Source organism: Pseudoliparis swirei, chromosome 22 (genome assembly GCF_029220125.1).
Source record: "Pseudoliparis swirei isolate HS2019 ecotype Mariana Trench chromosome 22, NWPU_hadal_v1, whole genome shotgun sequence".
Lineage (NCBI taxonomy): Eukaryota > Metazoa > Chordata > Actinopteri > Perciformes > Liparidae > Pseudoliparis > Pseudoliparis swirei.
The window spans coordinates 16,264,617-16,330,875 of NC_079409.1; the positions used below are offsets into that span (position 1 = coordinate 16,264,617).

General features: G+C 43.6%; 2 protein-coding genes across 4 annotated transcripts; one reads left to right on the forward strand and one right to left on the reverse strand.

The window, feature by feature from the left end:
- Positions 1 to 670: 670 nt before the first annotated feature.
- Positions 671 to 42,227, forward strand: LOC130213406 (transmembrane protein 65-like). The gene is made up of 8 exons (XM_056445004.1): positions 671 to 936; positions 1,202 to 1,529; positions 21,457 to 21,501; positions 23,810 to 23,877; positions 24,634 to 24,688; positions 35,352 to 35,394; positions 39,668 to 39,773; positions 40,005 to 42,227. Exons 2-8 carry the CDS (start codon positions 1,247 to 1,249, stop codon positions 40,149 to 40,151), a joined length of 747 nt encoding a protein of 248 aa, XP_056300979.1. The 5' UTR covers positions 671 to 936; positions 1,202 to 1,246; the 3' UTR covers positions 40,152 to 42,227.
- A 5,434-nt stretch (positions 42,228 to 47,661) lies between these two features.
- Positions 47,662 to 59,120, reverse strand: mboat1 (membrane bound O-acyltransferase domain containing 1). 3 transcript variants are annotated; one of them, XM_056445208.1, is made up of 14 exons: positions 58,673 to 59,120; positions 58,133 to 58,278; positions 57,758 to 57,835; positions 55,812 to 55,907; positions 53,252 to 53,307; positions 52,230 to 52,284; positions 51,047 to 51,239; positions 50,694 to 50,769; positions 50,558 to 50,590; positions 50,317 to 50,420; positions 50,114 to 50,178; positions 49,869 to 50,001; positions 49,463 to 49,614; positions 47,662 to 48,849 (listed from the first exon to the last, which is right to left on the reverse strand). In XM_056445208.1, exons 1-14 carry the CDS (start codon positions 58,766 to 58,768, stop codon positions 48,657 to 48,659), a joined length of 1,476 nt encoding a protein of 491 aa, XP_056301183.1. In that variant the 5' UTR covers positions 58,769 to 59,120; the 3' UTR covers positions 47,662 to 48,656. The 3 variants fall into 3 exon arrangements, with proteins under 3 accessions (XP_056301183.1, XP_056301181.1, XP_056301180.1); XM_056445206.1 differs by having other exon boundaries at positions 50,694 to 50,772; XM_056445205.1 differs by having other exon boundaries at positions 50,558 to 50,750; positions 58,673 to 59,118.
- Positions 59,121 to 66,259: the final 7,139 nt, after the last annotated feature.

Below are 66,259 nucleotides of genomic sequence, written 5' to 3' on the forward strand. Positions count from 1 at the left end.
GCCACCAGGGGGCGCTGAACTGCTGCTACACCCAAACCTGTTCAGAGCCTCTGCTCCGCCGCTGCGTCGCTCCTCCCATCCTCAGAGGCCTGGAGACACGAAACGAGTGCTGCGGCCGAGAAGTACCGATCTGCCACAGGGAAAGGACCACATGATGCTGGAGGTTATGAGTAACACCGCCTCTTCCCTCCTCCTGGCCTGGAGAGCAGGTTTCCTCCCCGACGCATAACTTCCACATGGTGTCAATGTCATGTGTTCTGCGGGGTGTGGACGGCGGTGCGGATGAATAGCTCGAATGTCCCACATGCATAATGCGAGAGGGAGAGAGATGGGCACGCAGCCAATCACACACACACACACACACACACTCCTATTGACTGCGTGACATTCAATACTGTGTGACGACTTCGGACTATTACGTTTCAGTCTCTGCTGACGTAACCAGAGCGGATACACTATTATATTTAAATGCTCATATTTTCGTCCTGGAGTACGACACGAAGACGACACACCGTTACGTGCATCGTCCCCGTGCGCAGCGTCGACGTTACGTCCCGCGGTGCCGTCAGAGTTACGCACGGAGGAACGCGGCGCCGCTATTGGAAAATATGATCAGTGCTGCTGTCCGCTGACGTGCCATCCCTCCTCCCTCCTCCTCCCCCTCCTCCCATCCTCTCGCGCCATCCCGTCAACCAGAGGTTTAAACCAGTCGGGATTACGATCGCAAATATGTGATTTTTGGCGTGGTACACATGCATCGGCCTGTTCGCTGTTCGAGGTTCCGAGAGACCAGATAGAAGATTTTTTTTTTTTTACAGCTGCTGATACTAAAAGGAAGGGGAAAAAAGAAACGCGCGTGCCGGAGCAGCTTCTGTGTTTGTGTGAAGGTTTCCTCGCGGAGGTTGTGTCGGGCGGGACAGCGGAGCATCGACTGAGGTGCGACCAGTGACACAACTTTCACTGGCATTTTCAGGTCTTTTCCTACTTTCTGTTTTTTTCTTCCAAACGGCTTCCGAGATCGGATGTGTGATAGTTATTGCGAGGCCCGTTCCCCCAGAATAACCCGAGCTGGGGACGCGCCGCTGCGGTCCAGCGGTTCTTCCCGGTGATGGGCTCAGATGTTGTCATAACGCGGCTCTGCGTGTGTAGCGCTCAGCTCAAAGTGTGTAACCGGGCCTGTTGTGCACTCTTTCTCCATCAGGTCCCCCCCACCACCGCCGCCGACCCCCTCTTCCTGATCCCAGCGATGCTACCCTGCCTGCGGAAAGTCCTGCGGCCCGCCCTCTCTCTGAGAGCCGGGACCGGGGTGGCCGCGGCCGGACCCGGCGGCCACCAAGCACCGGGCACTCCTCCGGTCCCCGGGTGGCTGGCGCAGCGGCGTCAGCTCGGCACGCACCCGCTGAACGAGCTCGTGGAGCCCCTCGACTCGCCCCGCGGAGCCAAGGAGTTTATTTACACCCTCCACCCGTCCGAGCGCACCTGTCTGCTGCGAGAGCTGCACAGGTTCGAGTCCATAGCCATAGCTCAAGGTAAGCGGGGTTATGTTCCATATAAGGTGAAGACAGCAGGGACAACACTCACACTACTGCTGTCCTTGTTTTAGTTTGTAAGCCATACATGACAGATATATAACGGACATCATCTTCTTGATAAGTGAATGTCTTATTGACATCATTTTAAAGTGATGGATAATGTTTTTTTGCATCTTAGTAAGCCGACCCTGACCTCTGACCTCCCTGAGAGGAAAGATCATTCATTGGCAGGGATCAATACAGCGTGTGTGCCATAACTGTCCCTCATGATGGGCCAACGATTCCCATCGTGTATCATGGCATCAGAGGTTTATCCATCAGGATAATCCCTGGAGTGTCACAAGTCCACTGCACCAACACTTGTTCTCATTTGATGAAACCTCTTCTTCCTGCACTCAAAGAAATGACTCATTGGATGAACTCAATTAAATTGTTGACAGGTTTTCCATCCAATAATTATATGCAACTCCAACTCAAATTTAGCACATCAGTGCAATAAAATGTAATTAAGTTAGTCCAACTCATTTGAATCAAATACATCTAAAATAAAATAACGATATTCATTAAATTAAATTAATTTGTGTTTGTCCAACTCAAAATATAAACTAACTAACTAACAAAATATGCAAACTCCACACAGAAGGAACGACCCGACTGGGAATTGAACCCACGGCCCTCTGGCTTTGAGGCGACAGTGCTAGCCACTACACCACCGTACAGCCCTGAAAGTGTCTTCACCTTGTAAACAACTGATTTTCAGCTGGCGCATGCGCAAAGGGTAGTCCTCAATGAAACACATTTATTTTGAGTTGATATGCACACCATCTAACCTAAATAAATCTAATAAATGAAAGTATTCATACATTTTGTGTTCCACCCATGAAATATAAATATCTATTTTTGTAATTGATTTATTTAAATGTATCAAACAATATTTAAATGTGTCACCTCGAAGAAGGGCTTGAATCGTTTTTGTGAGTGTAACCTAAATAAATCTAATAAATGAAAGTATTCCTACATTTTGTGTTACACCCATTCAATATAAATATCTTCGTTTTGTAATTGATTTATTTAAATGTATCAAACAATATTTAAGTGTGTCACCTCTAAGAAGGGCTTGAATCATTTTTTTGAGTGTGTTACATAAACTACCAGCCTCTCTGTGCGCTGTACACCAGGCTCCTTTAACTCATTTAGCATCAGACTGCTGAATGTGGAACACACATGCATCTGTTGCTATAATTAGGTCATGTCTGTAATGTTTCTCCTTATATGTGAGGATAAGGTTAGTTAATAATGTTCTATGTGGTGATTACAGCGATGGCAGTGAAGACAGTAGCAATGATTGTCAAGCTTGGACGGTTATATTGCTGAACAGATGACAGACCATCATACCTTTACTGATAATTACTGAACAATACGATTTCACCCCGTCGGATTCCAACGAAATCCAGAAAGTCGCCCATCCTCATTCCCACTTTGTCTCCAGACTGAGGAAATGAGACAGAGAATTGAGCTGGTCGTCATTATGAGGCATTTCAATGAGATTCTCCATACTCGGAGATCCAGATAGTACGTTGTTGTTTTCCTGTCGGGTGCTGATGAGTGCATCCTGTCCAAATGCTGTGCAATATCAACACAGAAATATCGGAGAATATAAGGCTTTAAAAAAAGATTAAAAGCAGACCGTGTGTCATGAAAATGAAGAGATGCCATGATATCTTGAGCTAGATTTTGAGCTTCCATGAAATGCTCCACAGGCCTTTACAGCACGTGAGGTTTTGGTGTCAACCCTAACCAGAAAGATTGACCCACACAACTTCATATTTTGACAATTCAAAACCTCAGATGAGAGAACCGTGTTAGTCAGTGTTGGGAGGAGACGATGGAGGACGGCTCCTTGGCTGTGTTCTCACCTGTGGGGCCTGCCCGGCTGGAGCTCGCTGACATGCTCACCTTCACGCTATAAAAACCCTCTGGGATTATCTTACCTGCTATCTGTGCCGGGCTGCAGTCCAGCTGAATCAGTGATTGCTGCACCGGTCGACTCCCTCTCTCGCTGACTTGCCAGCTGAGGGATTGATTTAGTTCGACAGGCTCATCCACAGCCACCATCTTCCTGCCCAGAGGATGCAGGCCACCTGGAGCAAAGCCCTTATTTTCCTGATGTTTATTCATGCAGGTTTGCTGAACGGTGTGGAAAGTGGAGCTTGAAGCTCCCCGACATGTCTTTGTACTGGGCGGTCCTCGGGGTTAATGAAGTCTACCGCAGGAAGTCCACGCTGGTTCAGACATATTAACTGAATGAATTCACCTACACTGTGCTCTAAGATTAAATAAATACATGTTACGATACAAGCTGCCCGCCTGAACATTTAGACAGTTTGTTTTCAGCAAACTGTTGTACGTTTACACATCCTGTGAAGACACAGAGCAACATCAGCATTTCTTGTGAGTTGTATTCCAGGTCTTCTTGCTCAATTCAAGCCCAATATTCTCTCTCCTCTTAGCTCTGTTTTCGGTCCCCACCAACTCCTTAAGGAAACATCTGGCTCTTTCGCTGCTAAGTGCTCCACTGTGAGCATCACCGGCTAGTTGCTTACTTGGTGTGCCGTGTATTGCCGGGCGGGGTAGCACACAGTCTGTACCCAGAGTGTTACGCTGAAAACAGCCCCGACTGCTTCAGACGTACACCAGAACAATAACGTTATCAGCTGTAAAGTTGAAAGATGCGTAAACACTCTGCAGAGCTGAGAACTGCAGTGTCGGTAGAACATTAAAGTTGTGAAATGTGTTATCTGTCAGGTCTGAATCATTGCGCTGTGAAGGCAGATTAGATGACTCAGAGAAAGAATCAGAGTGTTGCCAAATCCATCAGGAGGGCAATGTTATGCAAACGGATGGCTCGAGAACTTTTGACGGTTTTTTCGTTCTCTCTAGTTTCCATGTCTATATGTCCAGTGAATTTGCAGAGTTTCCGATGTTTTGTTCTTTATTCTCCAGGCAAGGTGGCAGGGAGCAGCATCAGCCGAGATTCTGTAGTTAGGAAGTCGTAAGCACATTCTCCTTACTGGAGGGGATTTAGGGTCCATTCAGAAGGTTTGAAGACCTCGTGTACAGGTAGAAATGCCCCGTCCTCAGAGAAATGGGAGGAAAGAAGGAGAGACGTTTAAAGAAAGAAAGGAAGTTAAAAGACAGAGGGGAAGGTGGGATGAGAGCAGAGGTATTTAGAGGATAAACAGACGAGAAAGGATGGGGAGGAGAAGCGAAGACGTTGGAGGAAAAAGCCCAAAACCACATTTGGTTCAAAGTTACCCAGATGTATTTAATGAGTAGATTGATACCAATTTCTTTTAGTTTGACTCGATACAGAAAGAATAAAAACAAATGAACTCGTGATATCAACATACTTCAGCGTAGAGAGGTGTTTCAAAGACATGAATCAAGACCCATCAGGGACATTTTGTGATTTATTTTCACGACAGTTTAGGAGAATATAACTCAGCAGAAGTGTAACACCTTTAACACGTGTGACCTACAGCAGCATCCTCATGAGTCATGGTCACGAGATCTCAGGAAAGACGCTGTCAGAGACCAGATTATTGATTATCCCACTGGCCTTTACATGGTGCAGAAATATACATATTTGTAGTGACTAATACGGGGACCGGGATATTCATATCAAACAAAGAACATATTAATTATTAAGTTGGGAGACATTACAGAAGGCTCTACGTGGTGATTCTCATTGTGAGTGTATGATATCAATAGAGATCGAAAGGAAATAAAAGGACCTCACTGTAACTTTGATTTTCAAGGTACCATGTTTGAAATAAAGCATGATACATGTGGGAAATAGGACTGTGGTATATGTGTTTGAATATTAGTTTGAATTAGTTTAATTTTTTTCCTGAAGGACAAACTTATCACTTAACCTATATACCCGGTCACAAAAGACATTTTTTCTTTTACGTTTTAACACATTTTAAGGCATAATTTATATGATATTTGACACTGTATAGGTCATAAACTTTGCAGAGGAGAAATAATCTGAACAGGATTAAATGCTGATCTATGGAACCAATTTCTAACAGACCACCAGGAACATCGAGTATTCGGCTATTGCATATTAAATTATCATTTTCAATTTACAAAAATACAGAATTCTTCTTCCATCGTGAAAGAAAAAGCAACAATTTGGAGAAGGAAAAGAGATGGAGATGGAGTAGACTCAAGAATGAATGAATGAGTGAGTGAGTGAACAGCCAATCAGAGGGGCTTCTGTTCCATCTGGCCCTGTGTGATCACCAGCTACTCAGTGACTCAGTGACATCCATTACACCAACGTGGCTTTCCTTCTGTCCTGCTGGAAGAAAATGTGAGGAAGACGAGATGGAAGCAATTTATCCACATGGTTCAGAGTGTGGAGAAGTACTGAAGGGGGAAAGGGGGAAAGCTGATGGGAGATGCAAAAGAGGAGAAAAAGGATGTCTGGTTTCTCCTTTTACTTTCACCTCAGTAACCATTGAGGCTGCAGTGCTAAATCTAAGAGGCATGAACAAACCTCCTCTGCATTTCTTTTTCTGTAACCAGCTCGTCTTACATTAGTCTTAAAATGTAAAATCTCTGCTCAAAGCGTTGCTGTCACGGTGCCTGGGGATATCATATTCCTCCTTCTTTGTCTAGGAAACCATCTTAAAACTGATAAAGTTATTATTGTTGGAGATTTTAATATCCATGTGGATGTTGATAATGATTGCCTTAGTGCTGCATTCATCTCCTTGTTGGACTCGATTGGCTTCTGTCAGAGAGTACAGAAACCCACTCACAGCTTTGGCCACACGCTTGATCTTGTTCTTACTTATGGCGTTGACATTGAGCATTTGACCGTCTTCCCACAGAATCCTCTTCTGTCAGACCACAACCTCATAACTTTTGAATTTATACTACCGGAGTGTACTCCGTTAGTCAAAAGTTTCTACACCAGATGTCTAACTGACAGTGCTGTAGCTAAATTTAAGAAGCGATTCCTTCTGTATTTGATTCGATACCACGTCTCAATATAACAGAGGACTCCTGGTCTAACTTTAGTCCGTCCCAGATTGATCATCTTGTTGACAGTGCCACAGGCTCTCTGAGAATGACACTGGACTCGATAGCCCCTCTGAAGAAGAAGACAGTGAGGAAGAGGAGGTTTGCTCCCTGGTATAACCCTCAGACCCGCAAACTGAAGCAAACGTCACGAAAGCTTAAACGCATATGGCGTTCAACTAATCTCGAAGAATCTCGCTTAGTTTGGCGAGATAGTCTTAAAATATATAAGAAGGCCCTCCGTAATGCCAGAGCAGCCTATTACTCATCAGTAATAGAAAAAAATAAGAACAACCCCAGGTTTCTCTTCAGCACTGTAGCCAGGCTGACAGAGAGTCACAGCTCTGTGGAGCCGAGCATTCCTATAAACCTCAGTGGTAATGACTTTATGAACTTCTTTAATGAAAAGATTTTAACTATTACGGACAAGATTAATATTCTCTTGCCCATAACCAGTGCCAATCTGTCCTCAAGTGGAATGGCCTTGGAAACCACTGTATGCCCTGGTGTATATTTGAGGGCTTTTCTCCCATCAACCGTGACCAATTATCTTCAACGGTTTCTACTTGAACACGCTACCTGTCTCTTGGACCCCATCCCGACGAGGCTGCTTAAAGACGTTTTGCCTTTAATTGGCGGCTCTCTATTAGATATTATCAATGTGTCTCTGCTAACAGGCCACGTACCACACTCCTTCAAAGTGGCTGTTATTAAACCTCTCCTGAAGAAGCCCACTCTGGATCCAGAGGTGTTGGCTAACTACAGACCGATCTCTAACCTCCCTTCCTCTCCAAGATCCTTGAGAAAGTGGTCGCAAATCAGTTGTGCGACTTTCTACATCATAATAGTTTATTTGAGAAATTTCAATCAGGATTTAGAAAACACCACAGCACCGAGACGGCACTGGTGAAAATTACAAATGACCTCTTAATGGCAGCAGATAAAGGACTCCTCTCTGTACTGGTCTTGTTAGACCTTAGTGCTGCATTCGACACCATTGACCATGACATCCTGTTACAGAGACTGGAGCAGTCGATTGGCATTTCAGGCACGGCACTAATTTGGTTTAAATCCTATTTATCAGATCGATCTCAGTTTGTATTTGTAAACGATGACGCCTCGATAACCACCAACGTTAATCACGGAGTTCCACAAGGTTCTGTGATTGGACCAATTTTATTTACTTTATACATGCTTCCTTTGGGCAATATTATCAGGAAACACTCCATAAACTTTCATTGTTATGCAGATGATACTCAACTATATTTATCGATAAAACCAGAGGAGAGCAACCAACTCGGTAAAATTCAAGCATGTCTTAAAGACATAAAACATGGATGACCTGCAACTTCTTGATGTTAAACTCAGACAAAACCGAAGTAATTTTAATCGGCCCTGAGCACCTCAGAGATCAATTATCTGGTGATGTGGTTTCTGTAGACGGCATTGCCCTAGCATCCAACACCACTGTAAAGAATCTTGGCGTTATCTTTGATCGGGACTTGTCCTTTAACTCCCACGTAAAGCAAATCTCAAGGACTGCATTCTTTCATCTACGTAATATTTCAAAAATCAGGCACATCTTGTCTCAAAAAGTTGCAGAAAAATTGGTTCACGCGTTCGTTACTTGAGACTGGATTACTGCAACTCCTTATTATCAGGCTGCTCTAATAAATCTCTTAGGTCCCTCCAGTTGATCCAGAATGCTGCAGCTCGTGTTCTCACTAAAACTAAGAAAAGAGATCACATCACTCCTGCACTAGCTGCTCTGCACTGGCTCCCAGTAAAATCAAGAATCACTTTTAAAATTCTTCTCTTAACGTACAAAGCCTTGATTGGTGATGCACCATCATATCTTAAGGAGCTTGTAGTACCATATTGCCCCACTAGAGAGCTACGCTCACTAAATGCGGGACTACTTGTAGTTCCTAGAGTCTTAAAAAGTAGAATGGGAGCCAGAGCCTTTAGTTATCAAGCTCCTCTTTATGGAACCAGCTTCCAATTTCAGTCCGGGAGGCAGACACAGTCACCTCGTTTAAGAGTAGACTTAAGACCTTCCTCTTGACAGAGCTTATAGTTAGGGCTGAATCAGGTTCACCTGGTCCAGCCCCTTGATATGCTGCTATAGGCTTATAGCTGCCGGGGACGTTTAGGATGCACTGAGCACCTACCTCTTTTTCTCTCCTTAAGGATGAATTTTCATCTCTCAATCACACGTTACTAACTCTGCTTTCTCCCCGGAGTCCTTTTGACTTCACGTCTCATGGGGTCATCGGACCCTATGAGACGGCATAGATCCTATCTGCCTGATGGATTATCGAGGTCTGGGTCGTGGAATTCCTGCTCCTGACTACGCCACTGTCCTGTTGAGACTCCACCCACTGTTGAGACTCCGCCTCCTCCTCCCACCGCCATCTGCCTGATGGATCGTGGAGGTCTCCATCGTGGAATATGCCTACTATGAACTATTCATACACTGTCATATTCATTGAATGTATTTTAACTCTAAATCTGTCCTTCTGTACACATTACATGTATTGCATCTGTCCATCCTGGAGAGGGATCCTCCTCTGTTGCTCTCCTGCAGGTTTCTTCCCTTTTTTTCCCCCTGAAGGGTTATTTGGGAGTTTTTCCTGGTCCGATGTGAGGTTTTGGGGCAGGGATGTCTATGTGTACAGATTGTAAAGCACTCCGAGACACATTTGTAATTTGTGAAATTGGGCTATACAAATAAACTGAATTGAATTGAAAACTGAATCTCACAGCCTTTTAGATTATAGCCTTCTGGCCTAAACTAAAGAACAATGGAGGAGCCCCTTCTTTCCCTCCGGTCTGCCTCAGCTCATGAGGTCTTACGCGAAGTGTAGGCCTATGTCAAAATCACATTCACTGTTGCATCACTTGCATGATGCTAGGAGTGTATGTCTAATTCACATACAATGCTGCATGATGCCAGTTTATTTTATTGTCCTTTTTTTGCTTTTCTCTCTTTTCTTTTCTTTCACGTTTGTCTTAGTTACGGTCGTTACGGCGACACTGGACCATAACTACTTTTTCGATACTTCTACTGTGGCTTTTGTTCACTTTGTCGTGAGTATCGGTGAGCCGCACAAAACAATGACTGGGACCGTCGCTCGCTCAGCTGATCGCGCTGTGCAGGCCGAGCTTCGCCGCCAAGAGACAGACCTGTGATCCCGCTGGAGCCACGGAGAAGGCCCGGTTGCAGATCGGGTGTCAAACGAGGAGATACAAACCCTCGGTACCGCGATCATAACGGGAACGTGAGGTCTTTGGCGAATAAGACGGATGAGCTCGGCGCTGGTAATGACCGAGAGGTCTTCCGTGAGAGCAGTCTCTTGTGTTTCACTGAGACGTGGCTGCGACTATCCGGATCACAGCGCCTTTTGCCCGGCTTCAGGACTGTTCGGCTGACAGAGACAGAGCGGTAAGATGAGGGGGCGGATCGCTGTTTATGTGAATGAACGGTGGTGCCATCCGGACCATATGTGCGTGAAGGAGCGCTTCTGTCCCGAACATTGAAAACTTGGGGGGATGCGCCCGCATTATTTGCCGAGAGAGTTCGCCATTGTGGTTGTCGGCATCGCCGCCATCAGCTGACGCTGAGGAAGCTGTGGACACCATCCACTCCACTGTGTCTGCTCTGCTGAATCATCAGCCTGGAGCATTCATGACTATCACTGGTGACTTTAACCACACCACATTGGAAAAAGCTCTGCCAACCTTCCATCAATACATAGACTGCCCAACAAGGAACAATAAAACTCTGGACTTGCTGTATGCTAATACTAAGGACGACAGTGCCACTGCCCTTCCCCTCGGCAGGTCTGATCATGACCTGGTCCGCTGACACCCAGGTATGTTCCTCTGGTGAAGAGGCTGGACCACCAGGACTGTGAGGAGGTGGTCTCTGGAGGCCAGGACTGCTTCGAGTCAACGGACTGGGATGTGCTGTGTGGACCGCACGGGAGGACATCAACAGTATGACCGACTGCATCACGGAATACATCAAGTTCTGTGAACACACCACCATCCCATCACGGATCAGCGCTGCTTCCCCAACAACAAGCCCTGATCACCAGGGACCTGAAGGCGCTTTAACATGAAGAAAGCTGCTTTCAGGTCTGGAGACAGGGATGAGCTGAGGAAAGCCCAGCGCAACCTGAAGGTGAAGCTCAGGGAGGCAAGGACTCCACAGGAGGAAGCTGGAGGCCAAACTCCAGCTGAACAACACAAGGGAGGTGTGGTCTGGCATGAAGCAGATAACTGGCTTCAAGGTGGGAGGAGACAGCCAGGGGCCTGGAGAGGGCCAACGAGCTGAACTGTTTTTCAATAGGTTCAGTTCACAGCCCTCCCTCCTCCACACATCACACCTCCCAAACACCTCCTCCCCTCTGTCCCCCTGCTGAGCTGCACATCCACCGAGCCCTCCCTCCACCCTCCCCTCTCTGTGACGACTGACCAGGTGAGAAGACAGCTGGAGAAACTACACCAGCGCAGAGCTGAAGGTCCTGATGGCATCAGCCCCAGGGTCCTAAAGACCTGCGCCACCCAGCTGTCTGGTGTCCTGCAGCTCAACCTCAGCCTGAGGCTGGGGAAGTCCCGTGCTGTGGAAGACGCCGTGCCTGGTCCCTGTCCCAAAGAAGACGGCACCAGCTGGCCTCAACGACTACCGACCGGCCGCCCTCACCTCCCATGTGATGAAGGTGCTGGAGAGGCTGGTCTTGGCCCACCTCCGCCGCAGGTGAAATCATCCCTCTGCAATTTGCTTACCAGCCTCATGTGGGAGTGGACCCATCATCTACCTGCTGCAACGAGCTCAGTCGCACCTGGATGGAACCGATGTCTCTGTGAGAGTCACTTTCTTTTCTCCAGTGCATTTAACACCATCCAGCCACTGCTGCTGAGTGAGAAGCTGCGGTGGGGGTGTGTGGAGCTGCACCATCTCCTGGATCACTGACTACCTCACAGGCAGACCACAGTTTGTCAGAATGGGCCGTGTGCTGTCTGGAACGGTGGTCAGTGATGTCGGAGCCCACAGGAACTGTTCTGTCTCCTTCCTCTTCACCCTGTACACCAGTGACTTGTCATGCCATCTGCAGAAGTACTCTGATGATTCTGCAGTGGTCGGATGGACGGGAGGAGGAGTACAGGGCAGTGGTGAGTGACTTTGTAAAGTGGGCAGACCAGAGAGATGGTGGTGGACTTCAGGAGGAAGGCGACTGCTCCTACCTCTGAGTGTCCTGGGAGTGGACGGACATGGTGGAGGAGTACAAGTACCTGGGGCCACCCATCACAGCCGACTGAACTGGAAGGCCAACATCAACGCTGTGTACAAGAAGGGATGAGTCGCCTCTTTTCCTGAGAAAGCGCAAGATGCTGGAGTTATTCTACCAGTCGGTTGTCGCCAGTGTGCTGCACTTTGCCATTGTCTGCTGGGGAGCAGCATCGGAGGTGACACCAGCCGCTTAACAAACTGGTTAGGAAGGCTGGCTCCATCATCGGCTGCCAGCTGGAGCACCTGGAACAGGTGGTGGAGAGGAGGTCGTTGAAGAAACTGGTGTCCATATTGGACAACCCGACCACCCTCTCCACCACCTCCTACAGGGACAGAGGAGTACTTTCTCCAGCCTCACGCTCCGCTGCCACAAGGAGAGATACAGGAGAACATTCCTGCCGACGGCTATGAGGCTCTACAACAGTTCACCTCTTGCCAGATCACCCTAACCCTTCTTATATTTTGTGTTTTGTTTTTTTTATCCTTGTGTGTTGCTGCTACTGACTTTAATAAAGTATATATCTATCTATCTATCTATCTATCTATGGTGGTGTGACATGTTCCCTGCTGTGACCCACCACCACGCACACACAGAAGTGACTCTCTTCAGTCTGGCATCAAATAAAGTGGAGGCATCAGCATCGTTGAACATTTCGTCACATAGACTGTGAGAATACGCGGTGTGTGTTAATTGAGTGAGGTTAGCGGCCAACCACAAAGCTGCAGACATTCATAACTAACCAGTCTTGTTGTGCCAAGCAGATTTCAGACTGAACTGCAGTGGGGGCTAAACCCCCCAAACTAAGTCATACCTGCGGATGCTGGAAAACAAGAAGGCAGAGCGATGATGATGATGATGATGATGATGAGTAAGTTGTTTTCCTTTCAAGGATACTTTTGTTCTGAACACACATGGGACCCAGGACATGGAGAGGCTGGCGGTGGAAAGAATATTGTTTTTATATCCAGGGATTTGGATGAATAATAATAATAATAAATTTGATTTATATAGCGCTTTAGATAATACGCAAAGACACTTTACACACGTTTAAAATCATCACAAAAGCGTATAACATTTTAGCATGTCAGAAGATTATTTTACATATAATGTAAAATGATGTATAATGTACCGGAGGTGCAGGTACATAATAATGACACAAGTTAGTTGTTAGCAAGCTAATGCTATATGTTAGCGAGCTAATGCTATGCGTTAGCGAGCTACTTAAGTTAGCTAAAGTACTTGCAAACGGGATATTGCATAGCTTTTTGGATTTATCAACACAAACTATAGTTCAAAAGGCTTTAGCTTAATTTACAGAAATAAAGTTAGTCTGAAACTGCCTTTTGGACAGAATGAGAAGGCCACGTTTCCCCGTTCGTCCTGCCGGTGCCTCACTCTTGTCTTCCTAAAGGCTCTGTGTGTTTTTTTCAGTTTGGCTGCTTATGGAAACTAAGCTGTGGGTTCTTTACCCTGTCAGTGCATCACCAAGTGACACGGAGGCCCCTTCACACATTGCAAAATGAATGCAGAGTGATGGAAGTGTTTTCCCCTCCGGAGTGGGCACGACGTAATTGCATCTCCATCTGAGAGAGAGAGCCTTCCAGTTGTCGATCAGGCACCAGTTAGAATAATGTGATGTAAGATAAGAAAGCTGTAGAAGGAGACGGCAGCATATGCCTCTTCTTCCTCGTGAAACCTAGACAGATGGATCGAGACACGAATCAAATTACTCTCGCACCACAGAAGCCCAGGCAATAATAGTATGCACAGCAGGATGTGTTTGATATTCAAGGGTGTCTTTGATTATGTAATCCTGTCCATTCTATCACGAGGTCATGATCTTGAGAGTGCAAAAGACAGGGATCTGTCACTTTCTGCCTTTTTCACGGGACAATATGACCTCGACAGCCAACACACCTTCACTTTGTTGTTCCCTCCAAACTGTCGTCCCTTTCATTGATTGTGCTCACTCCTTGTGTTCGTATCTGCCGCGCTCTCATTCTGTCCTTCCACACTTCTATGAGATGTACCAAGACACACGACACATCATACCTCCCAGGTTTCTCCTTGGTTCGTACCCGGGCCCCAAGAGGCTGCTGTCACTGACCTTGCGACGCCGTCGCTATGGCTGCTGAAATCACCGCAGTCACACAAGACTAAAGTCAGCACTTTGTAGATTATACGGTTTATTTTTTCACACCCTGCATTCACTGCGCTGTAGGTTTAACTCGGAAAGATATCTCCCTTGACTGGTCCCCCTCAAAGATATTAAATTTATATAGAGGGGATTTATAATAGTGGATGTTTTTTTCTTGTTAACAGTGTTAGAATGTTTTATTGTATTTACACATTCGGCAGTGACTGAGTCCAATAGTCACTCCCCTCACAGCTCTGCTTCACTCTCCACTAACTGCCATAATGCTCTAATTTGTTTACACACTTGCCACTAATCTTTTATGTTTGCAGTGCGATGCTCGGGATAGAGTGTCCATTACTCTTTATTTTTATGCTGATCCGACCATTTTCCAGTTTAAATGTAGGAGAGTTGTGCTTTGAGTTTGCTCTGGTCAACTCCATATAAGAGTATGTTCATTCCAACTGAACTAATAAATACAGTAAATAGTTTTTGCTGTTTCAGTAAAGCGGGATTCAACATGTAGCTCACTAGCAGTAAGGTAAACAATAGAGAGGGACATGGCTGAAACCACATGAAAATATTACAGAGTGGTTCTTCACCACAATTACAAATGTTATGCACAAGCAGAAAGATGCAGCTTTGTGTTGTAAAACTGGACCTCAATAAGCAGCTTTGTCAAATAGTTTGTTAGTCAATATAGTTTGTGTCAATGTTGCACAATGTGCTCTGCGCTTGCTGATATGAACAGTGACACACTAAACAATAGAAGAGAGGCAGGAAGATGTCTGTACACAGCTACACAGCGGTTCTCATGAGCAAGAATAAGTCAAAACACCTGTGCGTGTGTTTCTGTGTGGACCATTGGTGAGTAGGAGTCTTAATTCTAGCAATCTGATCAACAATCATTAAACATCCAAGGCCAGGTGTTTGCAATTAACTGCAATTGTTCTCGCATTGGATGGTAGAACACCAGCTCGACTTGTTGTTGCCAGCGTTGAGAAACCGTTGCTGTGAGGGAGAAGGCTGCTGCAGGATTTGGGTTTACTCGCAACCAACATGTGGTGAGCGTTTACGGTAATACAGGTGGAAACTCCATCAGTGCCGCTCCCATAACGCGCACTACGCGCTGCGCGTAGGGCACCAAGTCCTGAGGGGGCACCAAAAAATAGGCAACTAAAAAAATCCTCATAGTTATAATTATTATAATGCCGATATTATTTGAGTCTTGCAATATTGGGCACCTTTTAGGCATGTACAGGACTGTCTCAGAAAATTAGAATATTGTGATGAAGTTCTTTATTTTCTGTAATGCAATTAAAAAACAAAAATGTCATGCATTCTGGATTCATTACAAATCAACTGAAATATTGCAAGCCTTTTATTCTGATTTATTGCTGATTATGGCTTACAGCTTAAGAAAACTCAAATATCCTATCTCTAAATATTAGAATATCATGAAAAAGTATACTAGTAGGGTATTAAACAAATCACTTGAATTGTCTAATTAACTCGAAACACCTGCAAGGGTTTCCTGAGCCTTGACAAACACTCAGCTGTTATAAATCTTTTTTTTTACTTGGTCTGAGGAAATATTACAATTTTATGAGATAGGATTTTAGAGTTTTCTTAAACTGTAAGCCATAATCAGCAATATTAAAAGAATAAAAGGCTTGCAATATTTCAGTTGATTTGTTATGAATCCAGAATGTATGACATTTTTGTTTTTTTAATTGCATTACAGAAAATAAAGAACTTTATCACAATATTCTAATTTTCTGAGACAGTCCTGTATATCACAAAACAGGCAGAACAAGAGATATATTTAATTGCTTAGCACCCTCCCCCCCCGTCCCCCCATCGCCACCGCTCGCCATGGGTGCCCTTTCCTATCTCAAGGTGTTATGCTTAGGGCACCAACATGGCTAGCAGCGGTACTGCTCTCCATCATCATGTGATGTCAAATGCACGCTCTCCCATCACATCTCTGTTGTGTTTCCGAACCTGCAGGGGAAGCCTTTGTAAACTGCTTTTAGTGTGAGCTATTTTAGGCTGGGTGCCCATTTTAAAATGAAGAGGAAATGAGGCTATTTTATTCTATTTTAATCCGGCCGCTTGTGGTTTTGCTAATTGTCAGGGGAGATATTTTCAAGAATTTGTCGTCGGTTTCAGGCCTCCACAGCTGCCTTTAATTGGCACTGGGGGAATAGTGTGTGTATTTATTTGTCTACCTGCCATATAGAGTTCACTGACCTCGCAGGGAGGAAAAGAGTACCTCAGTTTGTGTTGTTTCATGCCCCAATGCTTTGTATTTTCCACTCACATTTAGCAAGAAACAGTAACCTGACTGGTTAATTCTGCATTTACTGGGAGCATACTTATTATTTCCCCCGCGGCAGACAAGTTATTTAAAATTGAGAGAGCAATAGCATGTGAGCGGTTGTTAAAGGTCAGCAGACAGTATTCTATTATTTTTCTTCTATTCTATAGCTTATTCATAGCTTCCATCAAAATGAGCATTTATTTGCAAACCACAAGCTTCAGTTGGACTCAGTCCTGTTGTCTGAACTACACGACTCAACGAGAGGGATCTAAGACAGTTGGAGATAGAAACATTTCATTGATTGCTATTTAAATGTTCTGTTCGTTATTTCTAAAATCTATTCACCCATTCTCGCTCAAATGAATTTCAACTTGTGCTGCCACAACAGAGCAATCCCTCCCCACCCCACACACACATTTCCCATTTTAATACTAATGACCTGTGTGCTTTGAAATGTGCTTATTCCTGTCTCATAAAACATAGAATAACAACGGGACATGCGATTGATGAATAGCTATAGCCTTTGTTGTTGTTGTTGTTGTGTATTTTATTCAGTCAATCATTGCAATACAATCCAATATTATTCTATATAATATACAAAACAAAAAGTCTGAAAACGTATAGGTAGAAGCAAAAATGCTTCTATATTCCTATCCTTTGGCCGGTTCTGTTGTGCTGCTGAACCCACACACACACACACACACACACACACACACACACACACACACACACACACACACACACACACACACACACACACACACACACACACACACACACACACACACACACACACACACACACACACACACACACACACACACACACACACACACATTGTATTGCTGCAAGGCGATGCCCCTGTAAATGTTCTGGTTTCTACGACTGTAACACCAGCACCTGGATTTGCAGAACATCTTATTGCCTCTATACATCACTGACTGGACCGACACATTTATTCATCATATCAGTTTTCCTGAGAGAGAACTTGGCTTTTTAGTTCCTTTACAGACTTATCTCAAGTTTCAAAACTCTGTTCACGCTTCAATTTCATGGTTTCCCGGCAACAAACGAGAAAGTGTGGAATGAGCCATTTGTCACGGGAGAACAAAGACAGGAAAGTGGGACTGTTACCTCGCTTTAAAGCAAACGCAGCTGGAGAGAACTTGGAAGCTGAGGAAGCAATAAAAAAACCACAAAGTGAAACTAAGAATCTTGCCCAACCAACCACCACACACATCTAGACGTGTTTGGAGATGGATGAGAGCGCCTCAGTGCGAATCTTTTTTAAAGTCGACGCCATCTCGCTGTCTGGATGGGAAATATGGATCATTTCATTTCAAATATGAATGTTAATATTCATGCTTTCCATACAAAATAGTTTGGCCCAATCAGCGGACATAGCAGCCGCAGCAACACTTCAAAAGTAGGGCATTTCTGGCAACACGGGTGATTGTGCAGTAGGAGGAGCCGAGGGGAGAAGGCTGTAAACACGGCTGCTTTGGCATTTAATCATTGCTCGTGGCGACAAACTTATCACAGCCCATTAAATGTTTTCACCACTCCTGTCTGCTGGAATTGAATTCCCTGGAGACGGCATCACTCGGGTATTAAGGGGGCCATGCAATCAATACTTTATACCAGAGGAGTTCTTTGGGGAAATAGATGGCCATGTCGGCCATCGAGGGTCTCATAAATATCTGGAGAAGCCCAGTGGACGGGGAGAACAGAATGTTCAACGCGACTCGTGATGACTCGGTGACTCGGTTGCATTTTTATTTGCCCTCGTTCTTTTTAAGTGATTGAAAATGCAGCAGGACCAGGCTTCTGATTTTGGGCCACAATGAGGCACTGCTTCATTTCTATCGTGTCAAGATGGAACAGTGTATCGGACGGATCACTGGCCTGTAGTCAAAACACACCACAACCTAAAGACCGACCATCCGTTATTGTGGTTGATAAGGCTAATAATATACCGCACACCAGACGAGAAGAAAAGAGAGATTATTTCTGTCTTTGCCACAACAGTTTAGTATTTCTTTCGAAAAAGGAAACTTTCTGGCTAAATTCTGTTTAGGAAGGGTTGGCTCATGAAACAGCTGAGAACGATTCAGCATCAGGACTCAGTGAGAAAAGTTAACGCAGCAGGACTTGCAGATAAGCACCGGAGGAACGTTGAAAGCCTTTTAATTAATTCCTAGAATACCCCGTGGATGAGTAATAAATGGAAATAGACGTGTTCCGGTAATGATCTGCCGAAGCCATCCGTCTTCTGTGGGTAAAAGTTCCACTATGGCAGTTTGTTTAATCGTTAGTTGCTGTGAGGATTTTCCCAAACCTGTGAGATAAAATGTTGCTGCAGAGGCTGGTGGCTACGTGTCAACACTGATGGTGAGCATATGTGTGTGTGTGTGTGTCTTTGTGAATGTTTCAGCAGTGTTAATCTCTTGCTGATGAAATGTCCGTCAACAACATGAGACGAGGGTTGAGATCAATACCGTAGCGTGAAGTACAGCATGTAATGTGACACTGAGTCAGTGTGTTTACATGATGGTATAATTCTAATCTTGCTTTAGTCGGACTATGCTATCTTTTGGGGGATCTACTGTTATCCCAATATACATGGCAGTGAGTAATTCGAATCATTGGCCGAAAGCATGTCATATCCGATACGATAGGTGGCGCTGTTTTCATTACAACTCGTGGTGATACAGCCATTTCCGCTTGACCTCTTCACCACCACCAACAACAACAACGTCAACATTTCGAGAAAGATGGCGAACAGAGAGCAAGGCGAAGCTACATCCCTCTACTATTCTGTCTGCTCTTCGGTCCAGAGATGTGTGGTGGCTCTTGTGTTCTCCAGAGCGTTGTTTGTTTGTTTTCTGCCGGCCAGGCTCCCGGCAGTGACAACTTATCGTCTCTTTCGACTTCCGGGTCACGACATGGGAGGGAGGGGGGAGGAGGGCGGCGGGATCTCAAGCATGCGCAAAGACGCAAAGTCCAGTTCCTAATCCAATGCACCGTTACATGCCGCGATAGTCGAATTATCAACCGGATCGGATCGAGTTCTCCAGGGCTGTTAATCGGATCGTAGTCGGACCGCACATAGTCGAACAAAGGTGTTTACATGAAACGGATAATTCGATTTCAGTCCGACTAAGCCAGTTATTCGAATGCATGTAAACACGGTCACTGAGTCGTGAAAGGAAAGGAGGACGAGAGAAGGAAATGGGTGGCGACCGCCGACGGGATGGAGGCAGATGTTTCCATTTTTTTAAAAGTTGTAATATTATAACGTGGATAATGTGGCCAATTTAGCTGTAAGGGAACAGCAATGTCAACCAGTATTTAAAGTGACTGTGTGCAGCGTTTAACTGGAGGACCGGGCAATACTGCTGGGCCTGCAGGTGGGAAGAGAGGCACGGGAGGACCAGAACCAGAACTGAGTGGGTCAGGACCGTCAGACCCAATGCTGCAGGAAAATAAAAGGTTTCCTGAAGGAACGCTGGTGCACAGAAACACCACTTCCTCAGGGACCACTCAGTCAACACTACATGAAAGTGCCTTGTAGTGTTTTTAAGGTGGAAAGAAAACAATGCATGACATTGTGAACAGTTGTTCATTTCCCAGAGTCAGTACTTGGAAGGCATATTTGGCATTTGCACTTGCAGCAACTCAGTGGGATTGAGTTTATCGGGGATCGCGTGTGTATGAGTGCATGCTTGTGTGTCTGGGTGTTGGAGACAGATTATTGTGTTTGTCGAAATCTGCTCCACCTTGTAGTGGTGCAATAACGCCTGTGACGGAACCGACTTCAAAATGTGGACATTTTTTCCACTCAGTAAAAAAAAAACAAATCACAGAAGCTGCAAAAAAGGGAAAATTGTACAGCCTGCAGGTCCTGTGTCTTCCTGTGTCCCTCCTTCCACTTGGTCCTCATTCCATTCATCCTTCTTCATCTGGCTCAAAATGTGGACGGACATTTCCATGAGACCTCGTAAAAAAAATCATTTCACAGAAGCTAGAAATTGCACAGCCTGCATGCTTTCCTTCGTGTGATGATTCCTGTGTCCACTGAGCTCTGAGTCCCTGATTTCTCATTCCTTGGCTGCCTCAGCCTCCTGTGTGATTGCGAGCCCCGCCCTCATTGTTTCCACCTGGGTCCCGTTCCCCTGTGTATTTAGTCTGTGTCTCCTCCTTGTTCAGTGCCCCATCCTCTTTGTATTCCCTTGTGATGCGTCGCCTTCCAGTCTGAGTTCCTCCTGTGACTTTTTTCAGTTGAGGTTTTTTTTTCACCTCAACTTGACTCCCTGTGAATTAATTCCTCTGCTCCCGAGTCTCTGCTGCTGCCCTCAGAAACGTGACAAATGAGCTTTCCGGTCTTCGGCCTTGGGACCAAAGTAATTATCCCGTGTTACATCACAGTTCAGTGACTGTAGTATGAATGTGACACACCCGGTGTGACGCCGATTCCATTCTGCAGCAGATGAATAATGTTACCGCTGTTTAACTTCACATTTGTCCTTTAACTTGAGTCAAAATGTGGAACAAATGTGTTCAGATCTCAGTCGTCATTTTATTTTCATCCAGCTTCTGTCAGATGATGTCAGTATTTTAAATCTGACAGGCAGGAAAAAAAGGTCTCACATATATTTGATCTCTGTCACCCTTGTCTGTGTCTGTTCAGTCACCACACACACACACGCACAAACACACACGCACAAACACACACACACCTATTATCATCAGTATGCCAGCGAGTCTCCTGTGAACCCTGATTGGCAGCAGAATTATCCCTTGCTGACGTCACTTTTGCCCTCGTGCGTCTTCGTCAGCGAGGGAGGTGCTCTTTGCTCCTCTTCGTCGATCCCTTTCATCTCCTCTGACACATTGCTCAAATGTCCTTCTCTCGTCCGATTTGTTCCCTCGGTGTCTGAAAGGTCCTGACTTACAGGCTTTGCCATTTAAGAAGGGGTTGACATTCATCCTGACTCCCTTCTCCACCCCTCTCATATATAAACAGGCCACAGGAGAGGCAGATGCTTTTATAATAAATGTTTTCGTCTTCTTTTTTAGGGACGCTGGAAGTCGCACCACCTACTTCTGCAGAGTTAAGATATGGTAAGCAGTTACGTGTATTTTACCGGATGTGTTCACGTAGAGAGACGGCTGATCGAGTGAGATTTGAGGATTCGTCTTGCAGCGTGACCGCCTGGATTCACGTCCCTCATTTAACCGTCAATAAGCCCGGAAGATGAAGGATGATCCGTCTTCATTAATAAGCAGGTTATTGTGGTTCATGCTTTGTTTCCATGGTCTCCCCAAAGGAAAGGAAAGTCATACTCAATATGAACCTGGCTACATATGTTAAACAGATGTGTCATAAGCTATCGCTCCTGATGTCCAAAACAAATGGGTTCCTGAGAATATCAGTAACCTTCATTAATGTGAATGAAGGTGAGAGTTTTTTGGGGGTGCAGAGGAAGATGACAAGCTGAAAGATTACGGTCCTCTAACTTTATGACACACATTTGAGAGACTCCGTTATGCCGGGTCATGTGCTTACTGTTTCCACCACAGTTAGCAGAGCACAACACGAACACACACGCACAAACACACACACACACACACACACTGCTAAAGAACAGTGAAAACACCAACTAGTCGTACTCTTTGTTCTCCTCCTGCTGCACAGAAAAATGCTGTCAGGACAGCGACTGGCCTTTTTATATAATACATTTGTATGAGTCATCCTTATGGTTTATAAAGAAAGAAACACTAAATATAGACACGTTAGTTTAACACACGACTTATTTAACAGTCACTAAGAAGAGGGGGAGGGGGGGGAGTGCCTAAAACCAATTCACGCATTTACTTCTGGCCTAAATTTCACTTGCAATATGAAGCGCTTCGTATTTGGTGTGAGTCGGTACCAACCTATAGAATGTGTTGCAGATGATTTTTCCTGACACTCAGATGTTATCCACCTGAAAGCTTATGCATGCGTACTTCACACAGTGCTGCTCAGTTACTGACATGACCTCAGATTTCTCTCTTCCTGAGAGGTTGGAAAAGTTTGCTGGTTAACCCAATATAGTTCTTATTATTAACCTTAGTTTGACGGAGAGATATTTGACTCCAAGCAACAACACAGCCATCATGTGAGAAATCTCTCCTGTGACGCTCTGTGTTTCTCTGCTGCTGAAATTAAATGATGTTTTTCTTTAAAAAGACAAATCGACTAAGCCGGCTTTCAGAAGCGAACGCAGCACTCGCGATTCCCCCTCCAGACAGATGATTAGTGCCGTGTGTGTGTACTGTTGCTTTGCTCCTGCTTTGAGTGTTGATGAAAAAGTGCCTTTTCCTAACTCGCTGCTGGAGACTTCACCCTGTGGTTCTACGCTGTGTTTTCTGCAGACAGGCATCATGTCTTGGCACCAAGGGATGCGGGGCTCTTCAAAATGCAATCAAAGTTTGCCCTTGGAGTCGCATTATAGGAGAGTCTGTGTTTAAGATGTGAATATATGATCGGGGATTTGTGAACTCGAGCAGCAAGATTGGAAACTCTTCCTAGGCGATGAAGGACAGCTGCAGCGGAACCAGAGTGTGAGAAAAGAAATGACTGGTTTTCAGCAGCGATTATGCTCCTCAAACACTTTTCTGCAGATCGCTGGCTTTAACAACTCAGACGAGGCCCCCCACTAGAGCAGACTAAACCTTCCCGAGGCGGTTGGTGACATTTAACTTCCCTTTCACTGGACCAGCTGTTTATTAGCCGGTATATCTCATCCACACACACAGTGAGTCAATGTGTGCATGTAATGGGGATGAATACATTACTCTATATGTAGAGTTATGTACATTCTGATGGCCTGTTTGGTGGAGCTGCTTGATATTTATGACTCTATTTGCACACAAGGTCAAGGTTGAATCTGTCTTTGTCATTTAAAAGATGAAACCTATTCCAGTTTAGAAGAATACTTTATTGTTGTGTGGCTGGCTTTACGACTTGCCCACTTTTATATTAGATTCGATTGGATAGATTAGATATTCCTTTATTAGTCCCACAGTGGGCACATTAGAGCATCAATAAAAATAAAACACAATAACAATACTATATATAATACTGGGGTTAATAACATACTTATGGAATCTATGTTTTACAAAACCTGCACACTGCAGCTGTTTTTGTAATATTATTCCACAATTAAATATGTAACTGTAACATATTAGAAACATTAATGAATAAAGGTTTATTTCGAGCATCTCCCAAAAGACAATTCATAGTTGTAATTTTATTTTCAGCCCAGAAGTGTTTTGTGTCTAATGATATGTTATAATATCTTCTTTGTGTTAATTATGTTATATTCTGCCCCTCCAGACTCGGTTATGTTGTTTGCTAATGAAGACGATACTTTCTGTTTTACAGTTCTGCTGCACAATGCAATCCCATTTGTTGGATTTGGATTCCTGGACAACTGCATCATGATTATTGCCGTAAGTCTGTGGGTATAAAGATGTACTCGGTGTTGGGAGTGGGAACCTGTGCACAAAGAATATGTTGCAGTAGGAAGCGTTCGTTGGACGCAAACGTCGAGAGAGATGACAAATAAATCAAAATGTGTTTGATGCTGCTGTATTTATATCTCTGTGTATTCCCTGTTACTCGTCTGCATTCCTCAGAGTTCTTACTTTTCTAGTGTGTCTTTAATCATCTGCCTGCCACAGATACCCACTTTGTATTTAGTCTCTGGAAAAAATGAGTTCTGAACCCAGTGGAACGGTCTGCTCGGGTAATGTTTTTCTCACAATAAGTGTGCTTTCAATGCATCTTGTTTTTAAACACGGATACAAAGAGATGGAAAGACAAATGCACTGTGAAAGAAATATAGTAAAAGAATAAACTAAAACAATAAATTGAGCGTAAAGAAATGGCATAACGTTTCAAGAAAAGAAAGAATATGTGTATTATTATTATTAGACATTAAACTGAGGGAATTTTCACTGCTAGAGATTACAAATGTATATAAATACAGAAATCTTGACCATAAATTATCCCCTCATGATGATGCAAAGATATTAGATAAGTAATATCTGTATTCCTCTCTGAATATCATTGAGACAGAACATCAAATACATTTCATGTCATACTCTATACTGATAGTATTTATTATAGAATGACGGAAATATATTAAAAACTTACAAATTATCCATAATATGTGTTTTGTTTGTTTGTGTGTGTGTTTCTCTCAGGGCACACAAATTGAGTTATCCATCGGCGTGGTCCTCGGCATTTCAACTATGGCTGGTAAGAGAACCCTCATGTAACTTAGTATCTCGTAAGAAATATATGTTTTTGTATCGGTAAAGTTTCATACTCAGACTTGCTTTCAAGAGCACGAGTTGGAGGCAGAGAGAGGTTGCTTTTTTTCTTCCATGCAATCACATTTCTATTTGATGTTCTTTGTTCTGGAGGGGAAATTGAAGCACTGTATAGTATTTTCACTCGGCTTTAGAAAACATCCTTTATTGTTCTCTTGTTTGACGTCTCGTCATGAATGGTTTTCACTGGGCGAAGTTCGACCTGCACTGACACCTGACAAACATCCATGTTGCTGCAGAGCCAACTTTGATCAGTGCTCTCAACACGCCTTGTTTGTTTTCTTGTAAATTTGCAGACTTCATCAGTCCAATTTGTAATGGTTACAGGTACTGGAACCCAAAAGCACGACACAAACACAGGAATGCAGGAGGAGGCTCTTTACTTCGTGGTTCAGGCAGGGTCCAAACTGTGTTAACAGGCAAACAGGGTCGTAACAGGCAGATAAGAACTAGTACTTAGGAATTCGCTGGAGAGTTTGGTGCTGACACACAAGACAATCTGGCAGTGGACAAGTGGAAGTGAGGGAGCTAAATAGTGAGGGACTAATGAGGGGATGGGCTGCAGGTGAGAAGGGCGTGAGGACCAGGTGAAGGGAATGAGGGACTAATGAGGGGACGGGCTGCAGGTGAGAAGGGCGTGAGGACCAGGTGAAGGGAATGAGAGACAATCAGGTGAGGGTGACAGGAGAGATAATTAAGCATGCAGGCAGGATGAATATAACTATGAAGGTGAGGAAGTCATGACACAATTACAGTTATAATATAATAGCTCACATTACAGACAGATTTAGGTAAAATCTTGAAGCAAACATATATTTGATACAAACAAACTATTCCCTGAGACTTGGTTTAGGTCCATATACACTCTGTAGTATCACTCACTCCCTGGCTGCTTCCTAATTGGAGTGATGGTGTTCCAAATCATCGCGGACTCCAACTCTTTAAAAAAAAGATGGAGGGAGGCATTTTCAATTTCAGTGTTGACAAAATAGACAGTCTTATAATGAAGCTTTGATGATGAATTCACAATTTGAATACTGTTGTGACATTAAGCCCAAAAAAAGGAGAGAGATAGACTCTAAAAATCTGATAATACTGTTCACGAGCACATTGAATGTGTGTATCATCCATTAAAATCAAAGAGGCTTATTTGAATATTATCACTTGTTTCTATCATCAGGGAGAGACTGAGGTGAAGTCACATAACACTAAATGTGAATGCAGAGCTGTGAGAAGAGATGTTACTGAAGCAGAAGGACTGTCCCTATGTACATATTTAATATTGATGGAATACATGAATTTGAATAATGAATAACTGCTGGCAAATCATAACCTCTGCCATCCCTCAGTCAGCATTGGAGTTATGATCATAAACCTTGCAAAATCCCAATATATAAATTAAAAAATCCCGTTTTAGCTGACATTCCCTCATCTACTCTGCCTTCCTCTTCTGCGTCTTGTGTTGCTGCATCACAACAGTGCTGTTGTTGCTTGTAAAGATCCATTTGTCTCAGTAAACTCATCTTAGATTGGAAAAGTAACCGAGCAGAGGAGCCCGTTTTCTCCTGGAGATGTAGAAATCTGGACTAATACAGTAAAGTAAACATGGAGCGATGGATCTCCTGTAGAGAGGAGGGGGTTTAATCTTTCCGTTGAGGTGCTTATTGTATCAAACAAGCTTATGACTTGATCCTGTACGCGTAGATTCTACATTCAAACCAGCCTTTTCAAACGTTGACATTGAATGGATGATTGGGATCATGATTAAACCAAAAGGCCTGGTGGGATTTATCGACAAAGGGCTTGTCAGGTTACAAACCCAGCCAGAAAAGATAGATAGATAGTTTGACAGCCCGTTATCTCCGAGTGGCATAAATATATCTGACATTGAGCTCTAGCTGCAGAAATCCTCAGTAAATACATCAGTTGAAAAGAAATGCAGGAACCGTCACACTACATGAAGACTAAAAGCAGAAAAGGCTTCTGTTCTTTCCTGAAGCACAGCATCAACCTAGTTTAGATCACACGGACTCCTTTTTCTCAGCAGTAGTAGTGTGTCTCCTTCTTGCTACGTTTGGGACATGTGGGGATCGGCAATTCCAGAGGCTGCCGTTATCGAGCCCGTTCCAGACTGAGTAATGCTGGTGTCACGTCTGCAGTAAAGTTCATCAATCTCACATTGTCTATCTCAGCGGTTCCCAAACTCAAGAATGCCACGGCCCAATTTTAAATCTGAAAATCTTCTGCGGCCCACCCAAGCCTTTAATCACAACCAGCGTGTCGACGCGTGGGGGGGGGGGTGCTAGTGCTATTGAGAGTGTGTTCACCTGTGTACGCGGATGTGTCGGCGCGCATCACGGCAGAGCGATGCGACCCGAGAAGTGTTAACGGGGGGTGCTGAGCGATTAAATATATCTCTTGTTCTGCCTGTTTTGTGATATACATGCCTAAAAGGCGCCTAATATTTCTAGACTGAAATAATATCGGCATTATAATTATTATAACTGAGGATTTTTTTAGTTGCCTATTTTATGTGCCCCGCAGGACTTGGTGCCCTACGCGCGCGTCAGTATGCGTTATGGGAGCGGCGGCGCTGATCACAACTCTGATCAAAACATAAACTAGGGATGATTAAATGACCTTCAGAATTTAACCGATTAAAAATGTATTAACCGACAATGTATGTTTTGTATACCATTTTCTCCGGAGCTCATATATATTTACTTTAATTCTACAAGAGGGCGCCCCATTTGACATTGTTTTGTTTGGCGGTCAGAAAAATAGGTCAGATAAAAGAATAACACGTAATTTAAATCATAAATATTTTTATATTAATTTCAAACTTTTCAAAATTGAAAATTAAAAACATTTTATTTATTTATTGTAAATGACGTCTCGCGGCCCACCTGCAGTACCTTCGCGGCCCACACTTTGGGAATCGCTGGTCTATCTGAACGAAATGTGGCTCAATGAGGACGGACGCTGCATCTCTACTCAGTGGTGGGCTGCTGAATTGGGTCACAGCAGGGGCGTTTGTAGGATTCAAAGACAGGAGAGGGGGGGCTAAGCCCCAAGGGGAGCGCGATGGCAGGTAATATTCACTGTTTTTTGGGGGGGCCCCGGATATCCATTGTATCAGGGTCATAGTAATATTTTATGTTGATTTGAACACTATCACAGAGATAAAGATGAACTAGTTCAGTGTCAAATATACCATTCAATGGAAAAAAATACAATAATAATATATATTAATGCAAAGAATATGGAGATGTCAATAGTTATTTCTTGTATATCGAATTTGCTGGTTCACACTCTCGCTCACTGGAGAGTTTCTAAGTTTTCCTTTCATGTGCCTCAAGTTAAGCTAAATATAAACAGGTAACAATCATTAACAACCACATATTGCCACATTCTGTAACCTGGGCTTACAGGTCACTCTGTGCATCATTTACTTTAAGCTAAACTCCTAGCTGTCTTTGACGAGAGACACTACTTGGCAGAGTAAGAACGCCAGTTTAGCAGCCTCCCCAAGGTCCTAGTGCCCAGGGATTATATCGTTAAGTATGATGATAGGCAATTGGATTGTAATTTGAAGGGGGATAAAACCTACAAACCAGAATGCTGAAGCCCCCCTAAAATAGGGTCACAGCAACTTCATTTCAAAATCCATTACAAATTACAACTGGTTGGAACATTTGTAGGTTATCATATTTATATTGCATCAATATGATTAACACAACATACTGTATACATGCCTCTAGGTTGGGTTTCCTCACATCTGTCCCTTTTTAATCTCGGGTTAACTGCTTTGTTCTCAGACCCATTCCCACGCTCGCCTGCCTTTCCTGAAGCCTCTCTAGAGCTGCAACTGCATACACACACACACACACACTTATTGGCACGCATACATCAAAAACACACCCACCGTCGGATGATGACACTGCGGTATCTGTAGGTATCTGCGGTAGTGACGAGGAACGTAATGCGGTGGTCTGACCAATCAGAGGCTGAGCTACAGGACGCTCTGCGTGTCGTCGACTGGGACATGATCCAATCCAGTTCCAGTGACGTCAGCGAGTTTGCGGAAGTAGCAATGAGCCTCATAACGCTTAACGGACACCATCGTCCCACGGTAAAAAGTTAGGGTCTTTCCTAACCAAAAGCCGTGGGTTGATAGATCCATCCGTGAAGCTGTGACGCCCGCATGCTGCCTATAACTCCGGTCTTGTATCCGGCAACATGGACGAGTACAAGGCAGCGGTCTATGGACTGAGGAGGCGGTGAAGGAAGCCAAGAGGAGGTACGAGACAGAGTGGAATCACAGATGGAGCAGCGCGACACCAGGCGCCTATGGCAGGGCTACGACTATCACAAACTACCAGAGCAGACCCACGCAATGGTGAGTGCCGCGCATCCCTAGCGGACGACCTGAACTCATTTTATGCGGTTTGAGGCTAGCAACAACAGCGCTAGCTCCGCCAACAACAACACCGTTAGCGTGGCGGTGAGTTCTACCGCTGGGATGAACACACACTCTCTGTGACCGAGCACAGTGTGAGGAGGGCTCTGTTGAGGTGAACACCAGGAAAGCTGCAGGTCCAGATGGCATATCTGGGCGAGTACTGAAGACCTGTGCTAACCAGCTAGCTCCAGTGTTCACCACAATATTCAACCTCTCCTGGCTGAGTCCGTGGTCCCCGCCTGCTTCAAGAGATCCACTATTGTCCCTGTGCCCAAGAATGCTTCTCCAGCATGTATGAATGACTACCGACCGGTGGCCTTCACCTCGGTGGTCATGAAATGCTTTGAGAGGCTGATAAAGGACTACATCTGCGCCTTCCTCCCTTCCTCCATGGACCCGCTGCAGTTTGCTTATCGCCCAAACAGATCCACGGATGATGCTGTCTCCCAGGTACTGCACACCACACTCTCTCATCTGGACAGCCAGAGGGGGGCTATGTGAGACTGCTGTTCATTGATTATAGTTCAGCTTTCAACACCATAGTCCCTCCAGACTGGCCGGCAAGCTGCCGTAAAAACACGATTGAGAGTGTGTTCACCTGTGTGCGGATGTGTCCAGCGCATCACGGCAGAGCGATGCGACCGAGAAGTGTTAACGGGGGTGCTGAGCGATTAAATATATCTCTTGTTCTGCCTGTTTTGTGATATACATGCCTAAAAGGCGCCTAATATTTCTAGACTGAAATAATATCGGCATTATAATTATTATAACTGAGGATTTTTTTAGTTGCCTATTTTGCGGTGCCCCCGCAGGACGTGGTGCCCTACGCAGTGTGTCGTGCGCGCTATGGGAGCGGCGGCGCTGATCACAACTCTGATCAAAACATAAACTAGGGATGATTAAATGACCTTCAGAATTTAACCGATTAAAAATGTATTAACCGACAATGTATGTTTTGTATCCCATTTTCTCCGGAGCTCATATATATTTACTTTAATTCTACAAGAGGCGCCCCATTTGACATTGTTTTGTTTGGCGGTCAGAAAAATAGGTCGATAAAAGAATAACACGTAATTTAAATCATAAATATTTTTATATTAATTTCAAACTTTCAAAATTGAAAATTAAAACATTTTATTTATTTATTGTAAATGGCGTCTCATGCCCACCTGCAGTACCTTCGCGGCCCACACTTTGGGAATCGCTGGTCTATCTGAACGAAATGTGGCTCAATGAGGACGAACGCTGCATCTCTACTCAGTGGTGGGCTGCTGAATTGGGTCACAGCAGGGGCGTTTGTAGGATTCAAAGACAGGAGAGGGGGGGCTAAGCCCCAAGGGGAGCGCGATGGCAGGTAATATTCACTGTTTTTTGGGGGAGCCCCGGATATCCATTGCATCAGGGTCATAGTAATATTTTATGTTGATTTGAACACTATCACAGAGATAAAGATGAACTAGTTCAGTGTCAAATATACCATTCAATGGAAAAAAATACAATAATAATATATATTAATGCAAAGAATAGAGAGATGTCAATAGTTATTTCTTGTATATCGAATTTGCTGGTTCACACTCTCGCTCACTGGAGAGTTTCTAAGTTTTCCTTTCATGTGCCTCAAGTTAAGCTAAATATGAACAGGTAACAATCATTAACAACCACATATTGCCACATTCTGTAACCTGGCCTTACAGGTCACTCTGTGCATCATTTACTTTAAGCTAAACTCCTAGCTGTCTTTGACGAGAGACGCTACTTGGCAGAGTAAGAACGCCAGTTTAGCAGCCTCCCCAAGGTCCTAGTGCCCAGGGATTATATCGTTAAGTATGATGATAGGCAATTGGATTGTAATTTGAAGGGGGATAAAACCTACAAACCAGAACGCTGAAGCCCCCCTAAAATAGGGTCACAGCAACTTCATTTCAAAATCCATTACAAATTACAACTGGTTGGAACATTTCTAGGTTATCATATTTATATTGCATCAATATGATTAACACAACATACTGTATACATGCCTCTAGGTTGGGTTTCCTCACATCTGTCCCTTTTTAATCTCGGGTTAACTGCTTTGTTCTCAGACCCATTCCCACGCTCGCCTGCCTTTCCTGAAGCCTCTCTAGAGCTGCAACTGCATACACACTTATAGGCACGTATACATCAAAAACACACCCACCGTCGGATGATGACACTGCGGTATCTGTAGGTGTGTGTTATTGATGCTGAAGAAAGCCCCCGGGTTGCTCATATACATCTATTATCGTGACCTACAGCTGGTGAGTCAGCCTTTCAGCTAAAAGCAGGAGACCAAAACATGACAGCACCACAGTCTCCCTCTTGCTGTTTCACATTGTTTTACAGACAATGTATTCACAAATAGATGCCAGTGGATAATACACATGCAGGCGGTACCTCTGATTTTGCTGCAGGTCCAGAAAGTGAAGATGGAGGTGTCCCTCATAAAGTATGCACGTGATAAAAGGAACTGAAGCACAGAGAAGGAATTATAAAGGAGTGTGTATTCTTGAGCCCAAACCCAGTTTACTCTCCCATGCAAGTCCGTCTTTCTTTTTATTAGGGTCCTCGTCGACTTCGTCGTAGAGGAACCTATTGTTTTTCAAAGGATTATTATTCTTCTCTCCACGGAAACGTCGACTGGCCGCACACCTCAAACCGCAACAAATTGAAATTTTACATGTATATCCAGACTCGTGATTTTTGAGTTTTCGTATTTGTTTATAAAGAAATGTCTCTCTAGCACCCCCTAGAGTGAAAGTGCCCACGATTTTTCCCCCCAATGACCGATTGACTTGAAATTTGGCATACGTCTCCGCTTGGACCTGCTCTTCAAAATTGCTAATGTAATGCCTAAGCTCCGACTTCTTCGATTTTCCGCCATTTTGAATTTTGTAAAAAACTGCTTTTTTGCACTTTTCTTCAAAACACTTGTTCCGATTCATACCAGAATTTCTGAGGTCTATTATTGGTTCAATTTAAAGGAATAACTTTCAGGAATTGTTGATATCTCATTGCATTCAGAGAATATGGACCAATGAACATGCAAGGGGTGTGGCCTAATATATAAAGACATCTAACTTCCAAATCCCTTTGACTATCTTCACCAAATTGGTAGCCTATGTCCACAAGGACACCCTTAACCTACCTTAATTTGTTCATAATATTTGAACATTAGGGGGCGTTACAATCAATCCCTCAAAATATGCCTTTTTGGCCTTTTTTCATGATTTTAGGGGTTGTAAAACAGTTAACTCCTCCTAGAGCTTAAACCCGATTCATTCCAAACTTGGGCAGTATGGTCTTGAGTCCTTTGTCTTGAAAATTCTTTGAAAGATTTTAAAAATATTAAAGTTTGTGCGTTCTCCGGACCGGCAAAGAAACACCATTCGCCATTAAAATTTAAGTTGATGTAACTCGGCCATACATTATCCAATGTGCTCCATATTCCTCATAACATACTGACCCTGAAGACATCCATATGCTAATTTTGAATTTGAGTCATCGTGCCACTGAATGCCCAAAGCAAATCAGCCTAAAAAGCATCACATTCACATGTAATTTACATGACAAGGTCTAGACTTCACGTAGATACACATGACGCATGTATATGTTCAAATTGTCAAAGCGTCCCCTACTGGCGACACAAGGACTCGCTCGAATCTGCTCAAAACTTCTCATGCTTCATAGAAGTCACGGCCTGAGGATATCAACAAGCCTTTTTTCACTCAGAGACAAAGAGCCACTGACTAGCAAAGTAAAATCAGTGTCGCGTGGCAAACGGTAAAACGCCCGAACGGCGGGCCTGCGTTCTCGGCCGAGGGGGCCGGCGTCCGGCCGGCACCCCCGACGTGCGAAGCAGGAACGAGGACCCGTTCATCGCTGCTTGCAGCTTTAATTACTTTTATTTCTCAACAAATGTTGTGTAAGTGTCTGTGAAATAGTTGGCTACATCTTTGGAAGTGCTTGAGAATCACTTGTTTAGTGTGAGTGTGATTGCACCCCGTAGAGACGGACTTGATCCAACGCAGCGAGGCGCAGGGAGAACAGCGAGTTAAAGGCAAACAGCCGACCTCGGCCTTTTGATACATCTGATTAGCTTGAACAACTAATCAAGCCTGTATTACCCCATGTTTTCTATTTTAATCCTCTTCATCCCAACACTGCCAGGAGGCCGGACCCAGAACAGATTGTCTAGCGACTACAAATGTAACAGCAAAGAGACAAAGTACATTTCAAGTGTTTGTGTCACATTGAGGACAGACATAACCTCCGTGTAAATTATGTCATTTTTAAAGTATCAGCCATCATTCTTCAGAGAGGATGTTCAGGCAGTTCATTTTAAAGTTTGTCAGACATACCATTACAGGGATGCAACATTTGTCAGACGTGAATATCACTAAGCAAAACAAAAAAAATCCGGCCCTAAAAACGATTTACTTTTGTTACTACCAGGCTCACGGCTGGTAACAAAAAGGGAGGCCACACAGCGATCTTTAAAACAAAACCTTAACAGAAGCACATGCCGAGGCTGGTGCAGTAGGCCCAGCTGAGTAAAAGCGTCATGCGTGCAGGAGCAAAATAAAGAAAAAGAGAGAGAGAGAGAGACATTTCCCCGGCTCTTGCTCTGCCCTCCACACTAGATCTGCTTCAAGAAGTGATTGTATCATCTCACATAGGTCCAGCTCTTTTAGCAAATCGGCATTTTCTGTGAATTCAGCTAACTCGTGAAATGCTCTGCCATCACACACAAAACAATTACAAAACATTCCAGCATAGCCTCAAGGAACGGCTTGTTGCCAATCAGATGTGCACTCATTAATGTACCCTCTGTCCTGCTGGCTTGTTTGGTGTGCAATTGTCTTGTTCAGTGAAGTATGTTATGTGCCTCAATGATGTGGATATAAATATATACACTTTTCTTTTGCTTATATGTGAATTGTTTTCATCTATACTTCACTGTCTGTCTATCGATGGATCTTAGTTGCGTTATGTTATTGGAAATGTCATAATTTCTGGCTGCCTTCAAATAATCTGTCCTGGGAGAGCACGTGAAAATTAGCCTCTCTGGCTAACAGTGGCTCACTTACAGTTGTACTGTTGATTGGTGTGCATTGTCCCTGAAAAATAAACAATTAAATCATTAATTGATGGACAAACCTGCCGCTTATCAACAGCTGACCCTTGGTTCCAGCGGGCAGCCGAGTCTCTCTCCAACAAGGTCAGGGTCCTCGGCCCGCTGAGACACTCGTAGACTTCGCTAATGACGCCGTGTCTCTTTAAAGTCTGAGCTGAATTCCTCTGTGCCTTTTGATGTGGATGCAGGTCCCGTGGGTAATTTGTTCCAATATACTCCAGATTGTTAGTAGGAAGCGAGTCGCTGCGTTGGATTGAAGCACTCGCGGCCTCCTGCCACAGCAGGGATGGCCCCGCTGCTTGGTTTCCATTCCCCTGAGGATGTCCGTATCTCTGCCACAGCTCGAGCAATACTCAGGATTATGGGCAACAGAGAGCAGCTGAGCCACGACTGCAGTAACACACAAGCAACACAACGAGTAGATGCTTTAATGAAACATCTCCCCACTCGTGGATAATGAGACATACTTGCTCATTAGTCTGTCCAGCATGCCCTCGCCCTCCTCTCCTCTGACACTGCTCTGGTTATTCATGGAGAGTTACGAGGCTGAGCGATGAGGGATTCAGCTCTTCCTTTTTAATGAGCACTGTGCTTGTCCATCATATCCTCTGCAAAAAAAACAACATGGTCAAAGTAAGCAGTATGGTTGCTGACCTATATTTTCTCAGTGTTTATATTTAGAAAAGAAGAAGGGGCTTGATGATTAATCATAGGGGTAAATGTTATTACAACTTGTATTTCTGATGCAATGTAATGTTACTGCACTAATATTATTCAGTACATCTTTTGTCCTAACATCACGACTTCTTATCATTTATTGGTAATGAGGGGAATTAATTTAATGGGAAAGTGTCTTTCAATATGATGTTTTAAACTCCAGATGAACGTCTTGTGCCTTTTCACTGTTGATACAAATATATACATTTTCCAAACTCATTTTGTAAACGTGTCTCTTTTTTCTCGCTTTTTCTACAGCTGCTGCCCTCGGCAACCTGGTGTCTGATCTGGCAGGACTAGGGTGAGAATTGCACACACACACACAGGCTACTTTTACCCATAACGTTTCTGAAAATCATGGCAAGTTGTAAAAGGATGTAGAGTCCTTACCTTCATTCATTTAAATGATGAAATGTTAAGAAAAGCTACACTGCTTCCTTTCAGAAGTTGATGCATTTAGTATATTGCATTGATATAATTCTGGTTCATATCTTCAGTCTTAACTCTGGCAAGTTGACTCCTTAATACAAGCTGTGATTCAAGTATATTTTTTTATCTCTGTTTTCTGCCTTCATTTTATTACATTTCCACTGATGGAAATAAAACTAAATAATCTAGAGAGCGTTTCTCTTTCCCAGCGGAGTACAACTGAATCATAACAATGTGATCACATGTGGTCAATAAAAGCATAATGATCCATCAGAAGTGGAAGCTGATTATTTTTTCAGTCATTTTTGGATCAATTCAATCGATTGCCATGAAATGGATTCAATCAGCTGATTTAAGGCTGTTATCCGCTTCAGAGTAGCAACATAGACTATTATCAGCTTCCTAACCTGCCAACTTTAATAGAAGAGGCCTCCAACCACGTGTCACCAGCGAGCTGCCGGTTGTATTTCAGTGATTATTGTGGATACAACAGAAAATAATCCTCATTTATATACAGAGAAAGTCAGTATAACAGACAAAGTAATAAATGGACAGAGGAGTAGAAAGATGACAAGAGTGCTGTTGCCTTTGCACCATTTTAGTGTGATGGATGAGCTAAATTTTTCCGGCCTTTGCAAACGCTCTCAGTGGACACACACACACACACACACCGGTGTGCCTCTTTGTGGGCGTTCATGTCAGCCACTCAATCATAATGGGAAAGGAGAGTCCCTGTGGCCAGTTTCTGGAGGTGAGACTCGTTTAGAGCAGACTCGAGAGGCTTTTTTTCTATTTTGATGGAAACCAGTGGGTGTGAAGGCTGTTTGTCTGCTACTGATTGTCAGTGGCGCTCCTGAAGGAGTCCTACCATCACGGCAACATTTGCATCATTGTTTATGTTTATTTAAAAAGTACAAATGAGATAAAACCTGTGATTTGGATCACCGTGGGAGTTGGTGGCGGTCGGGGGCTGAGGAGGAGGCGCAACAGATCGGAGGTACTTTTGTTAGAAGCTGGCGGATGAGGAGACCCCAGATGCCTCTTTGCTGTAAACCAGTTGCATTTTCATTCGATTTGCTCAGATCCCCACTGCCATTCTCTGCAATTGAACCATTTCAACATTGAATAGTTGTGTTGGACCTGACTGCTACTCCCCCAGCTCAGATCCCGCTGGCTACGGTGACAAGTGTGGCTGAGCATCAATGACTTGTGCAATTAGCTGTTGCTGCAACTAATTAATATTGTCTGAACAACAGTTCATTATGAGTCTGTCCATGTGCCCATGAATTTGCTTTTATTTTGTTGTTTCCTGCAGTTCGTTCGGTTTACACTCTCACTCAGACAAAACAAACTTCAATCCACTTGGAAGCGGATCAATATCCCCATTTGGGTGTAACGATTAGTTTTTAGAATAGTTCTCGCCTATCAAGCCAAATGAAAAGCTCTAGAGATTTATTTGATTACAAGGCTGAGAAAATGCTTTGTGTGAACTTCAGCTTCCTTTAGTTCCCATTTGCTCGAAAGACTCAAATATATATTCTCCCCAGACAGGAAATGGTGAGCGTAGGGAAACTAGTAGGAGAGGATGCGTGACAGGTTCATGTGCACATCCACAGCTGACCCTGAAGGAGTCCCAGTGAAAGTCAATGGAACCAGCTTCTACGCCAGTGTGGTTCTCAGTCAGGAAGTCAAACGTATCTGTCAATACGGCGTGATCCTCTGGGGCTCTTGGGTCAATATGGCAGTGATTACATTGCAGTGATTCGTTGTAAATCTCCCACTCAACGTCTGTCTTCCTCAACCAAGAGACAGTGACTGAGCTCCGCTGCTCTGACTCCCGGATCTGGTAGAAGATGTCCTGTGGTGAGCCATCTGTGCGACTATGTCTACAAATTGTTTTTTGTGTAGGGGCTCATGCGTGGCTGGGTTTGATAGACTTGACACATGTTTCATCTCAACCTTGTTGAAGTTTATAATTTAGCTCATGAGTCGTTCTGACCTTTCGGCCTGCAGATGCTCCTCCTGCACGGCTTAGTTTCAGCTGCTGTTGGTGTTCCTTATGGACGCAAGACAAGACGGACAATAAAGCATAGATACATTCAGCCAAGGGAGAAAAACATATCGTGGGATCTAGGGATTAAAGACACGGGTCCCAAATCTGAATGGTCTTACTTGACATTTCTGTTTTACAACTGATGCATGTTGGGTCGGAGCATATTTATGAATGGAAGTCTGATTGATAGTTTCATGTATCAGAGGATGCTTCTTCATCCGCCCCCTGAGGGAAAGCCTTGTATGTTCGCCTCCGTCTGAGGAGGTTTAAATTACATTTGTCACAACCCGGCTCCTAGGCTGTGACAAATACGGCACAAGTGTTGACTTAAAGTTAATAAAGAAATAGTTAACGTTATGGAGCGTGGTAGTCAGTGACATCAGTAGTGTCAACGTGAATGCGTGTGTGGTGGAGTGTAGGTGTCGTCAGCCAAACCAAAGGAAACCAAAGCAAGGTTCTGGGACCACTCCACCTCTGACGGAGAGAAAACCTTTTGCCCAGCAACACGATGAGCTCGAGGCTTTTATGCCTCCCTGTTCTCGGACCAGGTGCTCTGCATCAGGTAATCTGGGACAGAAGCATATACTTAGTGATTAGAGACAAGGACCATCTCCTCACAGACAAGAAGAGACTCAGTTTCTCAAGGATACCTCAGCTGGGCCGAGGCCTGTGTAAATCTTGACACTCTCCTAGTTTATCCTGACAAAGGAGGATTCCTGTAATGACACTCATGTAACATTCTAACCGCCTATTTAAACACACATATCTACCATCATTGTGACCTTTTTGTTCCCAATAGTTCTTTCCTCTTTACTCCTCGTGATTCTCAGGACTACCACTGCTCATGCAGCAAAGTGTTTCCTAGATAACTCCAGCAATATGAGAGCAGCAGCTATTTAAATCCAACGCAGTTAGCTATTGCCCCTGATGATGAGGACGATGATGCTAATAGATTCACTTATTGTTCCAGGAAGGTCCTTTAATGCTTCTAGTGCAGCCGGCTGAGATTCATCCTTCTGTCTGCGTCTCTTCTGGGCTTTAGAAATGATCCATCCACATTTCATAATGTTAGTGTTTTGAGAACTGCAGGTATTTTATTTTCTGATGCTGCCCGTAATATTCCTTTGCCATCTTCTGTTGCAAATACAGTATGTGAAATATTTTAACTGGATTTGGAGGATGGATAGTTTTAATTTAAGGATTATTTGCTGTGTAATTATTTTCCTTATTATTTATTTGGATAAAATGATAAAAATGGTAAAAATCTCTCTTGAATAACTTTTAGTTATCATTTCTGTTTTCACTGTGATGAAAGGCTCTTCAGACTCTTCAGGCCCACACACACACACACACACACTGGCTTCCTCTCCTCGTCTCCTTATCTCTCTCAAATAGCTTGCGACACACAACTCCCCTGACTCTGCAGCTGCAGCTCTTTTCTGTGTGCAGTGAACTGAGGATCTATTAGTGCCAGTGACTGGACCCGACCTGGATCCTAATGCACTTATTTATTTTCTCACCCTGGTACTGCTTGATATGCTCTATTTGTGTGTTGCTCATACTGGACACATGCCAGTAAGGTGCAGCAGTTCTTCAGACACTTTAAGTTATTATGTTCATAACACTGTTGGCCCTGGACCCCCAAAGGTCCCAAAGGCCCGAGGTTGTTTGTGAATAAACTGTATACGGGACAAACTAAATTGTGGCTCTGAAGCTATTTTTTTGTTCCACTGAACTCATCATCTACATCTATCACCGTGTCAGGGATCCACAGAACTTACATCTTTACAATTGAAATAAACAAGTGTTGCATGATTGATGAGTTTCTATCTCTGTTGCTTAGTGAACACTATTCTGTATCTGCTACAGTCTGCCTGAGTTATGTCATCAGTGGGAAGCTCTTCTTTCATTTATTCACACTCAAATCTCTCTCTCTCTTTTTTTATGTTATTAGAGATAATATTTGATATTATCCCAAATGTTCACTTGAGGAGATGAGAGGATATTTCATCATCAGAACACCTTGATGGGCCACTGATTAGAAGGCATTGATGTTGTTACTGTAAGTTTGAGTCTCTCTTCCTCTCTTCAGTCTGGCAGGTTACGTGGAGGCCTTGGCGTATCGGCTAGGAATGAAGATTCCCGACTTGAGCCCCAAACAGGCCGACATGTGGCAGACCAGAGTCAGCTCTCACGCGGTCAGTAGCCTCGTGTGTGTGTGTGTGTGTGTGGAATACTTGAATTAAATGTGGAATGCAATAATGATGAATCTTCCTTCTTAATTGATACATTTAGACCAAACTTGTCCACTTTTTTTTATTGAGTAGAATAAAAATGCACGGTTTTATTAAAAAAGTCAAATGTAAGAGGTTAATTTGTGTGGAATATATAAGAAAATATAACTTATCTGTAATATTTCCTTTGTGCAGGGCAAAGCCATTGGCGTCGGCATCGGCTGCATCCTCGGCATGTTTCCACTTTTTTTCTTTAAGGACGATGAGAAAAAGAAATGCAAGAAGAAAGAAACGGAGAAAACCCCAGCACCAGCTGCTCCGACAGAGAGCGGCGAAAACTGAATGTTTCATCTCGCCGGGAGGCAAATTCTATTTGGAGTGCTTTTGAATACTTACAACTGGGACTGATTGCACCTGTCTGGTGGACCGGAGTGTCTGGAAATGTATTGAATCCGATCTAGTCATCGTCGGTTGGCCCAGTCAAACTATCAAAGGTGTTCTGAAGATATTATTTGATTCTAGACTTTGAACTTAAGCACAGCGACCTGACAGTCTCTTGAAGAGACCAGACATATTCATTGGACTGCTGCTACTCCAGCTATCGCACGGCAACCTCACTTATCTTGTCTGGCCAACACGAGCTGAAACTCATTTATCTAAAACCCACCGCAGTGGCCTCTGAAGATGTAAACGTCTGACTGTAGGTGGTTAGATGAGAGCAGGTAAGGGTAATAAACCAATGCAAGAGGATAACAAACATCTTCAGAGCTCATGCATAGCAAAGTATCGCATTTTGACATTGAAGGCTTCTCGTACATTTTGAGAAATCCTTTTAATTAACGGAAGACGACTGAACAAAGAGGCAATCTAATAACTTTATTCCGCAGTGTTTAACTAATTCCTTGTCCATTTTTGAGGGTGGTGACCCAAGGAAAGATTGTCACTTTTGCATTTTCTGATGCACCCTTCCACATAAAGTACATTACTCTAACGTTGTACAAGCATGTCTGCCTTTTTATGAGATCAAAGTCTTAAAGTATGTCTCATTTAACACTCCAGGAAAACCAGTCAGCAGATCTTAGTGAGAATACAGGCTGTTAAATATGTAACGCCTGCTAGCTGCTTCCTTACTTGTTTAGGTTTTTTAGTTGCTGGTTTCACTTAGAATGCTATGCTGCGTGATGCTCGCCCATTGTAGGCCGAAACGTAACCAGGTCGGCACAGTTCAAGAGAATATGACATTTCAGAGAGCAGTTTGTCGAGGAGTTTAGTGGGAAGGAGAGAATCGCAGAGACAGGGAGGCACATAGATAAGCATTAGCGACACTCACCCACCGGGGACCTCGCTCCCATTCGCACCGATCTTCTGGCTCCAATACAATGTGATTTATGTCCTGCACACCTGCAGCTGAGCGACGACACACCTCTCCCGTGCAGAGGAGATGGCAGCAGGCCTCCGTTTCCGTGATGGAGCCTGACTTACAACTACAGCTCACTGCATGGTTTCAATTTGACTTTAAAATAGATGATTTGGACCTTTTGTTATCTCTCGTTTCCATTAACACTGACACTACTACATGATCTCCCCCACCCGTTTGTGTACTATATTGTCTCTGCTCTACTGCCCTCTGCTGGCTGGAATTCAGAAGAAGTTTCTTAAATCATCAGTCATCTGCTTTTCCTGTTTAGTATTCAAGCTCTTTATCTCTATGATTATTGCTCTTAATTATTTATTTAAATTCTTTTGACAAACAAAGTAATCTATCGCATCCTTCAGCCAAGAAACATGAAGGCCAGGTCTCTCCATCATGTAGTGCATCCAGTTTTGTTAGTAACCTGCTCGTCACATTGCTCACCTCATGAGGACTGAGGACTGTTGTTCACAGTGTTGAATCTGTTTAGAAATGTAAATGAAAGGAAGCAGCTACGTGTCACTGAATGGCATTTGCTCGCAGAAAATGTATTTATTTTTGTTATCATACACAGACTTGTATTCATGGATGTTCTCACTGTATATTCTCTTCATCTTAAAATACAGTAACATATAGAACATATTTGTGAGCACAAAACACCTTTTCTTAGTCTGTTTTCAACAGGAAGGACTTTGCAACCCCGCGTTACAGCCCGTGACTCGGCCTGCTCTGAACACTTACCCTGTATGAGTTTGTTCCAATGGTTTATTATTCTGGTAAACAGTGAAGAAAATAATTGAATATATTTATGTGGTTAGGATTTTTGATCTGATTGCTTGATTTCCACATTGCATGCACTGCTAATAAAACATACCCTATTGTACATGTTTTCTGTGTAAGAATCATAAAATGTTCTAAACATTATGCATTGGATCCAAATCATGAGAGGTGATACAAACAAATGACTTGATTAACATGCAAATAAAAAGGTAATAGTATAAATGTTCCATTCAAGAACTGAATCGGTGCTGTGTTCCTGTTTGTTATCTCATTTAGTACTGAGGGGTTCACATACTGATGCAGATGTATTGATATACGAGATAAACTGTGGGTAATTGTTTGTGGATTCTTGCCTTTCAAAACAATTATAATGGGCAACAAGTTGCTTTATATGTTTGAAACACAGACTGGCTTTTATACATTTTGATAACATGCTTATTTGCAACTTATCTCCACATGTGTCTCACGTAAGAATTCACTGCAGCTACTGCAGTGATATAAAAACACCTTGTTCCAGAGTTGATGAGTAGTAAAGGCAAACTGAGTGTGGTCAGCTTATTACACTGAACAAAACATAACCAAAGTCGGTCACTTTAGTTACCAACAATGGACAAATAATGTGTCTTTCATTAATGCATGAAGACAGGATTGTGATACTGTTTCTTTGGTAAATACTCTGAATCTCTGACCTCTTGGCTGCTCTGAGGCTCGGCTCCCCACACACTACTCAACTGACAATTTCACCTGTAAAGACCTTCTGAATTACATATACATTATTATATTTACAACTAGGGTGTAAATAAAAGCTACTGTAAGTAACTGGATCGTTCTGGGTCTACGTGGCTCATTAGGAAAACCTTCACCATCTGCTATTAAACATGATTAAGTATTTCACAATGTTATATTAAACCCAACTAAGTATTTCACCATCTTAACCTAACTCAGTATTTCACCATCTTGTAACAAACCTAAGTATTTCACCATCTTAACCTAAACCTAACTAAATATTTCACCACATTTTCCTTAACCTAACTAAGTATTTCACCGTCCTGTAATAAACCTAATCCTAGTATTTCACCATCTTAACCTCACTAAGTATTTCCCCATCTTTTACTTCACCTAAGTATTTCTCAAGTGCCCCCCCCCCTCCCCGCCCTTTCACAGTGTCACATAGCAGGTGTATACATAGAACCCAGATTCACTAGTAAAAGTTGACAAATAACAATGTGTGTTTACTCAAGCTTTATTTGTTACACACATCTTTTTATACAAAACTAGAATGGAGCAACACACTCTCACAGTCAGTATATTTCACCATGAATACATCTGCAAAAAAACAAAACATAAAAAACATCTCCTTATAATCAATATTAAGTCATTCAAATAGCTGCTCATTTTGACAACAAAGCCATTATATGTGCCATCAGCGCTCACTTCCCTGCACTAAAAACACATTACAAACATACAAACTATACAGTGGCGTGAAGGGAAAAAACACTTACGGGTTAGTTACTTCCATTTCAGTTAATAAAGGGTTTTTTTCACCCAAAAACTATTTTGTTATAACAAAGCGATACTTGGGAAGAGCTTTTAGACTCAGCTTTGATCGTGGTTGTGAGGAGATTTGTTCTAATTAGCGAGTTAACAGTAGTTGAATTTGGAAGTTCTCCCCTTCTTATTTCCTTTAAAATGTTAACAATCTGGTATTTATTTATGAATGAATGTTAATGTAATGCATGCTACCCCTTCCCTCATGTGAACACATGGGTCCTTCTAGTCACAGCAGAACTATGAGAAAGGAGTGTGTTTTTTATATGACATACATACAGTATACAGTATCTCTGTCCTGGTAAAAATGTCTGGTTTCTGATATTTGTTTTCTTTCATTAGCATGCTCCACTCTAAAGCATTTTATTTTAAAAATCAGAGGGCTGGGTCAATATGTAAATTGAGCCAAAACAGGCAAATCCAAAAGACACATATGTCCTGTAGTCAGAGGTTAGCAACTAAAGATTGTGTCTCCAACATAAATCAACAGATGAGCGAGCTGAGATACATTTCAAGTGAAAGTAATTTTTTAAATTTCAAAATAATATTCTTGCATTGCAAATTGTTAGCATCGTTAGCACACCTTATTTTAACAAACCCATACAGCTAAAAACTAGCATAGCTAACAGCAGCTAGCACAATTAATATTAGGGCAGTGTGCCACTTTTAAAACTACTAGTGCTCCAAAATCTCTCATAACATCTTGATGAAAAAAAAAAAACATAATTAAAAAAAGTTCAATGTACTTTAATGTTCACCATGCTGAGCTCATCACCTTCTGATTCTTCAACCATGATTGTGCTAAAGTTCCTTCATCGCTTAATTCAGCCGAGTTCAGACGGAACAAACAACCAGCAGATGTCTCTGCTGCTCTGGTCAATCTAGAGTCTTTAAATGTGGTCTCTCTAACTCAGAACCACAGAACGGAAACAGCTCCTTGCTCCTGCTGAGAAGAAATACATTTGCATTTCTAAATGCTTATTTTTGGCCATTCTTTGAGAATGCAAGTTTTACCTCCCCCACCCAAAAAGTATATTTCCTCTCAGTTTCAGCCCAGCTTTTTGTTCAGACACTCTACATCATGCCAACAGGGAACCAGCCCCATTCACATGCTAAAGTACTCACACATTAAGAACGACGTCACTGTTAAGTCCCCGACTGCTTCACCACAAAAGGAATCACTGAGGGAACGTGGACTCTCATTAAATCATTGAACATATGCTCATATGCTTTCAACAGTTAACATCAATGTGTGCCTCGTTTCATCACTTGTTACAGTTGTGCAATGCAAAACAACTCACGCAGAAGCTTGCTGTTGTAACGGCACACCATTGACTTCTTTAAACGTCTGCTTTTCCTTTCATATTAAAAATGGCATCTAAAGCCTGAGAAACTAGATGTCTAACTGATAGTGCTGTAGCTAAATTTAAAGAAGCGATTCCTTCTGTATTTGATTCGATACACCACGCCCTACAATATACAGAGGACTCTGGGTCTACTTTAGTCCGTCCCAGATTGATCATCTTGTGACAGTGCCCACAGGCTCTCTGAACTGACACTGACCTCCCTCTGAAGAAGAAGAAGAAGAACAAGAGAGGAGGAGGAGGTTTCTGGTATAACCCTCAGACCCAAACTGAAGCAACAAACCTGAAGCTGCGAAAGCTCGAGCAATCTCAATCTGAAGAATCCCGCTTGGTTTAGAAGGATAGTCTTAAAATAATCAGCAGCCCTCCGTAATAGAGCAGAGCCAGACTCAGCAGTAGCCTCAAAAAAATAAAAAAAATAAACAATCAGCACTTCTCTTCCAGGCTGCAAGAGTCACAGCCTGTGAGAGGAGCATTCTAGAGTTCCACATTCCTGATAAGATGAATTTAATGACTTTGAAAGATTCTTTTAATGAAAAATTTTTTTAATAAAACCAAATTAATAAATTCTTATAAAGTGGAATGTTCAAAACTACCGAATGGCCTTGTGTATATTTGGAGGATTTTTACTGGAAGGATTTTCTCCTATCATCTCGGACCTCTTTAACTGTTTCTCCTTGAACACGCTTTACTGTCTCTACCTACTTCTTGGACCCCCCCCATTAAAGACGGCTTGCCTTTTAATTGGCTCTAATTAGCGGCTCTCTATTAGATATACCAAATGTGTCAACGCTACACTGTACTTCATCCACACTGTGTTCCACCTCTGCTGGAGGTAAACCTGAGAAAGCCCAAGTGATCCCTAACTCCACTTCGTCTAACCTCCTCCCTCTTCCTCCTCTAACCTCAGAAGTGGTACAACGACTTTCAGAAGTTGGTTATCATAATAGAGAAATTTCAATTCATTCAATCAAATTAATATAACACCACAGCACATTGGCAGCACTGGTGAAAACACGGCAGCACCTTAATGGCACAGAAATGACCTCTTATCTCTCCTGGATGGGTTTGTTTCTCAGTGCTGCTCCATCACCCTACTGACTGCATTCTGTTACACATGACCATGCATGACATTTTTTTTTTCAGGCACTAATTTTGGTTTAAAATTCAGGTTCTATTCTATCTTATTTTGTATGTAATTTATCGATCTCAGTTTGTTTGTATATGTAAGGCACGCACGGTTCCAAACCATTCTGTTAATTATTTACTTTTTTTGTTACACATGCTTCCTTTGGGCAACAAACTTTCCTCCTCAATTACAAACACATGTTTAATAAACTGATGATAACTATATTTATCGATAGAACAAATTCAAGGAGAGCAACGAAAAATAAAATTCAAAAAAATCTTAAAAAAATATGAAGCATGTCTTTCATGATGTTAGCAAGAACCAAACATCAAACAATACAAAAAAATCCAGAATTATCTTAATCAGATATCTGGCCCTGAGCACCTCAAGCATGGAACCTGACTGCATGTGGATTCAAACAAATCTTAAAGAATCTCTTCGCGTTGACTTTGGCTTTATCTAACTCCCACGTTAATCTCGAAGCAATTAATCTTTCGTAAATTAAAGCATCTTCACTCATTTCATCTTTAATCAAAAAGATGCAGAAAAAAGATCTCTTGTCTCATTGGTTCGCTTAAAATTACTGCACTTATGCATAATTGCCTCTCTTATTGGTCTTCAGTAAATCTCTTAGGTCCCCTCTCTCTCACTCCTTGCAGCCCTCAGCTCGATCAAAATGATCCACGAAATCTGATCCTCCTGCTCCTGCACTAACTGCAGTGCACTCAAAAATTCTTCTAAAACTCATCTTTAACCTTTAAAATTCTCTTTTCCATCTAAAGAGGATCTTGTAACCACATTGCTGATTGGTGATGCACCATCATTGCCCCACACTGCTTGTAGTACTATATTGCCCCACTAGAGGTAGCTATAGAGTAGGAGGCAAGAACCTTAGCCTGGGAGCCAGGAGTCATGCTGCAGCCGCTGGAACCAGCTTCCAGCCTCATCAACGAGTAACAGTAACACCTCAGCTTAAGAGTTATAGTTTTGGCTGAAGTAGGTTCAGATTGTTCTGGAGTGCTTATTTTTGGTCACTCTTATAGTTGGGGAAGCTTTTAGTATTAGGCTGATGGCCCTGATACGTTACTTAACTGCTTATCTCTGATTCTTCATCTCTCCTAATCACGTCTCTTCCTCCTCTCTACCCCCTCCCTCTCTTTTTTTCAGCGCGACTTTTCGTCTCGAGTCAATGCATTACATCTGAGACTTTTCACGGGGAATCTGTCTGGGTGATGGTCCGTCGGGGATCTGTCCTCATGGTGCCGCCTCTTCGCCACTGTCCTGTTGAGACTCCTCAATGCCTGCCTCCCTCAGGAGCCACCAGGTCTCCATCGCTCCTCCCCTCATCGTGGAGAATATCATATCGATGAACTATTCCTATGAAATCAGTTTAACTCTAAATCTGTCCTAATTCTCACTCTGTCCTTCTGTACACATCACTTCTATTGCATCTGTCCATCCTAGCATCCTCCCTATTGCATCTGTCCCCTCTTTCTTCCCTTTTTTCCCCTGAAGTTTTTCTTTGTTTTTCCTTCCTTTTCCCTGGACAAAGTTGGGAATGTCTGTGTCTTTGTGGTAAGTGAGGGAAAGGATGTTGATTGGGCTAAAATTATAAATTGAATTGAATTGATGTGTTGACTTGTTCTTCAACGGTCAGGTCTCCCACCTGGAGGAGCTGCCAGCCGGCCTTCAAAGACTTCAACGGTCAGTTTCACTGGACAGCTTAAGAGCTGCATGCTCTCATTGGTATTTCAAGTGTCGTCCCACTCAGTCAGCACACACGAACAGTGGGTACCAATGCAGTGCACAGTTTTTTTTAGGCCAGGGTCCACACACACACACACACACACACACACTCACTCACTCACTCACTCACTTACACACACTTACACAGGGTCAGTGGCAGAGGTTAGTGGGACGTAGCACAAAGTAAAAAGATTACACACACATAGGAACCAGGGCTCTCTCTCTCTCTCTCCTCTTGGTATGCTCTTTTGTTGTGGCCGCACAAGAGCAGCCATTGTGTGTAGAGTGTGACCAAGTACGAGCCTGCCTAGGAGGGAGTATGGAGCACATTTGTGTCTGTTTGTGTGTGTCCTGGTATTTGTGCCCTCCCTGTTCATGAGCTGCTCTCCCACTGTGCTGGCTCCGATCCCACCGATTGGCAGGACAGCGCAGATAGAGGACGAGAAATAAAGTGAGCCTCCTTTCTCTCTCCACACTGTTGCATTGTTGTCGGAGCAGGCAGGCTGGCGTTGTGATGGGCCTCCGGGGAGGAAAGTGGACGAGAGTGGGGGCAGGTGGCGGCCCGCGTCCCGGTTTGTGGTACCGCAGATGTTCCCTCGGCTAATGTTCGTCTTTGCCAGTTTGCCCGCTGTGCGTTTGTTTGTCGTGTTGTCTTAGAATCAGAATCAGGTTGTGATCTCGTGAATCTTCCACCGTGGCAGAACAGCTCTCCCCATGTACATCCGGAGCCACAGGATATGTATCTGTACTGTCCCAAAAAAATAAATCGTGTTTTCTCTTTACAAATTGGCTGAATGCTCTTTATTCACTTGTCTTTGAGAGAACACCCTCGACTGAGAGCCTGGTAAAAGAGTGTGAAAAGGGGATTTTCAATCTACTTTGTTTGTATTGTTGTTGGAGTGAACAGGCTGGCCCTGTGCTGAGCACTGAGACGAGGAGGAGGAGGATGAAGAGGAGGAAAAACACGTTTTGCTGGCGGCAGAGGGTTCACTGGGTTTGTGTTTCCAATGCAGGGCGATCGCAGCCAGAATGCTGATTATGTGAACATGGAAGTACATAGACCTAAAAAGAAAAACAGAGAATAACTTCCGTCATGAATGAACTGTGAGAAAAGGAAAGGGAAAAGGGACATGATGAAATACGTAGGCCAACAAAAAAACATGTTTGAAAACAAAAGTAAGAACTATTTCCTTGGAAATGTTTTTTTTTTTTAAGGATTTGTGGTGTTTGGTGAATTTTGATGGTAATCTATCCCAATGTTCTGACATTCAGAGAAAATAATTGACAAATTGACAATTACATTATTTTAGTAGCAGCCCTAATTAAGATACACTTTCCCTTTAATCATTTAGACTAAGAATTTCGCCGTGGAAGAAATTGTAAGTAGTTTGTCGGGTGGATCGTCAGAGAAAACAGGTGCACTGTTACTCATTTCTCCTTACCACTTCCACTGTTTCTATCTGCTCACTTAAAGGTTTGTGCAAACTTCAATACAAAGGCCGTTAGCTGGGAACTGGCATGTGCGCTGCAGATGTGCATGCACTTCTATACGCTCTTTACACGCATCTTGGACAACACAATGGTGAGAAGATGACAAGAATTGTGTCGCACCCACAAATGTGGCCAGCACGAATTGAGCTTCAGAGGATACGTAGTATTAGAAAGCAGAACGTACCTGTAATAAACCAAAGTGGGTTCTACTGCCAGAAGAAGAAAAGGCATAACAGTGTAGCAGATGGCCAGCTGAGTGGCTGCCCAAGTTAAGATGTCGTAACCCAGCTTCAAGCCTCTGGAGCCCAGAAAGTAGTGGCGGACTGACGTCCGTACCTGGTGGAGAGAGACAGATGAACAGAGAGGGATCATGTTTACACACCAGTGTTAAAGATATCTAGTGGAACTAACCCAATTATGTTACATTATCACCCAGAGATCTATGATCTTCTCTCTTACGACTTGCTCCACCGTCTTATGTCAGCCAATCGCTTTTATAAATATTCATAAAGCTATCAAATTAACAATAATTTCTTCTCGTTGAACACTGGAGTACTCCTTTGAATTTCCAGCGGGGTTAGAGTACTTACAGCTCGTGCTGCCATGGTGATGGGGATGGCAGTGATGAATGTGAAATAGTAGCCCGGGTAAACACCGTGCCACAGGGCAGACAGGAAGAAGGTCAACGCCAACCTGTGTTTAGGGGCTCGGTCATAACACACCCTGAGGACATGAGAGGAGTCAAGCGGATTCAGAGGAGTCGTGAAATGGAAAGCTGAGTAAATGTCTCCTGACTGCATCCATGACTATGGAAGTTCGAATTTGCAGCACTTACGTTTTGAGCCAAATTCCTGTTTGAATGTTCCAGTTGTCTATGAATGCCTTAAAACTGGTTGCGGTCTGAAAAAATATCAATAAATAACAAAAAACACTTTGTTACCTAAGTCATTATCGACTTCCACCAACATGTACATGCATGGAACTTCACACGGAAAAGAGATGTTATGTGTTTTGAAGCCTATCAAACATTGAGGAGACCTCAATCCCTAAAATGTTGAGGTTACAGATGAGATCCCAAGATGGCTTTCCATTTTCATCCAACCCCGAGAAACCGTAACCTGCAGCGTTGTTGACCGCATCAGCTGATAGGACAGAAAAAATAAAAATCACATGACTTCCAAGGCAATAACGATGCAACTCACTTTCTAATCATATTCCCTCCTAACAACTGTCTAACTACAACTGAAACACACACACACACACTACACACACTGCTCACCTATTGTCCAGGCGAAGTAGAATTTGGGCCGGGCTGCTTGTATAGAGAAGAAGGCGTAGGTGAGCCTGGTGAGGAAGGGGGCTTGGCTCACAAAATGGGGGTCCACGTTGTACGTTATCGGCAAAGACCGAGTCACCGTGAGGAGGAACAGCGTGCAGCCGCAGCAGATCAGCAATTTCCGACAGACAGCGTTCTGCAGAGAAAACAGATAACTGCTGAGCAGCGAAGGAAACACAGATTACGAATGGACACAATGGCCACTGACTGAGACTGATTACTCCAATCACACCAACATCAGAAGCAATGACAGCAGTAGGACGAGCTGCCAAAACTGAAGAGTCAGACACATGAGTCGACTGGAAAAAAGCTCAGTGAATATAGAAATGAAATTAGGAGAAGATGGCGATTGAGATTAGGCAGATTTTTCCTGCAGTGTCTGCGAAGTGAAATCAGTAGAGGAAGCAACCGGCTATGCATGCATGACTTTACCAGAGGTGATGGGTCCGGGGTCTTATCGTAGCCGTTCTGCCCATTGCACGTCCCAAAGTGCTGCTTCAGCTTCCTGCGGATGTGTCTGCCCTCTATGAAGTCTATGTATTCTTTATAGTTGCTACATGGTCCCACGAAGACACTCATGAAGTTCAGATTGTAACTCAGGTACTCGATGAGAGAAGGCCTCACACTGCAGAAAGAAGAGTAGGGTTAGCAGTGTTGCTGCTAGTTTTTCATCCAGCTTGGGTGGAAACATGGAAAAGCATGCCGTCTATTGTAAACCTGTGCTAATGTTTGGTCGATGAAACGTAACATAAGAGTAATAAACATTCTGTGAATGACAAAAAGGGACTTTTTAAAACAATCCAAATGTTATTAATCAGTTTATGATTAGGTTCCTTTAGTTCACAGATTACAGCAGTACCGCAGCACTTTAAGGGACTCGGGTTAGGTCCCAAATACTAAAGAACCAGGAAATCATAAAGAAATCTTATTGTTGCCTATACATGAGAAGTTGTGTCTTCCTGAGCTATTGTCTACTTCACTGGTTATGCATGCATCACAGTTTGTATCTAATAATAACAGCACAAGCAGAATGGAAAAGTAGAATCAGAATACATGTTTTTAAATGTGATATCCATGTGCAGTAAAGTAAGCTAACACACGTGAGACAACAACTGAATTGAGAGCTGCACAGTTATCCCACTAGAGCAACGCGATGTGTCATATATACTTTTAATTTTTTTTTATTATGTATATTTTTATCTTCATTCTAATGTGGCATGCGTGGGTCCCTGATGACTGTGGTTTTAATCGATTCACATGCACACAAATATTTGTATTTTTCATGCAAACTGATGCCTCTTTTCTGAGTTCCCAGCATGCTTTTTACTGAAACTATTCACCATGATTATATCTCCTTGTCATTGTCCTTCGTGGCTAAAGGAAAAAGAAACAGTTATTTATTCTGTAAATACGGTGTTAATCCAGATGCAACCTTTTGTGCATGAATATGTTAACAGGGTCATTGGTCCAGATCCACATCAACCAAACACTATAAACGATGTGCACCTCAAAGGTCAGATATCAAGGAAAATGTAGTAGGTAAAAAAGAAGATCATCATTATTCACTTGTATAAACAAGATTGAAGACGTGAGTAATCCCACAGTAATAACTTACTTAATAGCCAAAGGCTTCTGCTCAGAGGTCAGTTGTTCAGATTTCTTACACATACCTGAAAAACAACGAACGATGTCATCAATAATGTTTCTGGAAATGTTCATTTTGACGTTTATTTTTATACCAAATAATAAAATGGGCTATGAATGATGAAGTTTTAGGGTCCTGTTACTGTGCACACAGGTTCACTATACACTCAAAGAAATGACTCACTGGATGAACTCAATTAAATTGTTGGCAGGTTTTCCATCCAATAATTATATGCAACTCCAACTCAAATTTAGCACATCAGTGCAATACAATGTAATTAAGTTAGTCCAACTCATTTGTATCAAATACATCTAAAATAAAATAACGATATTCATTAAATTAAATTAATTTGTGTTTGTCCAACTCAAAATATAAACTAACTAACTAACTAAGAAAATATGCAAACTCCACAAAGAAGGAATGACCCGACTGGGAATTGAACCCACAGACCTTTGGCTTTGAGGCGACGGTGCTAGCCACTACACCACCGTACAGCCCTGAAAGTGTTTTCACCTTGTAAACAACTGATTTTCAGCTGGCGCATGCGCAAAGGGTAGTCCTCAATGAAACACATTTATTTTGAGTTGATATGCACACCATCTAACCTAAATAAATCTAATAAATGAAAGAATTCATACATTTTGTGTTCCACCCATTGAATATAAATATCTATTTTTGTAATTGATTTATTTAAATGTATCAAACAATATTTAAATGTGTCACCTCGAAGAAGGGCTTGAATCGTTTTTGTGAGTGTAACCTAAATAAATCTAATAAATGAAAGTATTCATACATTTTGTGTTACACCCATTCAAAATAAATATCTTCATTTTGTAATTGATTTATTTAAATGTATCAAACAATATTTAAATGTGTCACCTCTAAGAAGGGCTTGAATCGTTTTTTTGAGTGTATCACACTGCCGACATGTTCACATGGCAAGTGAATAGAAGGAAGCCTGTGCTTTTCCTCCATCTCCTCCTCCGCCTTACCGTCATGGAGCTGGAAAGCCAGTGTTGTTATCTTCTGGGTTACTATCATCAGAGGCCTGTGCATAAAAATAAATAACAGTAACTCATGTTAGACAGTGACTTTGTGGAGACGCTGGATTCATAAATCCAACAGAGAATACAGTCATCCTTTTCTTTAAATGTTTTAAAAGTCAGAAGCTGCATGTTTGGTCATTTATTAAATGACTGACGCTACAGAATATATTTCCCCCGTGAATCACTTGATTGTTTCCAATAGCGTCAAGTCAGGTCACGTCTCAATGCAATGCATTACAATGTCTTTCACAAACCAGTAGGCATACAGCCTGGCAGCAATATTGCTCTCAGAGATCCAAATAAATTGATGTGTTATAACATTGCTTATGCCAATAGAATAATGCACGTAAGAAGATTTAATCCATCTGTAGGTTTTTACACTTATTTGCTAAACAGTCACTATCCAGTAATGATTATTTTTCACTTTTCAGACTGATACTTCAAACACTGTCATACAGCATAGCAATGTTAACGGGGAGTCGAGGACAAAGACTATGTGAACAATAATTCGTGGTAGTGGTACGTTTCCTTCGCGAAGCAATACACTTTGGTTTCAGGAACTCAGCCCCTCATGGATACCAAATAGTGCTGGAAGTGCAGCGACTGTGGAGGGCATTTAGATCTGTACAGTAGGTCTGAAAAGACTAGATCCAAACCCCCACTCCTGGCTTCATTCACAGATAGAGACCTATCTATCCCAAGAATGTGTGTGTGTGTGTGTGTGTGTGTGTGTTTGTGTGTGCACAAACACACACACACACACACACTGTTTCCTGTGTGTGATCCGGCTGCATTGTGTGGACAGCATGGAAAACCGAGGCAGAGAGGGGCCGAGCGGCTGGCAGTGCCAGCTCGTTGGCTCTGCAGAAACATGTTCAGGGTGCCAGACAGTGTGTGCACTTCTCCACCACTGCAGCCGACAGACTCCGTTTTTCCACATCGACTCTACAGTTGGCAACAATTTTTTTTGTTCAATTTAGGTTCTGCTGCTTTGTACGAATTCAGACATAAACAGCTTATAGAAAAACTCTCTCACAAATGTGAGAATAGCAACAGAGCAACCAACAGAGAAAGCAACACGAAACCCCAACGGGATAGAGGACGACAGTAGAAAACAGTGTGTTAGATGAATAGTGTTGCACTAGCAAAAACAATAAACCCACTGAGTCTTATTAGCTGTGGCACTGGGTTATTACACCCAATCCTGTGTAAGTAGCTACACATATGGACACCATCTGTGATTCACCACCATTCATGTTTCCAATATGAAAGCTTAAAGACGCCGGATCTCTTATTCAACATATGACCAAACCGAGGCTGACTCATCATTGCCAAAGGCACCCAGGGTTCAAGGGAGGCTGCCAGCCAATTCATCCACACCAGAACAGGGCAAAAAAAGTGTCTGAATACAGAAACCTGGAAGGCCCAACAGTATAACCCTCTTTATCAAAGCAAGCACATGCCATCATTAGGGAAGCAGCTATGGTTGCAGTGAAAACATGTGGGCAGAATTTAGATTTCCAAATTGTCCTTTTTGATGATGCCATCTTTAATTTATGAAATAATGAGCATGCAATGACACAGGGGTCGCCGTCCATCTCGTGTCATCGCTAAGTTCTCCTTTTAGCACTTCTTTATGATTCTTTTAGAGTCCAAATGTAATGTAGAAATGAGAAGAAACCCTTCACACGAAGGGAAACACACTAAAGCGTTAGCTGCCCACTGCTTTAGAAGAAACCTTGTGTAACAGTTTAGCTCCATGCCTTCCTTTTTGTATTAGTTGTTTTCATCCTGTCACTAAGTATCATGTCATTCCGGATCCTGCTTCCCATCTCGTCAATCCAACGCCCTTCACCTGCCTCTGATCACTCCCTCGTTAGTCCCTCATTCCCTTCACCTGGTCCTCACGCCCTTCTCACCTGCAGCCCATCCCCTCATTAGTCCATCACTATTTAGCTCCCTCACTTCCACTTGTCCTCTGCCAGATTGTCTTGTGTTTTCGTGCCAAGTTCTCCAGCGTTATTAGAGCATATTCCTGACCTGCCTGTTCTGACCCTGCCTGCCTGCCCTGAACTCTGATTCTCTGCCCCGCCCCTTTTTGGACTTGTTTGCTTCGTCGACTGATCTCCCGGTTTTGACCGAGCCTGTTTTCAACCAAAGTCAGTCATCTTTGTTACTCCTGTCTGAGTTGTGCTTTTGGGTCCACTCTAATAGCACCGTGACACCTTGTTTCTAAAACAATAAAGTCACAGATGCCAGGAGGCCGCAAGTACCTCCACCTGGCCCAACTGTGAACCCACACTGCTGCTTTTTAATCAGAGGTGCTTTATTTACACAAGGCCGTGGCACAGGAGAATATGCAAGCTGGTAGAACTCTGTTTGGAAAACCTTAACCGATAACACGAGAACTGAAGTGACTGACATGCTGTAGCAGCCGGAAGTTGTGGCAAAGAGAGAAGGAGAAGAAGAGAGGCGAGACAACCGAGTGATCATGTGTTTCCTTTACCCGGAGAAGTCAGTGGACAGAACTCCATAGTTATAGATGAAGACTCTGCTCACTTGGCACGCGGTCAAGTAGCCCATAGCCGTCACCATGGAATACCTGTGTGTGGAGGGACGAGCAAAACAAAATCAGTCTACGGACAATTAGGATGTTCTGGTGACATATGGAGTCCATATAAATATTATAAATCAGGGCTGCCACCTCTTGGTCAATTACTAATCAGCTAATGACATGTATTTCACTACTCAGCAATTAGAAGAGATTACGCAATGTGTAGCACATTGGCAGGATTTGCCAAATACACAGGTATGTCGTTATTGTTCACTAATTTTCCTTTTTTTTATTTTTACATCCAGTTCCTAATTTCTGTGTTGATTTAACTTCTAGAGTAATTAAATGGGAGAGCCATGTTTTCTCTGCATGCTCGGATTGAGACAGCCATGTGTACTTACATTTAGATGAGTTCAATTCATGGATGTTAACTGTGTGCTTCAGAAGTGAGCTGCTAGAAATTCAATACTTATTACCAAGTGCTTACTTTTTTTAATAAATGTTCCTTAAACATGTCTTCATCATAACATAATTGTACTCATTTGCTGTGGCTACAAACCTTGTTGGCGTGCACTTGCAAATTAGAAATGGGTCAGGATGAATAATTGATTTGATTAAAGTCAAATTAGAAGACTTTAAAATGTATAAGTGACAAAAGAAATTCGATGTTGAATCTGTATTTGTACTGGTGAATCTTTAACGCCGTAACAAATGATACAATACCAGGGTTATTACTGGGCTTTGTGGGCTTGATTCATTCCAAGTTACGTCCTTTCACCCGGGGCCAGGGATGAAGAGGTGTAATTGTGATGTGCTTGTTCAACAAGCAGTTGGGAGACATTACGTATGTGCTTTGTTTCCAGACCTATAGAACGAATCTGGTTTTGTCCTCCTGTCCTTGCAGGTAATGAATGCTGTTGAAAACAACATACGTGAACACACCCAATTAAATCTAGTTTATGTGGCTCTATTCATAAAAAGAAAAGAAGAAGTACCTGAATACACTTGAGCAATGTTGTTTTAAGCCAACACAAACACACAAACACACACACAACCACCAATTAAGAAACATAGACATACACTCACAGAGCTACACACATCCAATATAAACATGGTTGCAGAGAGACAAATATTCATTTAAATATGCACACGCATACAGTTCGGATGTCCCCAAACATGTCTGGGTGCTTTTCATCTTTTCAACAACATCATTTTTGGTCAGGCCACTTTTTGACATGACGACAACCGGGCGAGATGCACAGCACTGCAATCTGTGTTGGAATGTGTGGCAGGGAGTAAATCACAAAAGTTAATCTTTGTTTTTACCAGATTAAAAACCTCAACAACTGCCTCACCACAACAAAACAAGTATCAGTACAAGAACCATTATCAAGAATAGGCAATCTGCCTCCTCCAGCAATCATACACCTGCAAAGAAAATAGTCTCCAGGCTGATCTTGTATGACAAGTTTTCCTTGAAGACAACAGAGAGTAGAACTGGTATCTTAGAAATGAGGTGGAGCAGTTTTGTCATCCACCTGTCAGCATGTCGACAGACCGGCAGCTCAGTTTGGTCTTCGAACAGATTCTACATCCGAACTGATTCTACATCCGAACTGATTCTACATCCGAACAGATTCTACATCAGAACAGATTCATGTTGGTCCATAAGCAAATCAACCAGGCGACCCAAAGGTTGCGTACGGCATAAGTATAAATGAACGGTTTTACTTAACTCCTAATGTTTGATATGTTTACATGTCACGAATTCCACTACATTTAAGTCGCTGTAACATTGTCTGCTCCAAAATGTGGCTACAAACCAAAATGTGGCTACAAACCTACAGGATGTTTGTATGACTTTCCCTTTGAAGTTCAAGACTGAGTTCTATACTAACCTGTGTACATTGTTGATATCAGCGTTGATGATGATCAAGTAGCTTGCAAGCACCAGTGTCAGGATGTGAGCCGAGTACCTGCAGACAAGGACAAACACGATCTGAAAAGGTGCATCATTGCTATTATTAGTGACACAGCGTCATTTGTATGACATCTGTGTGGGCTGTAAGTTTGTGTTGTGATGTCATTGCAGCCGAGATACGTTTCCCTCTGAAACCTCTTACTCATGATTAAATGCCACCATAAACATTTCTCCTGTGCATCTCCTTTTCTTTCTTTTGGTTCCCAACAGAAGATGAAGATGCACAGCATTGTGTGAGAGAAATGGAAACAAAGTGCTGTGTGAGCTTATCTCTGAGAGTATCGTACAGTACCATCCAAAGCAGAAGATGAGAAAGACGACGCCCAGGAGGGCGGCCACAGAGTGCCTGACCAGGGGATTGGCATGGCTAGGACTGAGGTAGAGACGGAACCAGAAGGCAGCCGCCAGGCCAAACAGCTGGCACGCCAAAAAATTCACCTGTGCAGGAAAGAGAAATGTAGATGAGATTTTAAAAAATACTAAAATAAACAATCTGCTTTTTCATACCCTGTCAATAACACAACTCCTGTGGGGACGTTTAGTGACATGTGAGATTATTAATATGTTTGTATCATCCTCAGTGACATCACTTTAGTTTTGCTGTAGATTATCAAAACGCTCATGATAAACGTCCAGTGGCTTATGTTTAAACGTCAGTGTGCAGAGATAAATAAACACTGATAAGGCTTTAATTGAACCCATTGAGATTATGAACCCGCGTCGATGCCTGTTGAGGAATAACTGCACTCGTCACAAGTCAAGTGACAACGGCTTGGGAAGTGCTGTACTACGAAATATCATCACATCATATAATATGAGGAGGTACTCCTACCTGATCAAGAGGGAAGCACAAGTAGTCGCTGACAGGCAGCAGCCAATGGGATCCAGTGGTTTCAACGCGAAACGCGCTTTCCACCCGTTCGCCCATCCTGCGTCTAGTTTCTTCTGTCGCGGCGTGTTCCCGGTTTAAATTCCCCTTGTTTCTTTGTAAACTCACTACTTACGCTCTTCTGTGACAGCAATACATTAGTTGGCTGACAGGCTCGTGACAACTCGAGCCAGTATATGCAATGACAGGACACGCACGCGCCACCGGCTCTCTCTCTCCTCCACTACGCTCATCAGACTCTTGACCAGTCAAGCCAGGCGGCGACAGAAGAAAATAAATTCCGGTTGTTGCTTTCAAAATAAAAGACGAAGGCGCAAAAATAGATCTGACAGTATTCTGATAGAAAGACAATTATTATATTGTGTAATATATTTAAGGGGAAACCTGTTCTGCAGACTTTGTTTTTGCCCACACTCACAGACCAGCCACCGTGTTTTAGTTCGGCTTGCAATCACACATGTGGATGTGTATATACCTCACTTTCCAAAGTGGCGGTGTATTTTGTGCCTGTGTGTGAAAAACAAATAGACTGCATATAGAGTAAAGATAATTTTCAGGGAGAAACTTGCGAGTGTCCAGAAGATTAAAAATAATGACATGTGAAAGTCATTTCATGTTACTTCCGGTGATATTCTCTCTTTTTTTTAGTTGGCGGATCACATGGCTTTTAAACCCACTCCTATTTAAGTATGTTATAAGGGCAAGAAATACTCATTAGAGAGATCAAGAAAATACCTTCTGCTTAGTAGGCTATGTGTGTTGCAAAGTGTGTGAACAAATATCAGCTGTGAAAGGACTCAATGCTCGTTCCCAAGAGACATCGATATATTTGGGGAATCGATATTTGTTAATTATTGTGCGGTTATTTCTCCTTGTCATGATTAAAGCCCAAGGATTTGTCTAGAACGATGAGCACGTTTTTGGCACAGTGTGAGTCCAAGGATGGTATTTAAAGTGAGACAGCGGCTACGAATTCAGCTTAGAATGTTAGACTCTCATTACGATAAACAATTAATGTGAAACGTAATAGATCCCTGTGAGTGTCGTGTATGTACTCTGTGCCAGTGGTGACACTGTGTTGAGTGAGGTTAGGATAAGCTACACAATAACAGCCGGACAGACATTTAAGTATCTTTTGCCAGGAAAGTTTTTGGGTTAAAGGTCCATGTTGGAGATCAAGCATCCTCAAGCTGAAGGGATGTCCCTTAAATCGTTCATAACCCAACAATGCAATGCATGCAGGGTATACAGTACATTCGGACCTATTGATGATGATGATGATGTTTATTATTATTATTATCATTAGTAGTAGTAGTACTCATCTATTATCATTAGCCTAAATATACATTTTTGCGTACAGCATTGTAATGTTGTGGTTAATATATTTAAGTAATACTATTGCATAGTTAATGTTTAAAAAACATAATTTTCTTTTTAAAGCTTATAGACAGTCTTAACTATAAAACTGTCACATAAATGTGATACAATTACATCAGAATTGTACTTGAAGTTGGGCTTGATAGTTATGCTTGAGATAAATGCCAGTTCGCAGAATGAGGGGACAATGGTGATTGAAGCTATGGTGCACTGAAAGAAGCTGCAGTTTGCCTTACAGCGCCAACAGGTCTGTAGACGATGCAGTCAACATGGCCCTACACTTCATCCTCCAGCACCTGGACTCCTCAGGAACTTACGCCAGGATCCTGTTTGTTGACTTCAGCTCTGCCTTCAACACAATCATTCCGGCTCTGCTTCAGGACAAGCTCTCCCAGCTGAGCGTGCCTGACTCCACCTGCAGGTGGATCACCGACTTCCTGTCTGACAGGAGGCAACGCGTGAGGCTGGGGAAGCACGTCTCTGACTCCAGGACTATAAGCACCGGTTCCCCTCAGGGCTGCGTTCTTTCCCCTCTACTCTTCTCCCTGTATACCAACAGCTGCACCTCCAGTCACCAGTCCGTCAAGCTCCTGAAGTTCGCGGACGACACCATCCTCATTGGGCTCATCTCTGGGGGGGATGAGTCCGCTTACAGGTGGGAGATTGATCATCTGGTGACCTGGTGTGGGCAGAACAACCTGGAGCTAAATGCTCTGAAGACAGTGGAGATGGTGGTAGACTTCAGAAGGAACCCAGCCCCACCCACCCCCATCACCCTGAGGGACTCCCCAGTCGACACTGCAGAGTCCTTCCGCTTCCTGGGCACCATCATCTCCCAGGACCTCAAGTGGGAGCTGAACATCAGCTCCCTCACCAAAAGAGCTCAACAGAGGATGTACTTTCTGCGGCAGCTGAAGAAGTTCAACCTGCCAAAGACAATGATGGTGCACTTCTACACCTGCATCATTGAGTCCATCCTCTCCTCCTGCATCACCATCTGGTACGCTGCTGCCACTGCCAGTGACAAAGGCAGACTGCAGCGTGTCATCCGCTCTGCCCAGAAGGTGATTGGCTGCAATCTGCCATCTCTACAGGAACTGTTCGCCTCTAGGACCCTGAGGCGGGCAGGTACGATTGTGGCCGATCCCTCCCACCCGGGTCACATACTCTTTGAGGTCCTTCCCTCCGGCAGGAGGCTGCGGTCCATCAGGACCAAAACCTCACGCCACAAAACCAGCTTCTTCCCGGCTGCCGTTGGCCTCATGAACAAGGCCCGGACCCCCACCTGACGTGGTCACTTATCCCTCCCCCACACCTCAAGCCTGTGTTATGCACACACTACTTTGCACACTGAACATTGCACATGCACTTTTGCACTCCTGCCCTGCTTTTTGTATTGTAGTACTTATTGTGTTTGTATAGTACTTATTGTGTTTGTATGTTTTATGTTTTATGTTCATTTTATGTTCACTGTATGCACCTATACACCAGAACAAATTCCAGGTAGGTGTAAACCTACTTGGCAATAAATACGATTCTGATCTGATTCTGAAGAAGCTGTGCAAAAAAACAAGATGCACGAATACTATTTAAAGTAAACCATCTTGAGGAAAATAGGGGAAGAGGCATTTTACATTACATTACATGTCATTTAGCAGACGCTTTTATCCAAAGCGACTTACAATAAGTGCATTTCAACCTAGAGTACAAACTAAGAACAACAAGAATACAGGAAGTAACATTTCCTCAACATAGTCGAACTACAAAAGTACCATAAGTAAGTGCTATCTAAGTGCCACTGAAGTGCTAATCTGTGTTTTAATCCAGATATAGTCGGAAAAGGTGTGTTTTCAGTCTCCGACGGAAGATGTAGAGACTTTCTGCTGTCCTGATGTCAGTGGGGAGCTCGTTCCACCACTGAGGAGCCAGGACAGCAAACAGTCTGGATTTCGAGTGATTAGCTCGAGGTGCAGGAGGCACAAGGCGATTGGCTGTTGCGGGCCGGAGGCGAACGCGGCCGCCGCGGTGTACGGTGTGACCATATCCCGGATGTAGGGGCCCGATCCGTCTGAAACGCGACGCCAGGACCAGTGTTTTGAAGCGGATGCGACCAGCCACGTAACCAGTGGAGAGGCGGAGGAGCGGAGTGGTGTGGGTGAATTTCGGGAGGCTGAAGACCAGTCGAGCTGCTGCATTCTGGATGAGCTGCAGGGGTCGGATGGCCTTAGCAGGTAGACCAGCCAGGAGGGAGTTGCAGTAGTCGAGGCGTGAAATGACCAGAGCCTGGATCAGAACCTGCGCCGCCTTCTGAGTAAGAAGAGGACGTATTCTCCTGATGTTGTGCAGCATGTACCTACAGGAACGCGTCGTCGCAGCGATGTTGGCCGTCAGGAGAGTTGACTGTCGAGTGTCACCCGAGGTTCCTGGCAGTCCGGGTAGGGGCCAACACAGAGCTGTTGAAGGTGATAGTCAGGTCGTGGGTGGGGAGCCTTTCCTGGAAGGAATAGTAGCTCAGTCTTGTCAGGGTTGATCTTCAGGTGGTGAGCAGACATCCACTGAGAGATGTCAGTCAGACAGGCAGAGATTCGTGCCGCCACCCGTGTTTCGGATGGTGGAAACGAGAAGATCAGTTGGGTGTCATCAGCATAGCTATGGTAGGAGAAGCCATGCGAGCGAATGACAGAGCCGAGAGAATTTGTGTACAGAGAGAAGAGGAGGGACCCAGGACGGAGCCTTGAGGAACCCCAGTAGTGAGAGGACAAGGATCAGACACAGATGCTCTCCATGTTATCCCGTAGGTGCGGTCTATAAGGTAGGAAGAGAAAGAGCGAGTGCAGTGCCTGAGATCCCCAGGTCCTGAAGAGAAGAGATCAGGATCTGGTGGTTCACGGTGTCAAATGCTGCAGAAAGGTCGAGAAGGATAAGGACAGAGGAGAGAGGCTGCTCTAGCAGTGTGAAGCTGCTCAGAGACAGCAAGGAGGGCCGTCTCTGTCGAGTGGCCGGCCTTGAATCCAGACTGGTGAGGGTCAAGAAGGTTGTTACTGTGGAGATAGGAGGACACTTGGCTCAAGATAGCTCGCTCCAGAGTTTTGGAGAGAAAAGGAAGAAGAGAGACCGGTCTGTAGTTGCTGACTTCAGACGAATTGAAATTCTTCAGGAGAGGGTTGACTCGCCTCCTTCAGAGAGTTAGAAACAGCCAGTTGAGAGGAGCTGTTAATAAGATGGGTGAGGAAGGTTAGAAGGTCAGGGGCAATAGCCTGGAGAATGGGAGACGGGGTCAAGGGCCCAGGTGGTCGGTCGGAGGTCACCAAGCTAAGAACTTGATTGGGAGACAAGGGGTGAAAGAGGAAGAGAGGGGATGAAGAAGTTAGTGTTGGTGAGGTGATAGAAGATGGATTTGTAAAGGAGGAGCGTATGTCGTCTATCTTGTTTGTAAAGTAGCCACAAAGTGGCTCGGCAAAAGGGTGGAAGGAGGAGGGGACAGGGGATCAAGGAGGTTGGAAAAGATAGAGAAGAGTTTTGGGGTTAGAGAAGGAAGACTGAATTTTGGTCAGGTAGAACGAGCTTTTGGCTGCAGAGATAGAGGAAGAGAAGGAGGAGAGGAGATTGATAGAAGAGCAAGTCTTCCGCTTGATTCGATTCGCCATTTTCTTTCCGCCGCAGGGTGGCTCTCTCGGCGCCTTGGTCCGACAACCACGGAGCCGGAGAGGATTTCCGAACCGGTCGTGTCTTAAAAGGACAAAGAGAATCAAGAGATGAAGACAGGGAAGAGAGGAGAGTGTCTGCGGCAGAGTTAGGATGCATGAGTGAGAAGCAGTCAGTTGAGGGAGAGCAGATAGGACAGAGGAGGCAAGAGAGGAGGGACAGAGGTGCGCAGGTGCAGGGTCTGTAGATATGGGTGGGTTGTCAGTACCAGAGAGAGAGTAAGAGATGAAGAAGTGGTCAGAGACATGGAGAGGAGTCACAGTGAGGTTAGAGGTAGAGCAGTTTCTTGTGAAAATGTAGTCAAGGTGGTTGCCGGCTTTGTGAGTAGGAGGAGGGACTGAGTGAGAGGTTAAAGGAAGACAATAAGAGTAAGAGATCACATGACTTCTCTGTCTGGATGTTAAAGTCACCCAGAAGGATGAGCGGGGGGCCGTGTTCCGCGAAGTTCGATAGGAGGACGTCTAGCTCGTCAAGAAATCTCCCAAAGAACCAGGGGGCGGTGAGAACAACAATGTGAAGTTGGACCGGATGAGTAACGGTCACCGCATGAAACTCAAAAGTCAGTGGGATAAAGAGTGGAAGCGGGTAGGGACAGAAACACCATGTGGGTGAGATGAGTAAACCTGTACCTCCACCCCGACCAGAGGGTCTGGGTGTGTGGCTAAAGGAGAAGGCAGAGGAGAGAGCAGCCGGGGTGACGTGTTGTCTACTGTGATCCAGGTCTCAGTGAGAGCCAGGAAGTCAAGCGACTGCTCCACAGCAAAGCCAGAGATGAAGTCGGCCTTGCGGTTGGCTGACTGACAGTTCCAGAGGCCTCCTGTGACCAGGTGCTGGGTGTGAGTAGAAAGGAAGGATAACAGAGGAGGGTTATGAATGAGCGAGTCCTATAGTAACTACAGTAGAGATACGCACAGGTATGGAAAAGACACACATATTCAAAAAAATGGGAAATACTCAGCCACCCGAAGACTCCAACGGAAGACTCCTATGTCTTTGTCCTCCGAGTCTCGACTCCAACGGAAGACTCCTATGTCTTTGTCCTCCAGTCTCGACTCCAACGGAAGACTCCTATGTCTTTGTCCTCCAGTCTCGACTCAACGGAAGACTCCTATGTCTTTGTCCTCCAGTCTCGACTCCACGAAGAAGACCTATGTCTTTGTCCTCCAGTCTCGACTCCAACGGAAGACTCCTATGTCTTTGTCCTCCAGTCTGACTCTCTCCGAAGAGACTCCTATGTCTTTGTCCTCCAGTCTCGACTCCAGGAAGACTCTCATGTCTTGTCCTCCCAGTCGAAAACCCAGGAAGTACTGAGCCCAAGTGTCCTCTCAATCCTCCTCCCAGCAGAGCCACCCCAGGTGTTGGTGTCTCCAAACCCCCGTTTCCCCTGAAGCTTATTCAAATGACACTCAATAGAAACCAGGTGACGATCGCGTCCAATCAGTGAAGATTCAGGTGTCGGAACACAGGACACACCTCTCTACCAAAACAACTCCTTAAAACAGGACAGACTAACAATCTAGCAGCTTTAATCAACAAATACAACAGTAACTTTAGCAGATAAAACTAGTTTAAAGAAGATACTTAGCAGGATCCAAGTAGTCAGTAGTCTCGCCTCACAGGTAGAAAATGCACACTGCAGACTTGGCCCGGAGATCTTTTAAAGACACTCAGCCAGCCACGTTGACACCGCCTTGGCTTTTGGTATTCAAATGACACTCAATAGTAACCAGGTGACGATCGATCGTCCAATCAGTGAAGATTCAGGTGTCGGAACACAGGACACACCTCTCTACCAAAACAACTCCTTAAAACAGGACAGACTAACAATCTAGCAGCTTTAATCAACAAATACAACAGTAACTTTAGCAGATAAAACTAGTTTAAAGAAGATACTTAGCAGGATCCAAGTAGTCAGTAGTCTCGCCTCACAGGTAGAAAATGCACACTGCAGACTTGGCCCCGGAGATCTTTTAAAGACACTCAGCCAGCCACGTTGACACCGCCCTTGGCTTTTGGTATTCAAATGACACTCAATAGAAACCAGGTGACGATCGTCATTCAATCAGTGAAGATTCAGGTGTCGGAACACAGGACACACCTCTCTACCAAAACAACTCCTTAAAACAGGACAGACTAACAATCTAGCAGCTTTAATCAACAAATACAACAGTAACTTTAGCAGATAAAACTAGTTTAAAGAAGATACTTAGCAGGATCCAAGTAGTCAGTAGTCTCGCCTCACAGGTAGAAAATGCACACTGCAGACTTGGCCCGGGAGATCTTTTAAAGACACTCAGCCAGCCACGTTGACACCGCCCTTGGCTTTTGGTATTCAAATGACACTCAATAGAAACCAGGTGACGATCGTCATTCAATCAGTGAAGATTCAGGTGTCGGAACACAGGACACACCTCTCTACCAAAACAACTCCTTAAAACAGGACAGACT

Bases quoted from the DNA above. Each gene is read 5' to 3' on its own strand.
- mboat1 (XM_056445205.1), bottom strand. From the start codon at position 58,768: ATGGGCGAACGGGTGGAAAGCGCGTTTCGCGTTGAAACCACTGGATCC. The intron at 55,908-57,757 runs GTTAGTATAGAA...CTCCACACACAG, and splicing joins GATATCAACAATGTACACAG to GTATTCCATGGTGACGGCTA. The intron at 51,240-52,229 runs GTAAGTTATTAC...TTCTTTCTGCAG, and splicing joins CAGAAGCCTTTGGCTATTAA to TGTGAGGCCTTCTCTCATCG.
- LOC130213406 (XM_056445004.1), top strand. From the start codon at position 1,247: ATGCTACCCTGCCTGCGGAAAGTCCTGCGGCCCGCCCTCTCTCTGAGA. The intron at 21,502-23,809 runs GTAAGCAGTTAC...TCTGTTTTACAG, and splicing joins TTCTGCAGAGTTAAGATATG to TTCTGCTGCACAATGCAATC. The intron at 24,689-35,351 runs GTAAGAGAACCC...CTTTTTCTACAG, and splicing joins CGGCATTTCAACTATGGCTG to CTGCTGCCCTCGGCAACCTG.